This window comes from Sturnira hondurensis, unplaced genomic scaffold (genome assembly GCF_014824575.4).
Source record: "Sturnira hondurensis isolate 20B ecotype Veracruz unplaced genomic scaffold, ASM1482457v3 Scaffold0000648, whole genome shotgun sequence".
Lineage (NCBI taxonomy): Eukaryota > Metazoa > Chordata > Mammalia > Chiroptera > Phyllostomidae > Sturnira > Sturnira hondurensis.
Window position 1 is genome coordinate 4008453 of NW_028073279.1, and position 72089 is coordinate 4080541.

The following is a 72089-nucleotide window of genomic DNA, read 5'->3' on the forward strand; positions in this document are numbered from 1 at the left end:
AGATTTATTTTTTGTATGCCACTTTGGGGGTAAGTGGTTCATTGTTTGTTGCTGGCAGCCTAAACTGGTCTTAACTAATACAATAGAAAGTAGTAATATTTTAACATCTACTTAAAATTTAATCTTGATGTCCATTGTTCCAGCACCATTTGTTAAAAAGACTATCCTTTCTCCAATTTATTATCTTTTTTGCTTTGTCAAAATTCATGTGGCTAAACTTACATAGGTCCATTTCTTGGTCCCCTATTTTGTTCACTGATTTATGTTTTCACCAATACTACACTGTCATGGTAATTGCAGTTTTATAGTAAATCTTTGTGATATCATGATTTATAATCGGAAAGGCATAGTTGGTCTTTTTTTTCATTAAAGACCAAAGCTCATAAAATTATTGGAATTTCCTAAGTGATAAGAGCAATAAAAGTGAAAAAGGTGTTTCTTTATTCAAAAGAAGTCCCTTTGAACCATACCTGAGTGTATGTTAATGAGGTAACTTTTGGAAAGACCTTAAGGATGGAGAATGGGGCTAGTTTCTGGGGAAACAACCATATGATTTGAAAATTAGAACTTTTAACCCCAACTCCCAACCTTCAGGGAAGGAAGAGAGGGTGGAGGTTGAAATTATCACCAAAGGGCAAAGATTTAATCAATCATGCCTATGTAATGAAGCCTCCATAAAAATCTCTGAAGTAGAGGGTTCAGAGAGATTTCAAGTTTTGAACATCTGGAGGTGCTGAAAGGGCAGTACACTTGGAGAGGGCATGGGAACTCTGTGCTCCTTTCCACATACCTTGTCCTATGTATCTCTCCCATCTGGTTGTTCCCGAGTTGTATCTTTTGTAACATACCAGTAATCTAATATGTCAATTGTTTTCCTGTGTTCTGTAATCCATTTAGCAAATTATGGTGTTGCTGGTGAAACAGCCAGTGGTAGAGTCAGACCAGACCTTGGTTCAACCACCACAGTACTTGAGTTCTTGCTAAGAAAGAATTTAGAGTCAAGACTCGATCTATAAAAGAAATTTTATTGAGTAAGTCACAGAGGTAGAAGAAGAGGATGGTAGAAGAACTAGACTCAGGAAACAAGTTTAAAAAAGGGCTCTTGGAGCTTCGGGGAGAAAACGGTAAAGGTAATGTGCCTGGGGAAAAGACGAAGGGGAGGAAGGGGAAGGGAAAGCACAGGGATGCTCCTGGGAGGGAGAGCTAGGAGGAAGAATCACATTGGGTCCTCTGTCTTAAGGACTTTTAAGGGTGGGAATTTTTAGAGGACGTCCCAGGGAAGAATCAATAGAATATCCATCAATCTTCCAGGTATGCCCTTTCAGGGTCATGGTTTCTACCAATTGGTTGGTGCCAAAACAGGGGGTCATTAGTCATTGCATCCAGTCCTGATATCAGCCATGACATCACTCGTCAGGTTTTGTTGCTTTTCTGGGCCTGGAGCTGGAACACAGCTGAAGCCTGGATGTATTTGATGTTGGTTAGAACCTCATTGTCCTGGAAGCTTAAGGGCTGTTCTCCAGCCCCCTTGTTATCCTCCTCAGGTATCTAATGCATGACTAGCGACGTGCTAGGGGAAGAAAGGTCAGGGGCGGAAAGGTCAGGGGAGTGTCCAAATAACATGACAAGCACTGTGAAAAGTCAGTGTGTTTAAACAGCATAATCAACAATATGCTAGGAAAAGAAAGATCCCCCCAGGTGTGAGGTCCTTGTTTTCCCAGTTTTGCTCATTGCTAGGCACCTGGGGCTTTCGGCCCTGGTGACCTTCTGTAATCAATCATGACTATGTAATGAAGGACATGCCCATTGTCCTTGCTCTGCTCATGCCTAACTGTCTGTCACAGTGGGAACCTCTGATAATCACTCAGCAAGAAGAAAAAGTGATAACCTGGACTTATAATTGGCATCTGAAGTTGAAAGGAAAGTACAGAAAGAGATATTTCTTTTTAGTCTCAAAATTAGGTAGTGTCACTCTCTAATTTTGATCTTCTTCAACAAGGTGTTGGTTGAAAAGTCCTTCAACAAAAACTTTTGCTTCTCCATATAAACTTTAAAATCAATTTATAGAGATCCACAAAGTAACCTAATTGGATTTTGACTGACATTGCATTGAATGTTTAAAGCAAGTCAGAAAGACCTGACATTAACAATATTTAGTAATCCTATCCATGAATATGGAATATTTCTCCATTTATTTAGTTCTTTGATTTCTTTTATCAGAGTTTTGTAGTTTTCTGCATGTAGACCTCATACCTATTTTGTCAGATTTATACTTGTTTCATTTTAGGGGATGCTAATGTAAAAGCTATTGTGTTTTTAATTCAAAATCCCACTTGTTCATTGTTGATATGTGAGAAAATGATTGACTTTTTTACATTAACTTTGTATCTTTCAATCTTGCTATAATCACTAATTGGTTCTAGAAATACTGTGAATCCCAAGTTTAATAAACACAAAGAGATATACACCTGGCCACATCATAGGCAAACTGCTTAAAAACAAAGACAAAGAAAAAATCTTGGAAGCAGAAAGAGAAAAACAGCTCATGTTCAGGGCAACAACAACATAATTAAAGACTCATTCTTCCTCAGAAACAGTGGAGTCTGGAAGGCAGTGGAGTGGTGTATTTTAAGTACTTGAGAAAAGTGATCAATCAAGAATTCTAGATCTAGCAAAACTAGTGTTACAAAGTAAAACTAAAACCATGACCATTCCCGTAAAAACAAAACAGAGATTTTGTTACTGGCGAGCTTCATCCAAAAGAAAAAATTAAAGAAAGTGCTTCAGGCTGAAAGAGAAGTTCAGCAGACAATAGCTTGAATTGAAAAGAAGTAGTAAAAATCAAGTGAAATCATAAGTATGTTGGCAACTATAAAAGACATAAAGGACGAATAGAAGGAGAGAGATAGAGAGAAACAGAAAGACAGAGAAATTGAATTCCTCTTTTATTCTTTGAATTTCTCAAAGATAACAATTTTTTCTGTTGTTTTTCTAGAATCTCCATCTTGTTCAAAGTGACATGAAAACTAAAAATGTTTCATTTATTTTGACAGCAGTGCCTTTTGGAGACTGGGCATTGGCACATCCCAGACTCCTTCCTAAAACCATGATGCTTGTTGCTTCAGAATTTCCTGGGATTCTATGAGCTGCCCAATATCTTATCCAAGAAATTTCTTTTATGCTTGTTAGCCCAATAATTTGTGTTGTTGCAACTAAAGGCAATTAGATAATATTTATTTCTCAAGAAATAACAGTGGTTATTTCCTCATCACACATTCATTAATTTGTTATATTTATTAAGTAACCACTGTGTTAGTTTCTGGGATTACATTGGTTAAAAAGATAGATGTATCTTTGCTCTCATAGAGCTAACAATTACCCAGAAGGTCAGAAATTAAACAAACATTATATTTCTTTTCAATTAAACACACGGTAAACTTTATAAAAGCAAAATTTATAAGAATAAAAGTAGGGCATTTCTCCGATTTTTATGTTGAAACCCGTGAATGTTTGAAATCATAATTCTTTCTGGGGTTACAGATTATGGGATACTTAATTCAAATAACTTATCTTTTAATGTGTTATATCTGTGAATCACTTCCAAATCCCAGAAACACTCTGTGAAGAACCACGACATGTTTTTTTCTTTATCTATTGTCTACGCATCGAATACAAAAAAACATATTTATACAAAGCTTATCTCTCTTATCCCTAGAGATGGGTTTAGAGCATATTTACATTATGGAAAAACTCGATGTTATGGATCTGTGGGTAGTAGCCGAGTTGGAATCTTTCTTTATAAAAGTTTTCTCCTCCTATATCTTACTAATTGTCAGGGGGAAAAATGACGCGCCTGCAGATCTTTAATGTGCCATCCATTTAAAAACAAACTGCATGCCTGCAAGCCACAAAAGAAGGTCAAATGAATAGTCTCAGTGTCATATTGGCAACGTTCTCTGCTACTTGAATATTTAGGCCATTATTTTTAATTGCATCTCTAGATACAAAGAGGGTCAGCATGCCACATTTTCAAAGTGAAGCTTAGAACTTAAAGAAAACACTGTGTAAACCATAAACAATATAACAAGCCCAAACTTCAAACAACATATACTTTATTATAAAACATATAGTATCTCTAGAAGCAAATAATATAACTTTTGCAAACTAGAAAAATATTACTGGTTTTCCCATCAATGTAATATTTTTCATAGGCATAGTAGAAATGGACTATGTTATAAAATGTTTCTTATCTCACAGGCATATTTGATTTAAAACACATTACATTATATTTATTAGGACAGAAAATACATTTTATAAATGTAAAGCTATGTAAGTGCAAAAAATGGCAGCTATTCAAAGTATAAATACCTGTGATTTCTAAAAAATTTATCTTTCACAAAAAATGATAGCTGCATTTGTTTAAAATATCACATTTTTTAAACATTAAGCAATTTGTAAGTAGATTACAAGTACAATTTTTTCAATCATGACTGCAAGTGTGTTCAGTGTATATACAAAGCCAGTCTTGTCAAACTTTGATGTAAACATCAAAACTTCTATTTAACATTACCCTGGAGGTCCAGGATATGTAAAAAGATAAGATAATGTTTATTTTTATTTATATTTATCTATTATATCTAATATAAATATATTTACTATAACTTATTTTATTAAAAGAGTAATTTAAGTATACACCCTAAATAAACTCTTGCTTGAAAGTGAGTTTTCAGCAGGTTTATTTATAATAGCAAAAACTAAATTTCTATTAGCAGGAGCTAGATATGTGTTGTGTTGAATTTATATAATGTGATGCTACAGTGAAAATGAATGAACAAAAGTTATGTGAATTAATAATGTATGGATCTCATGAATATAATGTGTGCTGGACAAAGCTACAGAATACTTGAAGAACCATATTACTCTATAAGTAGATCCATATAAGCCAATGTTATATATGTACTATAGATATAAGAAGACATATATAGGTTAAAAAATGTAAGTGCGTGGTATGATAAACACCAAATTCAGGTCAGTGATTATCTTGGTCAGGGGAGGAAATGGATGACAAAGAAGATAAAGGAAATTTCTGATCGGAAAGGGTCTGCACAGGGAGCTTCGACTCTACACGAGTTGTTTCATTTCTTAGGCTTAGAGAATCTCTGCAGAAGCCAAAGATACAGCCCGGAGGCTAAAGACCCATAAGAGGCTCCCAGACTGCCACACCACTGGAATGGCCAACTAATGGAGCTGCTGCGTCTGCCACAGTCAAGGAGCTGCCCCCTCAAAAAGATGCCTCCCTGACAGCCGGCTCCAGAATCTCCCTGCCAGAAACACAGTGCCCCAGCTAGGGGGCACTGAATCGGGAAGCTGTCGCCACAGCCACTGACTCCACCGCCATGAAGCCTCTGCCGCAGTCTGCTCCAGCAGATGCGTGCCCTGCACTCCACCTCTTCCCCCACAGAACTTATTTCTAAATCAAAGCTTCATACAGAGGCTTTCAGTTGGTGCAAATGAAATCCCTTATCTGTATCCTGGCAGGAAGAGAAACTAAAACACATAGGCCTGTTCTTCTCTTCTTTTGAAAAAAAATGATAATATTGAGGAACACAAGTAACGAGAGGGTATTCAAAAAAGTTTAAACAAACTACAATAATAGATTCTGTTAGTCAGGGACAGGGAAATATCAACTTTGCATCTGTGTCCTCCTAGACTCTTGGTTTGTATGTTTTTTTGTTTTTTATTTCTCGGGTTATTTGTTTTTCACCATGGGCATATTTGTTTATCACATCACAGAAACTGCTGATGGCCTTTCAATATGTACTGAGCATCCTCTGTAACAGAAAGAGAACCTAGCCAATGAAAATTATGTACAGAACTTCTGTGTGCAAATTCCAAGAGGTCACCTTAAAGGAGAAGAATGGGTCTTTTATGATTTCTTCTTCCTATTTGCTGGAAATGTGATGACCGATTTGATCAGCCACTTTAAATTATAGTCAATGTGGTAAAGATGGTAAAACTTGAGAGAGAAAGAATATAAATTTATTTTGAAAGTGCAGTTCAGCTTTGGACTAATGCACTGTAAATGTGTTTGAATGAGAGAAAAATAAATATCTTATTTAAGCCACTTTTGGGGTAAGTGGTTCATTGCTTGTTGCTGGCAGCCTAAACTGGTCTTAACTAATACAATAGAAAATAGTAGTAATATTTTAACATCTACTTAAAATTTAATCTTAAGGACAACTGAACAGATAGATATTTGAAATCTCAGGATTAAGGGTCTTGCCCTTTTATAAAGCCCCATGGTGAAATAAGACAGGCAATGAAAGATAACCACCATATGATCTCAACTATAAGTGGAACCTAGTCAACAAGCAAGTAAAGTATAACCAGAGACATTGAGAATAAAGAACAGACTGACAGTAACCAGAGGGGAGGAGAGAGGGGGATAATGGAGGAAAGAAGGGGAAGGGTCATCAAGGAACATGTATAAAGGACCCATGGACAAAGCCAAAAGGGGGAAGGATTGAGGGAGGGAGGTGGGGGCAGGTGAGGCAGGGGAAAGTGGTGGTGGGAAAATGGAGACAACTGTACTTGAACAACAATATAATTAATTAATTAATTAATTAATTAATTTTAAAAAGCCCAATAGCAAAATTTCATGGGAATTTGCCTAATCTTTTGGAGGAGTTGATCAAAATATAAGCTTCACTTCTCCATACAAATATATTATCTCCTTTCTAACTTATCAAGTTTCTCAACTTTATTTTTATAAATTCTATTCTAAAACTAATTCCATAATTTAAAGTAGCCTGTCAAATGTGAACTAACTATGGTACACAGATTAGTTTTTAGTTCTTAATCTTATTTTCTTTGTAATATAGCTATAAATTCATTTTATTATTATATTTTAGTTATGATGTTTATTTAATTCATTAAATCATTGATTATAATTAGTTAGTTTTAAAGATTTATGCACATTTTCCCTGAGCTAGGCACTGAGTAAGTTGCTGCAGATGCAACGATGAATTAAATAGCCCAATTCTACAGAATAAGCTCACAGTTTAATGGGGGAAGATAGGCACATAAACCTTTAGCACACATTGTTATTACATGCTATTATTAAGGTACTAAAGTACTAAGTGAAGAATCACAGTCTGCTAATAGCTTATGAACTTCCAGGGCTTTCATTTTGACTTCCAGGACTTTTTAAAAAAAATTTAAATTCATACCTACCTATTTCCCCCATAACTATTTCTCCCCATTCATGCCTATCTATTTCCCCCATAGGCTGGTACTGTTCTCTATGTCCACTACCATTTTTGATGAACAATTTCTAACGTTTTTGAAATATCAAAGTTATAAATTCTATTTCTACTTTTCCTTAGATTTTTAATCATGTGAAAGTTTGTCTCTAATACCTAGGCAAAATAACACTTAAAAATATTCATTGAGCCCTGACCAGTGTGACTCCGTTGGTTGGGGATTGTTCCACAAAGCAAAAACTTGCTGGTTCAATTCCTGGGTTGGACACATGCTTGGGTTGTGGGTTTGGTCAGGGCACATGTGAGTAGCAACCAATCTGTTTCTCTCTCACATCAATGTTTCTCTCCCTTTCTCCCTGTTTCCCTTCTCTCTAAAAATAAATAAATAAAATATTTTTAATTATCATTATCATTGATAATTATCAAACATTATCCATTTTCTACTCATTGATTGCATTTAAATCAGTCCTCTACATTAGCTAAAAATAATTGCCTTCTCTTTATCTATAATTATCTTGTAAACAGTGAACTCACATTTTAGAATAGTGTTTTCTAAGCCATTAATCTTCAGTTTTGGAATGAAAATATGATATGAAGCAGAATCCAATGTTTCTGAAAACCATATATTTTACATCTGTTGTTTCCTTGTTTATAAGGATTATCACTTCACCACTATTACAAAATAACTTTGCATATGCATTTGATGGTTTGAGTAGTATATTGTAGTATAATAGGGGGATAAAAGTCTTTATTCTGAGAGCCAACATCAAGCCTAACTTTTTTTAATGCAGCATAACATTAATAATCACATAACAACTAGGAAATTTGGGAGACCATTATGAGAATTAACATGGTATTGAAGAAGCTGAGTACCTCAGTAAGACGTAGTGTGTGAGCACAGTCATGCCTAACTACAGAGTCATACATCTCCTACTCAATAAGCCAGGAAGATGCATTATAGTTTTAAAGGCCAGATGCTCTGGGGCAAAATAAATGGCTAGCATGAAAAGGCTAAGCCAGCAGATACAATCACATAATGAAAAAAGTTTAGGGAAAGAAGTGGAATGTGAATTGTGTTGCTATCAATAAAAGCATAATATTGACATACTACTTCTTTGGAAGCCAGTGAGGAGATATCAGAAGGAGTGGTACGCTGAGAGAGCCTAGATATCAGGAGACACCGAGCAGCATGCTAAATGCATCAAAGCTGATGAAGTACACCTTGGGTAACCTAGCAAATAATGAATTACAATCATTTAATGCAGGGTGAAAAATAAGGAATCAACCCAGTTTCCTCTCCTTTCCCATTGAGCCTACAGCTGACAGCATTCTTAAAAAAGAAAAGAATTGCACTACTTAAAATAGCTTTCAGTTCACACACACACACAAAAATCTGTTCTAATAGGTCACAAATATTTGTGTGACTTTAAATATCATTGAGCCCTGGCTGGTGTAGCTCAGTGGATTGAGCATGGACCTTCGACCCAAAGGATCATAGTTCAATTCCCAGTCAAAGCACATGCCTGGATTGCAGGTCACTTCCCAGCAGGGGACACATAAGTGACAACCACACATTGGTGTTTCTCTCCCACTCTTTCTCCTTCCCATCCCCGACCTCTAAAAAATAAATAAAAATAAAATATTTAGAAATTTAAAAATGAATAAATATCACTGAAATAGTCATCATATGTATTTAGAGTTTAAAAACTATGCAATGGCCCTGGCTGGTGTAGCTCAGTGGATTGAGTGCGGGCCTGTGAACCAGAGGATCAGGGTTCGATTCCCAGTCAGGGCACATGCCTGGGTTGCAGGCCAGTTCCCAGCAGGGGATGTACAAGAGGCAACCATACAATATTGATATTGATATTTCTTTCCCTCTCTCTCCTTCCCTTCCCTTCTAAAGATAATAAATAAAATATTTTTAAAAAACTATGCAATGTTAGCCAACAACATTGAAAGAAAAAATATAATATTGCTAATAATTCTCTTTGCTAAATTCACTTGGAAGATTTGGAATGGGGTATTTCTATTACGTGTCAACATCATTTGTAAAAATAACATGATGAGCACTCATTATATATACTATTTATGTCATTGGGTTTACTTACAACAAACACTCTTTCAACATACATTCATTGAATTCCTACATCAGATACTATGCTATGTTCTGTAGAGGAACAAAGTTGTGAAAGACGTGAGCCCTGTATTAAGGTAGCTGATTGTATAATGCAAAAGATTATATGACTAACAAGACTACAATATAAAATATGACAAATGTCATAAGAAATATATAGTAAAAGATAATGAGGAAAGGATTTATTTATTAATTCAAAAAATGTTAAATGTTTGTTTATTAATTCAACATTTATTCATTAATTCAACAAATGTTTTCCAGGATTCTTCTAGGCACTGGGGGTAGATTAGTGGTAATATAAACAAGGACCAAGCCCTTTTGTGTTTTTACAAATGTTCACAGACTTTTTAAAAAAATTGTATTTATTTATCTTTAGAGGGGAAGGGAAGGAGAGAGGGAGAGAGATATCAGTGTATGGTTGCCTCTGTCAGGGACACACAATGTATCGTGTGCCCCCTGCCAGGAATTGGCCTGCAACCCAGGCATGTGCCCTGACTGGGAATCAAACGGCGATCGTCTGGTTCGCAGGCCCGTGCTCAATCCACTGAGCTACACCAGCCAGGGCAAATGTTCACAGACTTTATATTCATGACAACTTGGTAAGGCAAGTATTATTTAAAGAGGGGGTGACTATTTTAATGTTTGGAGTATAAATAATGGCCTCCCAGAAGTATTGATAGCACAAGGCTCAGAATAGCAGGAAATCCAGTCTCCCTACTCCCACCCTCCCTAGAATGTAGCCCAAAGTGCTAATATATATCAAAGGAACAGCACTATTCATTTTCACTTTTTGGTTGGGGATAGAATTTAAAAGCTCCCAGTCAAGGAGGGAGTCCTCTAGGGCTGATATCAGATGTTATTGCATAGGACTATTCCACAACACTATGTCCTCAAGATGATTGAGTACACCAGGAATAGATTTAACAAAGGTTTACATTAAAACAAGAGCCAACGAAAAGCAGTGAAAGAAATTCCCAGATACATCCTGATGGTCTGAATACTTTGGTTTTCAATAAGCAATGCTTATATTACAATACAATGAAAAATTTTGGTTCTGAATTATAATATTGTGGTACTGAAATGATCAAAATAGACTTATATGCACAATAATGAATTTTTTAAGGCAGAAAGACTGTCAGATTCTAATGTTATTTTCAGTAGTGAGAATTAAATAGAAATTTATTTTCTTGCTAGTCCAGGGAAGTATGTTAATTAGAATATGTAATTTTATGACCATTCTGGGTAAACCAGTAGCATTTTATAAATTTAAAAAACTGTTGATATTGGTAATAATACTATATTTTTCCAAATCCCTCCAATCCCTTCTGATTTAGATTATCTTCCTTATGACATCTCTTTAGGGGCACAAATATTAATAATGGATATTTGATATTATCTATGATTTTTGGTATTATCACAGCAAAGAATATTATTTACAACTTAAAGAGAAGGAAGCCGATGATTCATAAGTAAAAATATCTAAAACCATAATTCAAATAAAGTTGATGAGAAGTATACTAATAACTCTCAATTCAAGCTATGCTTCAGAATCAACTGTGGACTTTCCAAAAGTACAAATACCCAGTGTCATGCTGAGAACTGTGAACCAGAGTTGCTGTGATAGAGTCTCCATCGTTATATTTTAAAATCTCTACAGGTAAATATGACCTAGCTTAGTGGAGTAAAACCTGTCAAAAAGCAAATTAAATTCAAGATGCTCCAGCTTCTGAATTGAAATGGAAGCTAAAAAATAATGGCAAGAGGTAAAGTGGAAGGAATGTCTGTTTTTCTGAGTCCAAAAGAAATAATGAGAGAAGTACTGCTCACAGTTTGCATAATTGGGCTTTTGATTGTGACCAACACAACTTGCTCTGATGCCAGTCCTCCCAAGATAAATATGGTACTTGTCTCCTCTAATTCAGAGCAAGTGGTGCAGAAGGAAATACTATCGCCTTAAGTCCAACTTCTGATTTCTTTCATTGGCTGGATTAAGGGCCAAGTCCTGGGTCAGTGCATCAGTAACACTCATGCTGCTGCTTCCTGTGCCTATGCCCTGGCCAGACAGACATGGCAGGTGGACTGGTGCAACAAGCACATATGTACCCTAATGCTTCTTCCTGACCCCTACAATGAGACTTGGTACAGAAGGTGACATTTACTTGGCCTTCTAGATCATTCACTCACTCATGTACTCATTTATTGAGCAAACACTGAATATCCACTGTCATTCGGACAATAGTGCTTGATATTGGAAATACAGTAACGAATAAGTCATGTACCCCGCACACAGTAAGTGGCAAGAGAACCTCTTCACACATGCCTGGCCTCTATTTCAAGGGCACTTTTTTAAGTATTCATGTGCCATGTGTCATGGCTCTTCATTCAAAGATATTTAAAACATACTTATCTAAGTCTTAAAACATGTTCAGTGTCATTTTGTATTATTTCTTATAACAAACATACAAGGTAATTACTATTTTTATCTGTATGTTACAAAGAAGGGAGTTGAGATTTACCGAGAATAAGTGTATTGCTGAAGGTCACACAGACAGCAAGGGATAGAATATAGTCTTGAACTTAGGTTTATCTGACTTCCAAACTCATGTTTTTAACCACTGAGCTCACTTTGACTTATTTGAGGGTAAGAATATTAACAGCTGTCTAAGACCTACAGAGCCCTACAGAGAAGCTTTCGTTTATTCCTACTTCATCTTCATAAAGTAGAAATAATAGTTTTGTTAGTAAATTAGAGGGAGGGAGGGAGGGAAGGAGGAAGGAAGGAAGGATGGAAGGAAGGGGGTAAGGAAGGGAGGAATGGTGGCATGGAGGGAGGAAATGGATATGAGGAAGTGAAGGTCAGAGGTTCTTTACAAAGACCACTAGAAGTTCACATCCCCATATACTTCCATTCATATGATATTTCAGCCTCATTCAGATGTCAATATACTAAGGAATTATCAAATTCCTCATTACTAATCTGCAAAATCTGATTATAAGAAGGGCTTTGTCATCTATCTTCTCCAACCCACTCTCTCCTCAAGCCCCTTCCACACATTAACCATGTTGTCATGTCCAGTTTGGTCTCTAGACTTCTTTAAATTAATTTGTTTGTTGATTTGCTTCCTAAATTTGGTTGGTTAATTTAACTTTTGTCTCCATTAAATAAAACTGAAAGAGGCATTTGGTGGCCCAGGGGCCTAAGAAGGCCATGGTTAAGGTGAACTCTGTCACAGCAACTATCAGTTTCTAAAAAAAAAAATAGACTGAGATATTAACATACTTAACTACATACTGTTTATGTTTGCCAGTAGGGTTGCTTCCTTGCATTTAGCCAGATAAGAATTCTGGCAAAGGGCCCTGACTGGTGTAGCTCCATGGATAGAGTGCAGGCCTGTGAACCAGAGGATCAGGGTTCAATTCCCAGTCAGGGCACATGCCTGGGTTACGGGCAGGCCGATTCCCAGCAGGGGACGCATGAGAGGAAACCATACATTGCTATTTCTCTCCTTCCCTTCCCCTCTAAAGATAAATAAATAAAATCTTAAAAAAAAAGAAAGAAAGAATTCTGGCAAAGGTTCTAGGGAGAGTAGTAGGAATAATGTAAAAGCTTTTGTCAAAATTGAAAATATGTTTATGCCAGGCCCTGGTTGGCGTAGCTCAGTGGATTGAGCGCGGACCTGCAAACCAGAGAATCGGGGTTCGATTCCCAGTCAGGGTACATGCCTGGGTTGCAGACCAGTTCCCTGCAGGCCAACTCCCAGCAGGGGACGCACGAAAGGCAACCATACATTGATGTTTCTCTCCCTCTCCTTCCCTTCTAAAGATAAATAAATAAATAAATAATCTTTAAAAAAAAGAAAATATGTTTTTGCCAAAAAAATTTTCAGCATAAAAAAGAGATAAAAGGAAGTTGCATCCTGACATGATCATAAAAGGAAAAATGTTTTGACTCTTAACTCTCCCTAAAGCAAAATTAAATTGTGGGTGATTTGCTAAGAGTTNAAGCTTTTGTCAAAATTGAAAATATGTTTATGCCAGGCCCTGGTTGGCGTAGCTCAGTGGATTGAGCGCGGACCTGCAAACCAGAGGACCGGGGTTCGATTCCCAGTCAGGGTACATGCCTGGGTTGCAGACCAGTTCCCTGCAGGCCAACTCCCAGCAGGGGACGCACGAAAGGCAACCATACATTGATGTTTCTCTCCCTCTCCTTCCCTTCTAAAGATAAATAAATAAATAAATAATCTTTTAAAAAAAGAAAATATGTTTTTGCCAAAAAAATTTTCAGCATAAAAAGAGATAAAAGGAAGTTGCATCCTGACATGATCATAAAAGGAAAAATGTTTTGACTCTTAACTCTCCCTAAAGCAAAATTAAATTGTGGGTGGTTTGCTAAGAGTTCTGAGCATAGTGCCTAGAACATTGTGGGTGCTCAGTATACATTTTTAAAACAAATCAATGAATTTGAAAATTCAGGAAAACATATTGACTTGTACCTTAAAATATCACAAGAAATTATAACAGAATTTCTCAGAATTCATTTCATTATGCTTCATTTGAAAAGAAGAACATATATTTAAAAATATATGTTCTGTGGGAAAGAAAATATTTATAACATGAAATCTTCACAAACAGTAAATTTACTTCAGCTTTTTAAAATACAACTAATTTATATGTGTGTGGCTGAGAATATGAGATTCTCTCCCCCTAACATAAATTAAAAAATGTCTTTACCTAATTCCACTTATTTATCTCAGAAGGTCTTTTTTAGCTCCTGAACAGTCACTTTTTTCAAAATACTATAAAGAAACTCATTGAACCTTAATCAATTATTTATAGTAGCTATTCTCTTCAATTCTGGCTTTGTAATTACCAACTTTATTTTTTTTTCCTCAAGAAGAAGAAACACTTCTGGACATATTTTGATTGATTTTTATCATGCAGCTCTCTTGCATTTTTAAGGATCATTTAATAATGGACTTTCAGTTTTGCTTAGTTTATGCTAATAATAACATTTAAATTTTAGTTATTAATAGATTCACATGTCTCATTCATGTTTGAAAACAAAGCCATCATTTTTAAAGAGAGGAAAAAATTAATTCTGCTTTTGTGCAGTTTGAAAACCAGACCTCAGTTAAACATCATTTGTAAGTGAACATTATTCAGAGCCAAAATTGCCTCTGTGGGTCTACCTTAGTTTTCCTCATTTTGAAGAACAAATATTTGTGTGTTTTTCTTCAGTAAATCCTGTTGTCTTTATCCTGTGCACAATAAAACAATAAAAATACTGCATTGGCTTATTTCCTTCTGTCTGAAGAAAAATGAAAAAATCTACCCTTCTTTGGAAAAAGGCAGAATGTGATTCTTCAATGTTATACCCAGTTGCAGTACTGTTTGTGTAGTAACTAGTTCCTGTAGCATAGTCAGAAAGGAAGAATAGGGTGGGATGGGGGTGCAGAGAGAAGACAACCAGCAGGAGGTGAGTCTTCTAAGTATTCCCCTGAAGCATAGCATATCCAAGGCAGGGTTTGGAAAGGGTCATAAAGGAGAGGTAGCTGATTTTCTCTTCAACTAGAAATACATGTGAATTCAGGACTAATCTTGGAAAACCAGCATGTCCAAGCTGTCAGCCATTCCAAAATAGTGCTGGGTAGTCGAAGCACTGATGACCTTTTGAAGGTAGTTCTTCCCTAGGCACTACAATCTTTACTTAGTGACCACCTGGGTTGTTCCTTCACTGTTGGAACATTTCTTAACTCTGGTACTTTAGAAACTGTTGAATTGCAGGCCTATAGCAGGAGTTTCTTGACCATGGGAACATGTAAAATTTCCTGAGAAACATTTTGTCAAACTGCACATGCTTGCCCGATGCCAAGTATACCACCTCAAGATTCTGAGGCAGTGCCATTGGAAGTGATTGTGAGCCTCATGCAGAGAATAGACAAAGGGAAAGTAAGTAACCTGGTGGCACTGGTAATTGTATTCCCTCCCTTTCTTTTTTAAAAAAATTTTGTTTATAATTTTTCAGAAAGAAAAGAAGGGGAGGGGAGAGAGAGAGATTTGTTGTTCTGCTTGTTTATGCATTTATTGGTTGATTATTGCATGTGCCTTAGCTGGGGCTTGAACCCCCAACCTTGGCATATTGAGAGGATGCTCTAACCAACCGAGCTATCCAGCTAGTTGGTTATTTCTTAATAATTGCATTTACTTCTTAAGGTTGGACTTTGCCTTTGGTTCCTAAGAGCAAACCCTTAGCATCTTTTCTTTATGGTATAATACAGTAGGTCACATGCTACAGAGTCAGTATCCTCACATGCGATAGCCTTAGTGATCAGAGGGACTTTCCCTAGCTCTCTAACCACAGATCAACAGCTTCACAGGCCACATCTTCTTTTGTTCTTACTGAATGGCCACCTGTTCTCACAGTGATGACCTTACCCTTATTGTTTCTTCTTCCCAATGTGGCATTTCTCTAGGATAGCAATAATCCCTAAAACATCACACAGTGTTCATCCCTGGATCTCCTTTTCCCCCTATATTTTTGTCATGTGTTCTCTGCAGCCTTTTCATCCCACTGTCTCTGATTGTTCCTTAAATTCTTAGCCATGTCCAATATTAATCCATCTACCACTCTCTAAGAGGTCTTAATCCAAGTTACCCAACTGTCTAGTGTATTAGTAACCCAAATACTATACCAGACAATAAGGCAACATGCTCTAATATATGAAAACTTTCCCCAATTCACTCATTCTTTTTCTCAATTTTCTTATTCTTGTTCTTTTACCTGCATTTCTCACTAAATTTTTGTGTCATTGTCTACCTAGAGTCACAGATACAATGTCAAATCCTCTGTGTCACTCAGTCTTCACCTTTAATGCCACAGTGTTCTATGAATGTTGCCTAATTTTCATCACTCTTCACTGTCAAGTTCCATTCATAGACTAGAATTTTATCCTCTCTCTACTGACACCAGTAAGTTCCTTTACCCTGTGCCTCCCAGTCTGTGGACTACACTTATCTCTCCAACTAATGTTGATATCTACACCTTCTCTAGTCAGCTCTTTTTGATGAGGTTTTATGGCAGAATTATTTGCACAATAATCCTCTCCATCATATTACCTAGCTTCTTCCTTCCTAGGGAGCATATGTCTCTGTAGGAGGCAGTGTTGGGGGAACAGTTTCAAGTACAGCTTCTTGTTCCACCAGAGTGGCTCCACCTGTAGGCCTGCTGCTGAACCTGCCCTCAGCCTGCTTACACTTAGGAGTTGTTTCTGCCAAGGATCCTGGTGATCATACTTCCTGAGAGTCTGCTGCTCCCCCAGGCATGAGTCATCCCTCTCCCTCTCACCACCCTGAATTTCCATGCCATCCCTAGGTCTATCAGCCATCTATGTAATGAATTCTAATTGTGAATGAGTCTATGGACTTTCCCATGCAGCTCCTGAGACCCAGACAAATCAAGGATGTGGCTGGACATCGGTTTGTGTCCCTAGGCATCCTACTGCAGTTAGGGAGACAGTCTGCCCAGGGCAGGTGGAGGCTTCCAAAGGGCTGTTTCCTAATTGCACCCGCTGGCACACCAGGGAGGTACCTCCATTCCTGCCCAGACACAATTATCAAACACAAATTCCCCAGAGCTCTGGGATAACAAAAAGAATGTTAATTTAGAAATCTGATTCACAGGTCATATTTGACTCATCTTTAGTTGGTGGTCCCTGGCATACTTGCTCTCTTTAGGGGATTAAGTACCCATAGAGTCATAAACTAACCCCAAGGACAACCGTATTAGAATTCAGAACAACACAAGAAAAGCCTAACATCTCTTTAAGACATTAACGTATAACATGCTCACAGTTTCCCTCCAAAAGTGCCCACTGGCTGCTGGATAAAGTCCAAATTCCCAAGTAAGGCAAGAAAAGGCCTTTCCTACTGACAATAACCAGATGTTCTGGTCTCATACTCGCCTTCCCACCTATACTCCCTCCAGGTTTCCCCACCTTTCACTGCCTCCTGCTGCACACTAAGCGCACAGGCTTTCTGACTCACCCCACCTGTGTTCACACCACCTGTGTTACTTGAGGAGCCCTGCCACATTCTTCCTATGATGGGAACGAAAGTGTCATTTCTTCCACTTTTCTCAACCGTTTTCTCAGCTTTCACACCCCATTAAGAAGTCCCAGGTAATAGCTATTAAACTAAGTTTTAACTGTTAGTGTGTGTTACTAAATTCTACCTGGCTTGGAGCTAATATTATTAAGCGTTTTGTGAATGATTGAATCTTTCTTGTGTCTTCTCCACAAGATTCCAATATTTCCTTTGATGCTAACTCTCTAATCCAGAAAGTTGCTGATTATTCTGTCCTGATGGTTTGAGGCCTGAAGAACAAGAATGGTAAAAGCCTGGCAAAAAGTGTTCTTACCCTGGCCCATGGCAAACATCACAAATCAGTTCCAACATTCATTTCCTGAACCAAGTGTTGTGGGCTGGGTTCTCTGGAAGCAGATGCTGAGACAGACGAAGTGTGGGTACAGGGTATACCCACACTTTATCCATCAGGGAGTAACACTGTGGAAAGTAGGTGGAGCAAACAGGATCAGGCAAAAGGAGAAATGGAATGTGGTGCAAGCCTGACAATGCTTCAGACAGCACCCTGGCAAACTCCAAGCAAATGCCCATCACAGTTGTTCTGCTGTAGGACAAATATGCCTGGACCCTCCAATCCTCACTGGAATTAATCGTTGGATGTAGGCTGCTTTGGGAAGGGCATGACCTTGTTTGAAATGATTCTCTCTGCAGCTGAGACAGAGTCTGAAACAGCTAAATGCTGGAGGCTGTCAGCTGACTGTTCTCCAGAATCCAGGGCAAAAAAAAAAAAAGTCCTTCCTTAAAGAATTGTCTGGATGGTGCATCTTGCCAATATCACACCCAGAAGTGACATTCGGCTTTTTCTCTGCACAGCACTCTGACTAGAGCAAGTAATGAGTTGGCAGGAAAATAAAATCATTATGCTACATCCTTCCCTCAGAATTTTAGACACCAACCTCTGGGGTATTTTCCCACATGAACTTTTAAAAATGTATCCCCTTTTCCAATGTTTTTTAACTCGGGACAAAATGACTGTATTTAAAATTCTAAAGTGCTGTTAACTTTGAAACAGCTCCTTTGACGAGAAAATAGCACTTTCAGCAGTTCTAAAATTTTTAATTCTTATTTACCAGGTAGGATCTAAAACAGCTCCTCTTTCCTTTATATCCAAGAGATTTCAGGAGAAATTAACTCTTGTTCTCTAATGCAAATTATATTCTCTCTTTCTTGCTCCCCACCTCTCCCTCCTCACTGTTTCCCTTCACCTCCTTTCCCTCGTGTATCTTGCCCTCTCTCAGACCTCCTCACCTCTTTTCCCCCTCCCATTTGTTCTCCTTTCCTTTTTTCTCTCTCCATTTGTAGTTTTGGTCAAAATTTATCAAACTTGTCCATTGTGGTGTTAACATCTTGATCCATATCTTTGTCCTAGAAACTATTCTGAAAAAATAACTTCAGGTTAAAAATTTATGAGGGAAGTTAGGAGTAAATGAAAACAGTGAAAGGAGAGCCTGCTTTTATCCTTCTTCATTTTATTTGGATTTTAGACTGAAAAATTTATTCTACTGTCTGAAATACCACAGGCACATCAAGTAGCTCTCAGTACCAAGGGATATGCTATAAACTGTCTCTGACAAACAATGACCAATTCCATACTGGTCAGTGATGAGATTCAGTTAATAGGATTCCTTATCCCTCTAAAGGGAATTACGGCATTTGGTGAGTACGTTTATCTGAACAAATGCAGATGTGTGTAATCTAATAGTGCTTTGCTAACACTGTCACACTGATCTCCCAGTTTAAATGTCAGTAACTACTGAAACAAAGTTGAAAATACTTGCAGTGCTGAATCACACTTAAAAATTTCTGGGTTTGTGGTTGCATTTAACTATAATACATCCATTAGTGGATTGTATCTTCTTGTCTCCATGACGGGGGGTGGGGGACAGGGGGCAGAGACTCAGTTCAGGCTTCTGTTTGTTCCTATCTGTATGAAACATTACATTTTAAAAAGGTTTAGTTTTAATACACAATATTGCTTTTAAGAATTTTCTTAGAGCACCAAGTGGTCACATCATTGGCATGAGTAACTAATGTGTTCTGAGTAGGTGATTAATATATACATTTCCCATGGATCTGACCTTCTAAGAGGGCAGGTTCCTTCAATCCTTCAGAGAGGAAGGGTAAAATAAAAAGTGGGAGAACACATAATAAGGGATTAAATACTTTCACAAAACAAATAACTTGGAGGCACATTGACGTGAATAAAAGAACCTAGGATTTGGTAGAGAGAGGAGTGGACAGGGAGGATGAAGCTCGAACAGCTACTGAAAGAAGTGTCACTTTGGCAAATGAAAGGTGTTTATAAAGGATTTTTAAGAGTATTTGCTGTGATGAGCTGTAGATTACTCACCACTGGGTAATGGGGAAAATTTCAGGCAAGACCATAAAACTCAGAAGCTCAAAGCAGGGGTCAGCAAACAACTTTTGGGCCTGGACCACCCTTTTGGTTATTGTGAATAATTCTGCAGAGCCCACTGACCTTTTATTTTCCATTCAACGTGTCCAGGACCCACCAAACTCTTTTCCATAGTAGCTGCAGCATTTTATATTCTCACCAATGTATGAGGTTCCAATTTTTCCACAACCTCAGCAACACTTGTTTGTTTTCGATTACAGCCATCCTAGAAGGTGTGAGGTAACACATATCATTTAGAATGGGATGGCTGTCTTAATAAGAAAAAAATGTGACTATATTCACATTTAAATTATTGTGGTAAAAATTTGGTTACCAGAAGGAAAGGATTTGGGGGTGGTACAGGGTAGAGGGGGCCAAATTTATGGTGATGTGATTTGGCTTTGGGTGGTGGGCACACAAGGCAATGTACAGATCATGTATTATCGAAATTCTATATGAGCCTATTGACCAATGTCACCCAATACATTTAATTTAAACATAAAAATATCGTTGGCAAGATACTGCAAACAAAGTCAAAAGAAGTATGTTAAATTAAGAACAATTCATAACGTGGGATGATGACAAAAAAGGCTAATATCTACACTACAAAAGGAAGTGCTTCAAAAGGACAAGACGTGACAAAGATTCAAAAAGCAATTCAATAATAAATATGAGTGCAAAATTACAAATACTCAAAAATACGACAAGATATTCTAATCATTATTATTCAGAGGAATGCAAAGCATAACAACAAGTTACATACACCTGGCTGCAGCCAACGCTCAAAAAGAGCGACGATGCCTATTTGCTGGGCTTGATGAAGAGAAGGGGAGGGAAGATGCTGGCAGGTGTAGGTGATGGAAATGGGAGCTGTAAGAGTTCTTCTGGAGAGCGATTTATAAAAATATACGAAAATATTCCATTCAGGTCCCATACGAACCAGACAGGCTACTTCAATTGGGTGGTAAGGAGAGCACATCTTACCCTATATATACAAGACTGTCTAGCTCAGCATTATTTTTAGAGGTTAAACATTTCGACATAAATAAATTCTCATTACCATATCAATAGTATAGTACCCTATATTAATACCAGAAACTATTAGGTAGCAATCCAAGAGAATGAATTCATGTGATTCAAAGAAATGCCCAGAAAAGAGCAATACAAATAAAAATATCTATATCATATTTATTATTATTAAAAATAACATTAGCTCCATTTTAAGAGTGCATGTACATCAGTATATAATTTTCTAAAAAAATCGAAGGCTACATGGTAGGTCCAATGGAACAGAACTTAGAAACAGATTGGTACATATGGGAAATCATATTATAGAGTATAATTACTGATGACTTGAGAAAGAAAAGATAATTCAATAAGTGATGCTGAGACAACTGGCTATACATATGGAAGAAAATTAGATTACCATTTTATGCTTACCTAAAAATAAATTTTATGTTGATTTAAAAGCTAAATGTAAAAAAATCAAAGCTTTAAACATTTAAAAGAACATGTAGGCAAATATGTTCATGATATCAGAGAAGAATTTTCTAATCAAGGCACAAAAAAAGCACAACAGAGAAAAAGATAAATTTTAAATATATTAAAATTAACTTCTGTATATGAAGAGACATAAATAAATATATATGCCACAACTGGGAAATAGTTTGCAATGGAAATTACCATCAGAGGATTATCTGGAATATAGAAAGAACAAATAATAATCAAAAATAAAAGAAAAGGCAAAAGAAAAGTGAGTAAATGATAAAAGCAGGGAACTTATTATAGCCACTTGAATGACCAATAGTCAAGAAAGGCCTGTTAATTGAAGGAAGGCAAATTAAAGCCATAGTTATTATTGTCTCAGTTATAAAATTGACAAAAATGTAAAAAAGCTGGTGAAGTCAAGAGCTGTCAAGGATGTGAGAAGAGCAGAGCATCTCCACAGTGACTGATACAGAACAAGTTGCAGATCCATTCTTTTAAGACTCAGTAGTTCCACATGTAGGTACATACTCTAGATAGATGCTCATAAGTGGACACAAGGAGACATGCATAAGAACATTGGGTCACAGACTGACTAGCACTCCACTAAATCTATTTCTTCCTTTTTCTTGGCAGACAGGTAGATTAAATTCGCTCACCTCCTTATCATTAGATGGGGCCCTACAACTAAACTCTAATTAATAAGTGAATGGGATTAATGTGCTGCATGTCCAGACCTGCCTCATAAAGCACCAGCCAGCCATATGTAATCCCCATACTCTTTCCTGCCCACTTCCTTGAAGTAAATAAGCAGAGACTTTGAGAGCTACATGACAAAACTTGTGGGAACACATGAGCCCTTTTACTTGGAGGAAAGCCCCCACCAATCCACAACATGCAATTTGTTCTTTATTTGACCTAGGAACAAAGTTCTTTCAAGTTTAAGCCATGATACATTTGGGGATTTATAATCAGAGTTGCTAATGTTTCTTAACTAATATAGATGCTATTAAATAATGTATAATATATATTACAGTGTATATACAGTATAATGTATATCCTATAGCACTGTTAACAAGAAACATCAAAAAAGCTCATCAGTTGAGATTTGGTAAATTGTGAGATATTCACATTATCATGTGGGATGTAACACTAATCAAGATTTAAATTAATGAGGACTTCCGCCAAGATGGAGGCATAGGTGGAAACACTGTGCCTTCTCCCACAACCAAGTTTGAATAAAACAGAAATTTGGAGAAACAAAGACACAACCAAAGGACAGAAAATTGAATTATACGGAAGTCCGACTACATCTAACCGTTCAACAGGGACGGTAAGAGGGGCGGAGCCAGCTGCGAGCAGGGTCGGGCAGGACAGGGCCCCCGACCCAGGCGCGCAGGCAGACGGGAACCAGTTGGGGTGCAGGGCAGACCGCGGGCGCATATTCGCGCACAGTGAGACGGACCGCGCAGGCCCCAGGGGACAAGGGCTGACGGCGGTGGCACACTCGAGAGCAGTGGGACGAAACGCGTGGGCCAGGTGACGGCAGCAACTGCGGCACCGGTGAGGGCTGTGGCGGCAGGCNGGGGTGGGAGGGGTAGAAGGGGGGAGAAGGCACAGAAAATAGCATAGACGGTAGGTAGAAAATAGATAGGGGGGAGGGCGAGAATAGTGGGGGAAATATAGAATCCAAAGAACTTGAGACACGTGGTTATAAACTAAGGGGGGCAGAATGGTGGGGGAGGGAGGGTGCGGGTGGAAGGGATTGAAGGGGGGGAATAGAACCACTGTAATGGTATAATCAATAAAATATATTTTTTAAAAAATAAATAAAATCAAAGGAGAAAATGTAAAAAAAAAAAAGATTTAAATTAATGTACTTATCCATGCATATCAAAATGGATAGACCTCAATGTTAGTGCTAATTTAAAATGTACATATGTAGTTTTATACTATGTATGCACATATACCAAAACATCAGAAATTGAGCAGAAGTCATCTAATACTCTATCTCAGTTTCAGCATCTATAGTATTTTTATCAAATCTGAGATATCATTGATTATAAGATGTATTATTATTTCATGTACCAATAAGAAAATAAAAACACTACCAATTAAACTATGAGAAAATATTCCATCACCTTGAAAAATTTTTAATGTGATAGAAAGAGTTCTCAGACTTACTTACACATAACATTTTATCATTTATCACATGCCTACATAAACAGGAAATTTTAAGCAATCAAAAACTGGTCAAAGTCCCTCTAAATTATCTTGACTTTCAGACTACAACTTTTCTGAATCATCTTTGGACTCAAAGTCATTTGATGTCCATTTTCCCCACACTATAACATCTTGTGTGCCATCAAAAGCATTATTGGTGCAGCACTCAGAGGGAAAAAATGCTAAGGGAACTAGAGCCTTCAGCGTTGAGCTCTTAAGCAGGCATTATGATTATGGAGGACCGTCTTCCTTGGGAAACTCTCTTCAAGAATATTTGTGAACATTTCTGATACATCCCTTCCGCGACCATTCCTTCACAACCATCTTATTTAGAGTAAGGATTAAAAGAGCGCTCTACTATTACCTCTGGAATTATCTGCTCAGCTGATGGCACTCATTCTGTACATTTTGATGCTGGTTCTTCTGATATTTACAACTGCACAGGCAGCAGCTATGTAATAGCTGATTTTCCAAATCTTGTGGGAAATTAATAGAGAAAACAAAAAGTGTTATAATTCTGCAGTGAAAATTAAAGCTTAACAGTCAATGGAGAGCCACTACTAATCAATCATCTCATAGGTGAGTTTGTGGTGTTTGTGCAGCTGACAGTGAGCTATTCTTGCAAATAAAATCATTATTAGGAAGTGTATAAGCATAGCATGTTCATACAAATCCTGTAAGTGCTGTTCCAAGAATTAACAAATTTTGAATCCTTAAATCAGTAATTTTGACATGTAAATCTATATAGTACTGTTAACCTCGTTAGGAGATCCAAACGTTTTAATACTACTGAGTAATACTAACATTCTGTAGTGTTTGGATGTTTGTTTTAGGTACACTGCTCTGTAATAGTTTAACAAGAGAAATGCAACAAATAAAGATGGGGACATTGCTGTGGAACAGTACAATATGAAATTAAAACTGATACAAAATTATAAATTGCAAAAGCAATATTAATTTCAACATCAAATTCAAGGCTAACTAAAAAATTACCTTTATCTTTTTTAAAGAGCTTATGAGAAACAGCATATACCTTAAAACAAATTTGACAGAGTTGAAGTTGCTTTCAGCATACTCTTGATTCAATCAGCATCAATGCAAAATGAAATTATTTTACCTCCAGAATATTTGTTTAAAAAACAAAGATCAAGATTATCATATTGGAAAATTAATTCTTTGTTTTTTAAAATTTTACTTTAAGAATAGTAACTTTAATATTAAATATTTAGTATAATATTTTATATCTTAAATAATATTTATTTAACTTCATAAATATACTGTTATAAAATGTCTATATCAGGTAGAGATTTATGGATTATTATAATATATTGATTCATGATGTCAATAATCCATGCACTTTCCTATTACCTTTAAGTAAGAAACCTCTGAAATACTCAATATAATCTTGTCACAGAAGGATTCACTGTTTATTAATATGGTCACTGATAATTATTTAAAGCACATAATATTTATGAAAAATGCAAAATAGCATAAGGCAATTCCTAAAATTTCCAAAAAATTCTCATTTTTTCAATTGTGAATTCCAAAGGTGAATATTTATGAAAAATTTGGAAATATTAGCCAAAAGCATTAATAATCAAAATAATTTTTATTATAAGATGTATATCAGGGTTCTTAGGATATAATCCTAGCAGTAGAATTGCTGGGTCAAAAGGCAGATCCATTTTTAGTTCTCTTAGAAAATTCCATACTGTTTTCCATAGTGGTTGTACCAGTCTGCAATCCCACCAACAATGGATTAGGGTCCCCTCTTCTCCACAACCTCTCCAACACTTGTTTGTTGCTTTGTTTATGATGGCCATTCTGACCAGTGTAAAGTGGTATCTCATTGTGGTTTTAATTTGCATTTCTCTGATAGCTAGTGCTATTGAGCATCTTTTCATGTGTCTCTGGATCCTCTGTATGTCCTCCTGGGAGAAGTGTCTGTTCAAGTGCTTTGTTGAGCCAGTGTTGCTTGTCTTCTTAGAGTTGTGTAAACTCTTTGTATATTTTGGAGATTAAACCTTTGTCTGAGATATCATTGGCAACTATGTTTTCCCATACAGTTGGTTCTCTTTTTATCTTAATACTGTTTTCTTTAGCCATGCAGAAGCTTTTTATTTTGATGAGATCCCATTTGTTTATTCTTTCCTTTATGTCCCTTGCTCCAGGGGACATATCAGTAAAAATGTTGCTGCGTGAAATATCTGAGATTTTCCTGCCTATGTTCTCCTCTAGGACTTTAATGGTGCCATGGCTTATATTTAAGTCTTTTATCCACCTTAAATTTATTTTGGTATATGGTATAAGTTGGTGCTCGAGTTTCATTTTTTTGCACACAGCTGTCCAGTCCTCCCAACACCATTTGTTGAAGAGGCCATTTTTACTCCATTTTCTGTTATTACCCCCTTTGTAGAATATTAATTGCCCATAGAGACTTGGGTTTATTTCTGGGCTCTCTATTGTGTTCCATTGGTCTATGTGCCTGTTTTTATGCCAGTACCAGGCTGTTTTGATTACAGTGGCCTTGTAATACAGTTTGATATCAGGTATTGTAATCCCTCCTACTTTGCTCTTCTTTTTCAAAATTGCAGCTGCTATTCGGGGTTGTTTATGGTTTCATATAAATTTTTGAAGTGTTTGTTCTATGTCTGTGAAATATGTCATTGGTACTTTAATAGGTATTGCATTGAATATATCCTAAGAACCCTGAAACACCAATCCAAAAGAACCTATGCACCCCAATGTTCATAGCAGCACAATTTACAATAGCCAAGAGTTGAAAGCAACCTAGGTGCCCATCAGTAAATGAATGGATCCAAAAACTATGGTACACATTACACAATGGAATTCCACTACACAATGGAATTCTATGCAGCAGAAAGAAAGAAGGAGCTCCTACCCTTTACAACAGCATTGATGGAACCTGAAAGCATTATGATGAGTGAAATAAGCCAGGTATTGAAAGACAAATACCATGTGATCTCACCTGTAACAGGAAGCTAAACAACAAAACAAACAAGCAAGCAAAATAAAAACAAAGACACTGAAAAGTAGAACAGGCAGACAGGGACCAGGGGGGAGAGGGGTGGGGAAAAGGGGAAGAATTTACAGAAACAAGTATAAAGGACACATGGACAAAAACTAAGGGGAGTGGAAATGGGAGGGAGGTGGGAAGCACTGAGGGGGTGGGCTGGGTCAGAAGTAAAAAACAGAAAACTGTACTTGAACAATAATTACATAAAAAAGAGGTATATCAATTGTAGTGATGTTAACATGTGGAAAAATTGATATTAGAGTATTAAATAAAGACATCATATTAAAAGATAATATCTTTTTCTATCCTTCTAGGTCTAAAATATTCGGTGAGCTTATGGTTTAGAATTTTATAAAAAGCAGAACACGTTAATAATTGCCCAGAATATTATCTAGTTATGTCTCTCTCTTTTCTTCTGTCTTCTTCCTACATTGTTATCCTAACTGATAAATTAGGATATTTTATATTTTATATTCTATATTCTATTTTATATTTTATATTCTCTTTTCTGTTTTTATATTCCTACCTTTTTTCACTCTTTTTAAAAAAAATTCTCACCCAAGGACAGGTTTTTATTGCTTTTAGGGAGAGAGGAAGGTAGAAAAAGAGAGAGACAGAGAGAGAGATGTGAGAGAGAAACATCGATTGCTTGCCTTCTCATATGCACCCTGACTGGGATCAAACCCACAACCTGGTATGTGCCCTGACCAGGAATCAATCCTGTGACCCTTTGGTCTAAGGGATGAAGTTCCAACCAACTGAGCCACATTGGCCAGGGCTATATTTCCACCTAAATGTTTTATAAGTGTATACTATAATCATAGTAAAAATACATTGATCTAATTTTAATAACAATTATCATGTAAAATAAATATACTTTGTGGAATGTAAATAATTTGAAAAATATACTTTTTATGTTCTAACTTTTTTCTCAAAACAGCATATGGTACAAAACCAACCACTCAAGAAGTGCTTTTTCAACTACTTTTAAAAATACTATGGTAATGTTAGAGCTAAAAATGTACAAGGAATAACACAGATAATACTTAGCTCATTTGATAACAACAAAATCTCTATTTCCCTTCTCTGGAATGTCCTCAGTAGTGATATGCCCAGGGAAGAGCTCCTTTTCAAGTGTTTTCTGAGGGTTGAGTACTAGTGAGCTTTGGGATCACTCTGGATTGTAATAATATTTTAAAAGCTTATCATTACTTTAGATTTTTTGTTAGATTCATTACGTTTTATGGTAAGCTCCCTCTTAGGAATTAGGGAAACATAAACCTACATGGCAGATGCAAAGTATGAATACACTTAACTAAATAGTCTTTAAAATCTTCATGTCTCTATATTCCACTCCTCATTAGAGAATCAAAATCCAAAATGGCTTTGCTAATACAAGATTGTTGGTTTTAGTAGCTACTGGCCCCAGAATTTTATTCCAGACTTGTCCCTCACTCTCCTTTGTAGTTAGTTAGTTGTAGGACGAGTCTCTTATGCGTAGCTGTCCCTTCTAGAAGAAGAAAGATAACTACATCTCGGAGGAGCTATGTGAGATTTCCTGGTTAATATGTGCAAAGTACTTTTGTGATGAAAGAAACTGTCAAATTGACAATTACTAGCATAGAGACCAGACAGTTAAGGGGTCTAATGGAAAGATTGGCACCTACATAATTTTAGGCTGGTGGCAAGAGTTCTCATTATTAGGGAATGGCTGCTTCCAGAAAAGTATATTTAAATATTAATAACACGTGGGGAGAAAATACTCCCAGAGATAAACATATGCTTTGAATCCACAATTAGTTATGTGTCTTCCCTGTGCCTCCTCTATGTCTGTATTCTTAAAATTCTGTGGGTGAAAGACTGGGGTTCAGTCTCAAGGTCATTGAAGCAGCTGGGATTTCATTAGGCTGCTCATTGAATGTACTATAGAAATATAATATAAGGCATTAATATGTACACACTAAATAAAACCATACATGCTGTAGGAAAACTTATTTATGATGCCAGAATTTTACCACTTATGGAAATAAATAATATAACGTGTGTATCTCGTGAAACAATGTAAACTCGGCTTATTCAACAGAAGCAGTAAAAGAAATCCAAACAATTCTGTGACTCTATGAGGAGGGTAATTTCACTGATGACAGCTTTCTATAATTTTACTCTCCTAGATAGCAAATAATTTTTATTCTTTATTTTATTACTATTTTGAATTGCATTCCTTGTTGGAGTTTCACCTGTTACTAATAATTCTTCAGGAAATGTATTTTCACTGTTTTTCATATAGCAGCTACTGCTGGCAGTACCTAGTTGAAACCAACAGAATTACAACTCTCTTCAATATCCCTACATGACATGGGTAATATTTCAGTTTAATCCAGTGGCATGAATTGAGCCAGCAACAACCGTTTCAATTTCTACTGCAGTTTGTTTAGGCTTAACATGGACTAGCTACTATACCCTCTCTCGGTGAACCATATTAAATCGCTTACAGAGACCTGCTCAGAAAGCAAAAGACATGGCTTCACTATTCTCACGGCATGCTTTTGCCTAATAATCATAAAAGATATTTTAAAAATCCTCTCCAACTGCCCTCAAAAATCTTCTTAAAACCACCCAACAACCAATGTCTAGGCAAAGAGTTAAATAGCTATTAACATTACTTTACTTTTATATAACGTTATATTCAGTACTCTATCCTTAAAAACAGAAAATTTCGTCTGTAATAATAGACCAGTTCTGTTTCTCTGTAGCCCTGTCCATGACGATATGACCCTGCTAGATACTTACCATGTAAAAGACTGAATGGGCAATGGTCCATCTGTATTCTATATAGTTCTGGGATTAAGGGCATTGGGATACAAAAGGCTGCCAGAGGTTAAAGGAACTGTTTATAGACAAAAATAAAACAGGTTGGGTACCATGCAAGGATCTTCAGTAAAACCAGGGCATGTGCTTTATAAAGCCTGTTTCCCCTTAAAACATATAGACACACCTTTTTATACCCAAAACTCTTCATTGCTGAGGACATAATCAGTGAACTGAAACAATAGATTTTTTTGAGACTAACACATACTAGGAATATAGTAAATGTTGGTCAAGTGAATGAATGAAGCATGAAGTTATGACATTCCTTCTAGCCGGAGACAAATACCGCTACAAAGATAAGTGAAGAACTATACAAATTGTCATGATAAAAAAAATTAAGGCTTCAAAGTGTTATTTTGGTAAATTATTGGAATAGCTGTTACATTTATTGCTCAATCAACCTGGCATGTTTTTGGCAGTGTGGTGAGTAGAAAAACCATGGTAAGTGAACCAAAGCAGGAGGAGGCTGGAACTCTAGTCCTAGCTTTTCCACTGTTAGCTTTGGGTATTGGCCAAAAAACTTCAGCAATCCGTGTACTAGTCCCCCCTACGCATAATGAGGAACTATGAGTTATTTGATACTATGACCTCTTCTAACACGCCACAAGTCTGTGTAGGGAGCATGATTTGCTAATTGTCATAATATAGAAAAAGATATTTGATTAGTTCTTGTTACTCCTTTCATATCAGCTTAAAACTATCAATTAATACTTAGTCATCACTGACCAGATTCAAGGCATTACTACCTATAATGTGACAAAGTACTGGCCTGTTAGCTACTCCTTTGGCTTAAGTTGTAAAAATGTCTAGTCCTGTGTCCTCCTATGTTTTCATTTTCTTGTGCCATACTACTGCTTGGTCATGGGTACAGTATGTAGAAAAAAAATTTTTGCCTTATTTTTGTCCCTGATGACATAGCCATGAAAAAAATAAAATGAAGAAATCACTGGTCATCACCCCGTAATGCTGTACAATGTTGAAAAGTTATACTATTTGTTATATCGAAATGTGTGTGGCTTTCCAAGAAGTCAAACTTTTATGAAATTATTGAGGCTGGCCTACCTTCACTCCCCTGAATATCCGATTGGGTGGCACAGATCAATGCACTGAAGCTTTATGATCCCCTGAAGGATTTTTTGTACATTGGTAATGCCACTTTTCTGTATTTAAAACCTCTGGGGAAAAACTGCTGCATGTATCACCTGCTTAGTTCTGCTCTCTTCTTTTCTAAAACTACTGATCTCTGCTCCCAATTTTGCATCAGCAGGAATATCTTTTAAACAGATGTCTTCTTCATTTTATGTTATTCTAATAATAACCAAAGACACTCCTTAGGTGTTTTGCACTTAACAGACTGGCAAGTCTTTAATCCTACATTAAATTTGTTCTAAAACCTTTCCATATGAGTCTATAGGATCAGTCTTTAAGATACTGACCTAATTTTTTTTAAATGTAAAAAATGAAAACAAATACCCAGATTACGTATATAGTAAGAAAATTAAGTATAATTTTGGATTTACAATGTTTTGGTTTGGGTTTTAATTTGGCAAGGGTATGCATAATAGTGTTAACAACAGATAGCTTTCTATTTTGTAGAGACTAGTATTTACCTAAGTTTATATTTCCCAATACTTGTCAACTAGAAGTTACTATTCCTGTGACTTGAGAATTGAATTAAAATCAACAGATTTTACTGAGCTCTTAATAAATGTAAAGGCTCTCATGAAGAATTGACTAGAACTTTCTGTTTTCTAGACTCCTATAGGCTAGTAGGGAAAACAAACAAAGTTCATGCACAACTTGACTAGTGTCAAGAAAGGACCAGAAGTACAAATACTAAGTTAAAAGGAGAGACAGAACTTCAGGAAAGAGCCTAGGAAGTTAAGAGCCTCAGGAAATCTGGCTTTTAAGGTTGCCTTTGAAACATGAAAAGGATTATAACAAGTAAGAATGAATTGTTCTAAGAGGAGGAAATACGCAAAACAAAAGCACAAAGGCTAAAATGCATAGAGCATGTTTGGAGAACAACAAGCTGATAATTTGGTTGGACTACACACGGGTTTGTCAAGAAAAGTAATGGGAATTAAAATGGTAAGTTACATTGAGCCAAATATCCTTTTTAATGATATAAATGCTACTATGTGATGTAATATTATTTTGTTAAATATTAATTAACCCAGGTTTATATGTAAAATTTTTACCAGGTCCACAGTAACATAAGCCAACATTAGAAATACTATTTATAATTTGCTGGATAATACTCCTTCTTGTATAAATTCTGAAAATATATGTATTGATACATTAAGGATGAAGTTTTGCACAATTAATAATAAGAAATTCTCCAGGGTGTAGGACCTTAAAGCCATATTTTAAAAAGCTTAAGGTAACAGAGCAGGCTTTAAATTAAACATGAAACATTGACTCTGTACATTTAGCCATACACCACCCTGAAACACTAATAAAATGATTGTAAAGGGGAAAAAAGCATAAAATCAAAATGATAAAGTGTATAAGAGAAAAGACAATAACCAGAAAGAAATGTCAAAAATATTTCAGGAGAAAGGACACAACTAGATGGCTAGTCACTGAATATGATTTGAGTTTTCTATGGTTTATTAAGTGACTGATAGAGGAGAGCAATAAAAGTGGGTACAAGAAATCAGAAGCAGAAAGCTATTTCATGCCACTAGCAACATAAGGCTTAGGGATTAGAGATGCTAGGCATCTCTGAAGGTGAAAGAGTAAGAGTTAGGTCAGTATAAAACCCAGAACTTTTCCTTAGGCCCACAGTCAGACCAGGGTTTCTCCCCAGAAGAATAAATTAGGGAGATTCCATTTATCCATTCATCTTCTATCTTATCTATCTATCTATCCATCATCCATCCATCCATCTACCCAATTGTTATGGGCTAGATTGCATCTCCTCAAAAATCTATATGTTGAAGTCCTAACTCTCAGCCCCTCATAATGTGTCTGTATCTGAATATTTTTAAAGAAGTAATTAAGGTAAAGTGAAGTCCCATGGGTGGGCCAATATGGCTAACCCAATATGACTCGAGTGAAGGACTTAGGACACAGACACAAACTAAGACCATATCAGGATGTACTGAGAAGGAAGCCATCTGCAAGTCAAAACAAGCTCCAAAGGAGCTATACCTGCCAACACCTTGATCTTGGACTTCTAGCCTCTAGAACTGTGAGAAAATAAATCTATGTTGTTTAAGCCACTCAGTCTTTGGTATTTTCTGTAACAACCCTAGAAGACTAATATATTATCTTTCTATCTGGCTGTCTATCTGGTTTATTCTGACTCCCAAGAAGTACTATAAGACAGGTAATCAAGAATAATTGCTTTACCATAGAACTAGGTATGAGAGAAGATCCCTTTTATTAAAGTATTCAGGGACAACCTCATCTAGGAAACGATGTTTAAAGTAGGATCTGAAAGTGAGAAGAAACCAGTCCTATAAATATTTGGAGGAGTATTTTTCAGACAAAAGGAAGTTTAAGCATGAAGATACTAAGGTATTATATAAAGAATGGCAGGTTGGGAACTAATCAGCATGGCTAAAGTATAGTGAGGAAGGAAGAAAGGTGGTAGAATAAGATAGATTTGGAGATATAAGTAAGAGAAAGACTATCATTTTATCCTTATGATACATTTTTATATGCCTAAGTATATTGAGGATCAATCTTCTTAGCCAGTAAACTGAGAAACATCAAATTTTATTTCTGTCTCTAAGTACACTTAAATCTACTTCCCAGCTCTCATTCTACCACACTGGCCAGAATTTTATCTTGTTTGTTTTTGTTCCCACTCTCACATCCACCACAAGTATGTAAAAGTTCTAGTGTCTTGGGCAACATCAATGGGTCAATAATTCTCCTTCAGTGATTGGTCATTGTCATGAGGGGTCACTTCTAAGACACATTAGCTCAGTCCTTAGAGTTTCTTTGAATTTGGAGGCTCAGCTATTTTTTTTTTTTTTTTTTTGCTGAGCTTCCAGTGCATGAAAAGTTAGTGAAGCTAAAGGAGCTTGTGACTAGGCTCCAGCAATGACCACAATTCCATCCTTTCTGGGGTTTTGCCTTTTTTGATGTCACTGTCATGGGCATTGAAGAAGTCCTTACTACATATAGAACCCACACCTCTCACCATATTGAGGGAGGGAAAGAGCTCTTGCTCTAGCCCTTACCCTCACCACTCCCTTCCCCCTTCTCCTTGCATACTCTCTTCAAAGACATTAGGCTTTCAGAAAAAACAGAAAGAAGTGTTGCTTTCAAGCAGCTTCTAATTTAGGTCCTGCAAATGACCCTGAAGAGGTAAAATAAAAAGAGCTGGCTACCTATTTGAAATGAGGAAAGGAGTCAGAAAAGAACACCCACAAATTAATATCACACTAAATTATTTTGTCTTGCTAGCTTCTATAAATTTTTATTACTAGCGAACAACAATAACACTTAACAAATGAAAACATAAAGTATTCTCCCGAAAGTTTATAGTGTTTATAAAATTTACTACCTTGGCTTAGCACCTATAATCACTTCTTTCTCACCATTCCTCTGCTCTGGCATGTGCTGATTTTCCTGGTAATAGATCTTCTGGCCTCTCTAGATGTTTTAGTATAGTACTCAGCTGATTTATTCACCTAGCCTTTCTCTTGGGAATTGGAAGCTATTGGAACTGACGAAATCAAACCATTGCTGACTCTTCCCAAATATTTCAGACTTTTGCTAAGTACCTTTTCAAAAAGTAGAACATATGAGCTGTACAATATCAAGAACTTCAAACCACTGAAGAGTTAACAGGATGAAACACTGCAAAAGAAAACTATTCGAATTTGGAAATATATCCCCCACGAAATATGTTGCATTCTTCTTTCAGTAATCATAAATAGGTCTTCATGCAGAGTTTACAGAAGACATATTCTCCAGACAGTCCTTGATGTGGGAAAAGCTTTTATTTTAAGACTAAAAAAGATGAACTCTCTAAATTGTCGTAGGCTGTGGTTTAGCAGCGGTATTCTGAATGGTCCCTACACAGCTTATTCTTCTGATTATGCTGCTGACAGCTTCCCCAGTGGATTAAAATCCACACTCAGAGTTCCCTTATCTTTAACCTTCTATCCCCATGACTCCCTGCTCCACAGATGCCTCCCCTAATGCCTAGTTCTAAGTATGCGGACTTATTAGATGAGTACTTGCACAACAATAAAAGAAAAGGAGATTGTGGTCTGTCTGTGATCTTTAACATCTAATTTCTACATACATATTAAACACAGGAAAATGAAAAAGAAATCTATTTTACAATAGAAAAAGTTATCTGGTTCTTCATTCAGCTTTTAGCAAGTGATAACCCTTTGATGATTCTATGTGGGGCAACTTACTTAAAAGAAAAGGCAGGCTTTGCTATATAGTAATACCTCCTTTGAATGGTATAAAAGAAGGCCAAAGTGACCTAGAGTAGATAATTATTCACACAGCTGAGGCTTACCTCTTACTAAGTCAGGTTTTTAACAATTCTTTTTGTTCAAAATCTTTTAGGAGGTATCCAGCCTCCTTATCCAGAAGATGTTGAAAACAACTGAATATTTCTTTATTCAGAATAATAACACACATCAAGGCCAGCAAGGGAATATAGCTTGGTTCATTTTGGATCGCCATCTTCCTTGATAGGTTGTGCATATTTTTGTATTGTTCCCATCCTCCTCACCCCCCTACAATGCTCTTGGTTTTGATGACCTGCTGAGTCTAGGAAGGTCAGATACACCAGCCTATTAAGAACTCTGAAATAAATGTAGCCAAGTTCCTTAATTTTTTAAGTAGCTATTTAAAAATTGGTCTCCCCTTAATCAGGCATGAGCACTGTCCTGAAGACTAACATTCACCAAAGTCAATTATGTAGGGTTTTCTAGCACCTAATATGATTAAATGATTTGTATGTCTGTTTTTTAAAATAAATCGAGTTCCCTGGATTTAGGGTGACAAATTGGGAATCTGGAAGGTTCCTTTGATGGAAAAGAGGTGAGCGGTCTTTTTAAAAGTTCTCACTCCATGTAGTCATCTGAAAAACAAATTATTTTCTCTCAGAAAAGTGGAGGGAAAGAGATAATTCCAAGGAGTTCAGTAGTATAGAAAGGTAGAATCCTTTATGAGATATCTTGATACCACTAGGGATATTCCAACAACTCATTATATTCTGGTATAGCATGAATAAGAGAAAGTTTGGTCATTACAAAACCGTTGCTCTTAACAATTCAGACTGGTTGGTTTCCATTCTGTTATTAATTCTGGCCCTTCTAAATGCCAATACACTCTCTATCTAACAAATAAACCATATAGATTGTTAAATGAGAAGACTAATTAATAAGTTCAATTATAAGGATACGCGTATATGTATACCCAACACTAAAAAAAGATCATGATTATACAGACTAAAAAGGAACACAGGTTCTTTCAAAAGAAAGAAATAAAACAAAAGGCCAGCATATATGCTTGGTCCAATTTCTACCCAATGCAATAGGAAAGAACAAGTGAAAAATATAAGAAACACCATTTTACGGATTTTAAATCTTCTGGCGATTTTTTGCTCCCCACCCCCTGCTGCTCCGCACCTCTCCTTCTGTCTCTGAACAAAACAGCCTCCGTTGCTCTGTCAGTCCCTTCTTTTATGTGCTACAGAACACCTGGCGGCCAATTGCTAGGTGGAGGATAATTAGCCCCTCAATTATCACCAGTTTGTTTTCACCTGTTCCACTACCATTTCCCTGGAACTTGAAGCTTGTCTAATTGGTCTTTTCTGACCCATTCCCTACCATAGCCCTTGCACCAAGTAATTAACCCGTGGTAGGCCAATTCTCCAGCTTTTGTTTCAACTCCTGCTGGAATCATTAGCATCAAATGAACAAAGAAACATTGTGGGACAGGTTAATAATAAGAAACTAAAAAGTTTTCTCTTCCCTCTCCCTTTGTCAGCTTCTAAATCCAAATTATAGAAAGCTTAAGCATGGTGACATTAAGTCAGACACACGTGTCCTTGCTGTTGTATGTCTGGGAAGAGCAAAATAGCACTGCCAGAATTATCAAGTTCAGTTCTCTGAACTTGGTGTTTATTTTATACCCAGAAGGTGAGAGAGATCAAGAAAGAAATCAAATTTTAAAATGCAGGCCAATATCTCCATTTGTAAACTCTTTTCAGGACACTAATCTCTTCAAACTATTTAGACACATGCACAGAAATTCTTATGTTGCTTTATCATACAAGTCAATAGAGAAGTTCAGCAAAGATTTGTGTAAGGTTAAGTGATGTCTCATGTTTACTCATCATTCAACGAGTATTATGGAGTCCCTACTTCATATCACGTACTTGTTAAGCTATGGGGACACAGGAATAATCAGAGGTTTTTGTATTCTTGAAGTGCAAAGTAGAATGTATTGAGCCACACACATAGGCTTTAAAATATGAAAGAAAGCATTCCTTTATATACTGGATGTTTGTTGTACTTTAGCTTAACATTTTCTATTCCTTCTTCCCAGTAACACCCCAAGTTGCTTTGAGGAGTAACTTCTCTTATGCTACACAAAATGTTTAGGGATAGACACGTGATCCAAACTGAGCCAACGGGAGCCCTGTTCAGGATATCTGTTTCACTGCTGAAGCTCTCCCTGTCTCACTGGATATCAGAGGATTTGATTTCTTAAGTTGATACTGCCATTTTTTAATCATTTGAGAATAAAGTTAAAGCAAGAAGTAAAGGATAAATAAAGGGAATTGACCCCTGGGAACATCATTTAAACCCTGTTTAAACCATTCTCAGCCTAGGCCTTATTCTGGAATTTTGTTACATGAGTCAATATTCTTTCTATCTAAACAGTTTGGGTTTGGGAAGTCAACTGTACCCAAAAGTGTCCTAATTAATAGAGATGTCTCTCTAATATTATAAATAAGAGCTTAAGATTTAAGATAGTTATATTTTATAGTCAATTAAAGAAAGACCTGCATCATTTTTTTAAATTATATTTTATTGATTATGCTCTTATAGTTGTCCTGATTTTTCCCCCTTTGCACCCTCCACCTAACACCCCCTACTCCCTCAGGCAATCCTCCCACCATTGCTCATGTCCATGGATTATGCATATAAGTTCTTCAGCTACTCCAGGTCCTATACTGTACTTTATATCCCCTTGGCTATTCTGTAACTACCTATTTGTACTCCTTAATCCCCTCATCACCCTCCTATCTGGCAACCATCAAAACTCTCTCCATATCCATGATTCTGTCTTTGTTCTTGTTTGCTTCACTTGTTTATTAGATTCAATTGTGGAGAAATATGTGTTTTTGCCATTTTACTGTTCATAGTTTTGGTGTTCTTTTTCTTAAACAGGTCCCTTTAACATTTCATATAATAATGATTTGGTGACTAACTCCCTTATTTTTTTCTTGTCTGGGAAACTCTTCATCTGCCCTCTAATTCTGAACAATAGCTTTGCTGGGTAGAGCAGTCTTGGCTGTAGTTCCCTGCTTTTCATGGCTTTGAATATTTCTTGACTTGCCAGTTTCTCCTACTCTGGAAAGTTTCTTCTGACAAATCAGCTGACCATCTTAAAAGGGAACGCCCTTGTAGGTAACTAACTTCTTTTCTCTTGTTGCTTTTAAGATTCTCTGTTTATGTTTAGCCTTTGGCATTTTAATAGTGATGTGTCTTGGAGTGGGCCTCTTCACATCCATCTTGCTTGGGACTCTCCATGCTTCCTGGATTTGCACATCTATTTCCTTCACCAAATTAGGGAAGATTTCTTTCATAATGTTTTCAAATAGATTTCTAATTTGCTCTTTCTCTCCTTCTATTGGAAACCCTATGATGAGAGTGTTTGATCTTTTGATGTTGTCCCAGAGGCTGCTTACACTACCCTCATTTTTTTTTTTAGATTCTTTCTTCTTATTGTTCTGATTGGTTGTTTTTTGCTTCGTTAAGTTCCAAATCATTGATTTGATTGTCATCTTCATCTACTCTACTGTTATTTCCCTGTAAATTGTTCTTTATCTAAGTTAATGAATCCTTTGTTTCTGACTGGATCTCATTTGTGCTTTTGAGGTCCTCAGTAAGTTTCTTGAGTATCCTTATAACCAGTATTTTGAACTCTTATCTAATAGATTCCTTATTACTGTTCATTTTAGCTATTTTCCAGAGTTTTGATTTGTTCTTTCATTTGGATAATGTTTCTTTGACTCCTCGTTTTTGCCACCCCACTATGTTTGTTTCTATATATTAGGTAGATGTGCTATGACTTTCTGTCTTGGTAGTGTGGTCTAATGTAGTAGGTGTCATGTGGAGTCCAGTGGCACATCCTACCCTCTCCCCCAAGATGGGTACTCCAGGTGTGCCCTTCATGTGGGCTGTGTATACCCTCCTCTTGTAGTTGAGACTTGGTTGCTGTTGGCAGGTCAAGAGGAAGGATTTATCCAGGCCAGTCAGTTGAAAGGACTGGCTGTGACTACTGACCAGCATCCTACACTCTCTTGGAGGATCAGCTTTGCAAGGACAGGGTGGTGGTGCTCTGACACCTTCTGTAGTTGCACATGGGTTCTCAAGCTCTTTGGTTTCCTCTGTGGTTTAGGCCAAGGTCAGCCCCCACCTGTGTTTTGCCTGGCATCACTCTGCCTGGGGTATAAAGTGATCTCAATGGCTGCTACTTATGCTGGACTTGGAGATTCCCAGACAAAGCCAAACTGTCAATCCAGTGCCATGGCTGGGGCCACTTAACAAGAGGTACAGGGGGGACTATGGGCTCACTGAGGTTGACTGTTGCCTGTTTGAGAGGATTTGGGAAGTTTTGAAGCATGAGCCCAAATTAGCCATTGATATTAAAAGGTCTTTGTTAACAGCTTCGATGGGCCTGTATGTTGGCTGTGACAGAGTCCCAGGAGATCTCCAGGGTGGGGCAACAGTGTTAGCTAGGCTGATGGAATCTCAGAGATGGCACCTACCTGTCAGCTCTCTGGCTCAGTGAGAAGAGTTCAGAAAATGAACAATGACCTTTTTACGTCAGGGAGAGCTGTCTGCCAGCTCTTGCCTTGATGCTAGACCCCTCACTTCCTCTCTGTATGCGTCTGTGCCTTTCAAGCTTCTACCTTTGTACTGGAGCTCAGATGGAGTGATTCTGAGAAGGTGAGTTCTTGTGTGGGTTCTTTACAAGGATCTGATTGCAGCTCCAGAATTTTCTTTCACTGACTGAGCCCCCACTGTTTTTGCAGCCAGAAGCAATGGGGACTTATCTTCTTGTCACTGGAACCCTGGCCTTGGGGACCTGATGTGAGGCTGGGACTCCTTGCTCCTGAGATATCCCTCCCAAATTTTATTTACCACAAGTGAGTGTGGGACCATACTGTTCTGTGTCTGTGCCCCTCCTATCAGACTGGATGGATGTGTTTCTTTACTTCTGTAGTTGTCAGACTTCCATTCAACTCAATTTCTGATTGTTCTGAGTGATGGTTGTTCTATTATTTAGTTGTAATTTTGATGTGGTTGTGCAAGAAGATGAGCCATGTTTATGTACACTGACACCTTACCAGAAGTTGAAAGACCTGCATGTTATCTGTTTTGAACTTACAGCATTCATTTAAGAAGATATCTATGATCTATCCATATGTATGTTTTGCACTTGCTTTTCACCTGTAAACATTCCAGTTTCTTTTTTCCCTCTCAATTGAGAACATTTTTCCATTGCTTTTAGAGAGGAAGGGAGAAAGAGAGGGAGGGAAAGAGAGAGAGAAGAAGGAAAGAGACAGAGAGAGAAACATCAATGTGAGATAAACAGTGATTGGTTGCCTCTCATATGTGCTCCTACCTGTTATAGAAACTGCCCCCCCCAGAGGTCTTTTTCTTTTATGATTTTTCTTTGCCCACTGCCAGTAGGAATTATGGCTCTCACTGACAGAATTTGGTAAAAAGGAAAGGAATTTTTTAATTAAGTTATATATATTTAGCATAATGGCAGAATATTGCTGTAATTGCAAAGTCCCTTTAAAATACCTACAAACACACATACACAGTCCTGCCTCCTCTTGCCAAACCAGGCCAATCAGTGGTACCATATCTCAGGAAAAGAAAATATAAGTCCATAGCTCAGACAGACTCCCGTTCTTAATCCAAAATGGCATCCTCAAGGTGGGCCAGTGGGGGTCTTTCTGCATTCTTTCAAACCGTGTGGCCAAGAGAGAGAGCTCCGCACATCTTGCTTTCCTGCTTCCTAAGCTTCTCAGTCAAGAGAACTCCCTCTCCATTCCCAAACCCATGTGGCTAAGCCCCAGAATGGCTGTCACACCTGCATTTAAATCCTGGCAGAGATCTTCCTCTGTAACCCCACTTTTGACTCCTCCTCCCACACTGGGTTACACCTGCCAGTAATCTGGTTTCTTCTGCCTTTCTCGGCTGCCATTGTTAGTCCAGGAAAGCGGGGTCATGAAACAGAAGCCACCTTCATGCTGCTCTAGCAGGCACAGCAAACCCTTCCATCTACATCACATCACAAGTTACAGTCATGCCCATCTCCCTGATTCTGAGCACAGAAAGGTATAACGTTTAACATTATTAAAGCACTGGCCAAGTTCTTCAGCTATGCAAAGTAGCTCTCAATGGCTCTGCTCCACTTCCCTCATCCCCCAACTGATAGCTATGGGGTTTTTCTCCTTTTGGGGGACCTTCAGCTCAACAACCCCACTACATACTGGGGATCTAACCCATAACCTGGGTATGTGCCTTGACCAGGAATTGAACCTGCAACCTTTTGGTCTACAAGATGATGCTCCAACCAACTGAACCACACTGGATAGGGTCTGGTTTTTTTTTCTAGACCACAGATTTGCTTGTATGGATCTGGTGAATCATATCATTGTATGAAGAGCATTCTAAGACATTGTATCCTTGACCATATATCATACTATATGTCCTATAAATCTTTTTTAACACAACAGCTATTATTCTATCGAGTTGAATAATTTTAGGGTTACCTCCATGTCTCCCATTCATTCCACAAACACTTAATGAGTAATAACTTTGTAATGGTATAGGTGATCCAAAGGGAAATAAGGGTCAAGGAGTTTCCAGGCTCTTTAAGAGAGCATAAAGTGATTTAAAGGAATGACTAAATAGTGCATGATAATCGCTGTGTAGGTTTCAATCTCTCAAGTGCTAAATCTAACCAGGTGCCATTTTTTTTGCTTCCCACATCAAACCTCTCAGTAAGTTGTTTTGGTACTGCCCACCAAATCCGACCATTTCTCATAGCTCCATTATTTAAAACCCTCATCCAAGTCACCATTATTTCTCACTTCAACTACTGCAATGGTCTCCAACGAGTCTCCCTGACTCAACTCTTGCAGCTTCACCATGTCCAGTCTGTTCTCTATTCAACAGCTAAAATGATCTTCTGAAAATACAAATCAGATCAATTCACTCTGCTGTTTAATAACTTCCATGACTTTTCACCACATTTAGAAAATAAGTCTAAATGTCTTTCCACACCCAACCAGTCCTTACGTGTACTCACTCTTATCTACCTCTTCAACAACAGGTCCATGTCCAACCTGGTCCACCTCACCCCAGCTACACCAGCTTCATTTCACGCCTCAAAGATGCCAAACCCATTCCTGTCTCAGGGCCTTTCAACTCACTGCTCTTCTTCCTATAACATTCTTTCTTTCTCCTCATATATGTCTCGCCTCTTCTGGCAAGCCATCCTCAACTATCTTGGCTGAAATAATTGCTCTGTATCACCACCCCACCAAGTCCTTATCCCATTGTCATATTTTATTTTCTCCATTGCATGCATCGCTATTTTAAATCATATTGTCTATTTGTTCACATGATAATCATCGGCCTTTCTCCACTCTCCACTAAAATGTAACTTCCAAGAAGTCAGGGGATTATGTTTTATTCATTGCTTTCTCCTCTGTGCCAAGAATGCCTGGCACAGATTAGGCATTCAGTATACCTTTACTGACTAAATAAATACAACAGTACAGATGAGATATAGCTAACTCAAACTGGGAAACCAGGGAAACAAAAGAGAAAGTTAGGGAAGATAAAATTTTAGATAAATGGCAAAGTACTGAATTAATACAATATAGAATATATGAGTTAATGTGAAATTTAAAGAAAGTACAATAACTTGAAGAATTATTTCAAATGCATTTTATGCTATATTAGTCTACAAAGCAAACTGACCAGCAGACCACAGAGTAAAGCAATGATGACTAGGAATATGTTAATTGTAAGAATGGTCTAAGTACTATTTCTGGGTTTGTTGTGATGTTTGTGCTTATTTAACATTGTTATTAGTGAGCTGGAGAAAAAACTATGCACTGTATTAATGGAACTGTAGCTAACCCTAAACTGAGTTTTGTTGCAAATACTAGTAAGAACCCAATTCTCAAGTAATACCAATTACCTCAAAAACTAAGTTGAGAATCGAACACTTTTAAAAATACAAATATTTATGTAAAATTCACCTGAATCTAATTCTTATCAGTCATCAAATAGGAGAAAGCTGAGGAACTAAAAAGAACCAGTGTTAGAAACCAGGCAGAAAATTAAATACCACTTGACAATTCAAAAGAATATTTTTTGTTTGTTTTTTAGTCTTCTGAATAGATGGGAAACCTATTTTCCACTATGTGCAAGAACCTTTATTTATTTTTTATTTATCTTCAGTCTAACTCCTAAACAGTTTATCATCTCTATTTTACATACAGGGTGGGTGAAAGTAGGTTTACAGTCATAATATGCAAACCAGTTTATTCTTGTATTATTGTTTATTGATTATTGTATTATTTATTTGTATTACAACTGAAGACCTACTTTTGCTCATTCCTATATAAGAAAATTGGTAGGAGATGCAAACCTTGCTATGCATATTTCTAAAGTTCTTTTTCATCATTAAAACTTTCCTATTGCAAGATCTGAGATACACAGCATTGCACAGAGCTGATCAGAAAACACCATTTCGGTTCACTTAAGATTTGCCAGCACATTCAGTGAAAGCTATTAGGAAGTAAACAAAAGTAAGAAAACTTTTTAAAAATTTGAATTAAAAAAAGTGTTTTTTCTCGACCATAGCTAAGAAAGCAATAGTATGACAAAAATCTGAAAATATTGACTTACAGCAAAAGAGAATACTTATCATCTGAAGTTGAGTAATAATTAATTGATACCAAATGGCAAAGAAATACACCCCTGCCCATAAACTTGTAAAGGGTGGCTTCCATCCACTGTGACTTTTGGTAGCAGATCAATAAACAATTGAATGAATGAGTGAACGAATGAATGAGTAAATGAGCACAGATATTTTAGCCTATATTGTTGGAACAATCTTCAACTGGTGGACTAGGGGCTGGGAGGGAAAATTCAGAGACGAATTTAGTATCATCATCAGGTTTCTGCTTTCTGTGCCAAAAATGTTGTGTTTCTCAAGTTCTCCAGTGATGCTTTGTTACCTCTTCAACAAAGTGAATGTGGTTTCAATTACTTCCCTTTCTTGAACTAAATGATATGCCCAAGTATCACTTAGTGGGAACATCTTTACCAGTATTTTATGTAAACTTGGGCATTACATCTATAGTATTTTCAGCCTTCACATTTTTAATTTTTGTCAGGCAGCACTATAACAAGATCCCCTAAGTCAATGTGCGACCAGAGGCGGAGAAAGCTTAAATTAAGGAAGCATCCATATAAAGTAAACAAGTTAGAAAGACTCATTTTTCATTCGTTAACTAGCCTCCACAAGGCTGTTGGCTGTGACAACAAATGATTTAATGAGTCCAATTTAAAATGGTGGTGTCTGTATAAGATAGATGTCTTGGAAAATACTTTCAAAAATCTCACAGCTATCGCAAAGGCTGTTTCGACATACCCTCAGAAAAATCTGCACTGCAGTTCCACTTTTTTCCTAAATTTCTAATATGCCAGATATCAAGCTTGTAACAGCAAGAAGTGTGATACATATTCCCATTGTACTTGTGAACATTTCCTTATGAGAACTGTTAATAAGATGCTTCAGGAATACCAGCTCAAAAGCCATGAAGACTTAACTGTGTGCAAAAGTGATTAGTCAACAAGAGCCTTTCTGACTACATGCCAATCATTTAAATGGCCTATTAGAATTACGCTTTGTCAGAAAAGGAAGGTGATAGAGAACATGACGTCCTTTGACAAGAAAAGGGACTCATCTCTAAGGTGGGCACTACTTACTGATAGTTTTGGCATTTGATTTTACAGAGCTTATAAGTGTATTAGATGAAGGGGATAAAACTTGCCAAAATCCATTTCTCAAGTCCACAAAGACATGTCTTCTTCCTCATGTACCTTTTCTAGGTAGCTTTTAAGAGTGATGAGCAAGTAAGAAGTGTTATCTCTGGATTCACATGACACTTCTCTTCATATAAAGAAAAATTATATCTTTGATAATCTTTTAATAACAGATAAAACACTGTATAGCTCAGAGAGTCAGGTAGTTCCAATTTTCTTGAATAATCTTTCTCAGCTCAAAAGTTAAGTATCTTATTTTGCTCTTGGAACATGAATAAGCCTAAATTTAATTAGTCTTAATATCTTTACTTTTTTGAATATCTAGGTGGGGTGATTATCCAAATGTAACCATTAAAAATGAGACTTACTAAAGTCACCTCTATAAAGATATCCACTTTGCTAAAAATGTTTTAAGATTCCAATGATAAAAAACAAACAAAAAAAGCAGATGAGCACCAATACTGAAGAGTGTATAAAAGACTGGAAGCCCAGAGAACCAGATTTAGAGCCAGTCTCATAATAAAATGCTCCAAGGAGTCAAAGAAATGAGAAAAAGCGATGTCAAAATATTTTCATATTAAAAAGGTATTTAATATACACTGAATAAATTATACATATATAAATGTACAGACCTAGCCATTATACAAATAACTTTTCAAGCCAGGTCTTGGTCTAGATAAATCTAGTTTATGCAAATAGAAAAATTGAGCAATCCATTTCTCAAAGCTATACATGTGTGTATTCCCTGACTTTTGTAGCAATCCCAAAAAAAACAACAAAGATGGAAGCGGGTGGAACAAATGATACCAAAAAGAGAGAATAAATTGCTATCTGTCTAGTCTGTACCAGGTATTAACCTCACTATGCTATCTTTTGTTTGGGGTCCAAATCTCAGGCCAGCATTGTAGTAGGTTGTTCTTTGTATAGAACAAAACAAATTTCAAAATGTCAAATGTTGCATGTCATTTTCACGATCCACACTTGTTTCTTCAATCTTAAGTGGTTTAAAAAAGGAATTTAACCTACTGAAAAAAATTTTGTTTTGGGTAACTGTAACAATCTCCTCAATCAAATGATGTATATGATGCACAAGCCCCAAAACTATTTTGCCATGTTTGAAATGGAAATACAATTAGAGGTTTGACCCTGAATTATCTGCATCTATTTATTGTAATGCAAATACATCATAACAACTGATCCTCTCTAAGTTTTAGTCCAGAAACTTTGGTAGTTGCAAATATTATTTTCATCCTTACTTTGTTTCCTTTAACATACAACCTTTATCCTAATTTCATTCTGCTGTTTTGGCATATTCTTTTTTATTTCTTATTTTATTCAATTATGTTCTTAAGTTGTTTCAAAGCATGAATCTTTCTGTTTCTTGGGTTTTGTTTCTCCAAAGTTGTGTTTTGTCTTTTGCACCATCATTTTTTTATTTAGTTTGTTTAAATAGCTGTGCCAATACCTTTTCTTTGAGTGATTTTGTCTCAATTGTCTGATGTTATCATTTCCTTTTCTCTAGTAAGAGACTTTCTGATTCCTTCATTTAATGTCAGAAACAACTCTGTATTCTCTTCCAAGCTACCTAAAGTTTGAGATGTTATAGATTTTCATGTTCTGTGCACATTTTCTGTAACTTGAGGACATAGATGAAAGGGTGAGGTGAAGAGATCAAAGATGGCATAATGAACTAACTTCAGTCTTCTCTAATCCCTGAGTCCTGCTCTTCTAGAATTTGTTAAACCCATTATACTAAAGCTAAATTCCTCTAATTGTGGAAGTATACCATTGCTCCTAAGTAACAGTCTCAGACCTCAAGTGGTTCCTTAAAATCAGAGTTAGGATTGCCACTCTCCAAAATCAATTTTCTTTTTTATAGTAAAAGAACTTCTGATATTAAGCTATGCTCAGTGCTAATCAAAATTAAAACTCCCCTGGAGTTGAGTGAAGTCATTAATTTCTGGCTAACGTGATACAAGGAAAATGGGTGAAACCTTTCAGGAAACTTCCTCAAAAGAAAGCAAAGCATGCTTGTCCTTTCTTACATCCCAGTGCTTGGAACATGAATGTCATCATCTTTCATTTGAGATCAAAACAACAGAGATGCTGCACCAAGGGAGATGATGCCTCAGGTCACTCATAATACACAGCATCATAACCCAGCCCAGGGCCGCCTTCTGGGACGTTTGTGGGAGAAAGAAGCAATGCATGTCTTAATTAGCTACTATTTCCAGTTCTCTGTCATTTACAGCCTTATTTTGACCTAAATAATACAACTTCTTTCAGAGAAAATCAGCACTTGTTCATTTCTATAGTTTCATATTGTCAACCAACCAGTTTGAGTAAGAAAAACGTAAGTGTGTGTTCCTCATTTGATTCTCTCTAAATCACAAAGAATTAATGAGAATTCTCAGGGCTTTGTTAAAACATTCTCAAGTAGCTTTTCAGTAATGAGAACAGTATTGATCCACTCCAGAAACTTCTGTTTATTTCCATAGGTGTTGCCTATTTTGAAGTGTTTGATAGTGTTTCGTTCTCATTAGTTTTTGTTAGTGGCTATATTTTTCATCTGAGTGTTTGTTTATGTTTCTTTTCCTTTTTGATTTATTATATTAGAGATTATCCGGTATGAGCCTATTTTACATTTTTAATGCAAAGAACAAAATTTGATTTTTGTAATACTGGTGGGACTTGTATACTCCTCTTTAGGTCTAGAGCTATTTAGTAGCTTTAGAAGAGGAGTAACTTTGAGGCTGGGAATTAGGACATATGATCACTGTGATGGTTCATTTTATGTTTCAACTTGTTGGAACCATGGGGTACCCAGGTATTTGATTATTATTACATCCATTATTTTGGGTGTGATGGTCAGAGATTTTTTGTTCTTGTATTTTTGTTGTGTTTTGGTTTGGTTTGGTTTTTGGTGAGGGTGTTTTTGGATGACATTAACATTTGAATCGCAGACTGAGTGAAGCAGATAGCCCACTCTAATGTGGGTAGGCCTCATCCAATCAGTTGAAGGACTGAATAGAGTGAAAAATCTAAACTTCTCTTGAGTAGGGTATAATTCCTCCTGCCTGAATGCCTTCAAGCTAGGATATCAGGTTTTTTCTGTCTCAGGCTTTGAACTGAAACATTGGCTCTTCTTGGGTCTTGAGTCTACTGAGATTTGGGCTGGAATTACACCATCCCCTCTCCCAGGTCTCCAGTTTACTAACTGTATTGTCATTCTTGGGATGGATATCTTGACATCCACAATTGCATGAACCAATTTCTTATAAAAATTGTATATTCATATATATTTATTATATCATATATGTATACATACACACATATCTTATTGGTTCTCTTTTTCTGGAGAATCCTGTCTAATACAATCCACAAATATTTTTTTCCACTTCCAAAGAGAAGAAAGATTCCAGTGAATAAGTGAGTATGTATAACCTTCAGGGAAGTCTTGGCTATTAACAGACATATCTTGGGATTTAGGAACCGAATAGATGACAGTATATTACATAATGAGGTCATAGCTGGGCCAAGTCTCAGAGTCAGACAAGACTGTCACATGGAGTTAGATGGCATCTTACACATTATTTGTATGCAGTAATTTACATAGGAGTCGATTCACAACATGGTGAGAGGAATTCAGTTTCATATACATATGTTTTGGGGCTGAATTGGGAGAGAGAGAGAGTAAGGTTGCCAGATGGCACAGAAAGATGGCAAAGCTCCTAAGAAAGAATTTATACCAAAAGAAGAAGGAATTTGAAATGACAATTTTACAACAGGGTTTGAGGATTAGATGACAGCAAAGATATAGTGAGATGGCAGATACTGAAATCTCATCCTAGCTTGGCTTCCTGGTGGCTGTATATCCTCCAAGGACAAAAAGGATTCCCATTGCAAACAGAAAGTGATACTGCCAAGAGCTTAATATCTAAGGGCCCACACAACAACCACACCATACGACTGAGCATTGTAGATTCGCATTTTACCCTCATTGATGACTGCCAAATTTTATAGAACTATGAAAATTAAGAGCATCAAAACTGGGGTGAAGGAGTAGGTGCCTAAGAGATTATAGCCAAAATGCAAATGAGACAACATGAGAGAAGCTTATGTAAATTTATAAACTTCTGTAAGAAACTTCAGGATTTCCCAAATACCTGTGGATAGGTGGAACTTTAAACAGTACTAAAATTTCTGCATTAGCCTAGAAATGAAAAGCTTAAGTATTAATATAATTGACCTCACTCAAATCCATAGATGGGTGAGATTTTGGAATGTTTGGGCAATGTTTGCCGCTCCTAGACTTCTCAAAGTGGTGACCAAGACACAAAGCTTCTAGGTAACATAGGTTTTTGTTACTATCTTTAAGATAGGAGTATGAGGGACTAAGATCCAAGAGGAATTCTACTTCATGTCTTAGTCCAGTTGATTATAGTCTTATAAATAAAACCATAACTAAAATAGAGCAGGGAGCCCTTCCTCAAATTTAACTTTTGCCATGCATAGCTATCGGCTGAGCCTTTTAAGAAACTGACAGGCACATACAAGTAAAAGCCTTTGAGAAAATTTTCCTCTTTTTTCTTTTCTGAGCTCATTGTCTTCTGCCTGCTATTGGCAATGCCCTTGTGGATCTGTTCAAGGTATGACATACAATAGTAAAAAATGAATGAGATTTGAGTTTTTCAAGGCAATAATGCACAATAATATTAAACTCCCTTCCTCCTTCAGTATTTAAGTCCAAAAATGTTTAATTTGTTTCAGTTTTGCTAGTTGGCATTAGTCATTCAGTAAATATTTCTTAAACACCTGTGTGAATAGCACTGGGCTAGCTCCTGGGAACCCCGAGGTAAACTAGGCAGATGCAGTCACTATTCTCCTGGAGCTTACCACCTGCTGAAGGATGAACACGTGTAGGAATAGGCTCACAGAAAACTATAATGCCATGTGCAGGAGAGACGATATTATATTATATAGTACAGAATAGGATAGTATAGTGTAGTGTATTATAGTATAAGAGTTAAGAGCCTGGAAGCCAGAATCAGAATGCCTTTGTTTAAGCCTCAACTCAACTATGTATTTTGTTTATCTTTTCAGTCGGTTGTGTGAATAAATAAAATAATGAACACAAAAACATTTATTATGTGCTACATGATTAGCTACCTTTTCTCCTTAGCTACCGTTTTCTCAGTTCTTCATTTTCTCTGATATTGTCTGTTTTTACACTGCTACATGTTTATGCTGTCTTCAGGACGTATACGTCAACAGGACGTATATTATTGTAATAATGATTATTATTACTTTTTATTGTAACAACTACCACTACCACCCTAATATATCTTCCTCTAACAACACACATTTATTTTTGTAGGATTTTCTTTTAAGTTTCTTGTTAAAGTTCTAAGGCAGGGAGATTCTCTAAAAATGTTACTCATAGGAAGTCTATTACCTGGTAACATAAAGAGGCAAAGTAGTGTTAAATTAATCCTATTTCTCTTAAAAGTTTGTCCATTGTAACAAGTACCTATCTGTCCAGACACAGTCCTTCCTCTCTGTTTTCCTATGAGGGGCCTGTTATGTTCTCAGAGAGGTTCAGTGGTGAATTCGTTGCTACTTTTAACAAGTTTAGTGATAGTATTACCAGAGGGCTAACTGTCATTAGTGTCTTATTAAACTCCATGAGCATTATTTAATCCTTGAACTGTGTGTCTACAAAATCAACAAGCTAAAAATACTTAGAGATGCTATGCCAGAACCATTCCTAGAAGTACCTATTTCTACATAACACTGAGATCTTGCTTTATGTATTTCTTTATTTTAAAATAAAATTAATGTCCTTATTTCAGCCTCTGCTAGTGCATGTCCCTGTTGTGGGGAATGAACCAACAAGAAAAAATGATCATGTCTCTTTCATGCTGCTTGGCAGTCATAGTCTGCCCAGGCAGACATTCTGGTGGGAAAAGTAACTGCCTTGCTGTATCTATAATTTATCAACATGGAAACATTATGGTTCTAATCATAAACTTTGAGAGGCCAGTCTTCTCTCCACAACTGTGCTCTGCAAATTTTCTAATGGGAGGGAATGGATTTCCTAAGAATAAAACTGCAATTACTGAAAGTTGGTGAGGAGAGAGAAGGTGCTGATATGGAACATTCTGTGAAGATAAATGAAAAACCTATAGAGTTGAGGAGAGCAATTGCAGGGCATGGGCAGAGGAAGAAGTAAAGAGGAAGGTGGAAGCCCCAGCACGGCTACATTGGAGAGAACTAGGAGCAGCAAACCAGCTGGAAGAAGAGATGTTAGATAGAGGACTGGTCTTGGCACTACAATTATATAGCAGGGACGTGTCTTCTCTTCAAGTAAATTTAATTTGGGGCAATATTGGAGAGGCTTTCAGGAGATTATGGGAAAGTTAAACCTCATAAAATCCTTTTTGATGTCAGCACTTGGGATGAAGGGGAAAGGGCATGAAAGCATAAACAGGATCTACACCAAGATATATTATAAATTCAGTAGTTATGATAGAGCAGATGATAGAGTCAACAGATATAAAGCAAGGCCATTGCCTAGAGTGGATAATAGGCCATTACCTATAAAGGTAACTGAATGCTAAATCTACTTAGAAGAGTTGGAAGGAATGCTCCACCCTTCATTCTCAAGGTGTACTTATACTTAGGCAATGTTCTTTAAGAACATTCAAGTAAAAATAGTAGTTCAGTAAATATTTCCTGAACAAATATACAACCTCCCATTTCACAAAAACCCCATTCATGCACCATTTAGTATAATTATAATTGGCCTCTTATATACCTATATTTTCCTGTGGAGATTATAAACTTTACAAAAGCATGGACGGTTTTCCTATCTTCATATAATTAGTAATAATAATAATAACTAACATTAATTCCTTGCTTATTTTTGCCAGGTACTACATGCATTTAATCTTCTCAACAACATATAAAATAATTAGTATTTCAGAGATGCATGCAATTTTATTTCTGGAGCATTCAATTGGATTGAGCAATGTGCCAAACATTGGAGCTAGGTCAGCAAAAAAACACTCGCCAATCTGGCCTTTGACAAATCTTGCCTCCTAGTAAAGGAAATAGGTTACGCAAAACCAATCAGACTTCAAAAAGCAAATTAAATAAATAAAATAATTAAAACGAATAATGCATTTGTCAGGATAAATAAGTTCAGAGAGAATATGTGGTTAATAAGGGAGATGGGAACAGAGTGCCACTTAAGATAAGGTGGCCAGCAAAGGACTCTATGAAGAGGTGACGTTTGAGCCACATGAACACCAGGCTGTCATGTGACAGTATGAAGGACTCGCATGGGAAGGTGCTTGGTGTATTTGAAAATCAGAAAAATGAACCACGCTGAAGTAAACAAGTTGAATAAGGAGGAGTCAGGTAATTTAGGTATTGGTTTTAGACCATTGTAAGTAGCTTGACTTTTATTCTATGGGCAATAAAAGGCAATGATATGTATATCTTTATTTAACCAATTAATAATTGAAAAAAACTGAGGATCAGTGATGCTAATTAAGATGTTTAGGGCTACCCAACTAGTGGACAATAAAGCTGGGATGTGAACCCCCATCAGTCTGATTCCAGAGACATTAATTCTTGCCCCTACTTCTTCATAGAGTGTCTAGGACATTGTACATTATCCACCACCATCATCATCATCACTATCACCACCATGATAATTCCCACTGTTACCATTATTTTAAAGATATGGAATTTCCTCACAAGACTAAAAATGGAACTACCTTTTGGCCCAGCAACTTCATTGCTGGGATTATACCCTAAGAATCCTGAAACACTAATCAAATGAACCTATGCACCCCAATGTTCATAGCAGCAAATCTACAACAGGCAAGGGCTGGAAAAAACCTAAGTACCCATCGGCAAATAAGTGGATCAGAAAACCATGGTACATTTACACAATGGAATACTTCATAGCAAAAAGAAAGAAGGAGCTCCTACCCTTTGTGATGGCATGGATGGAAGCGGAGAGCATTGTACTAAGTGAAGTAAGCAGGCAGTGAAGGACAAATACCATATGATCTCACCTATAAGTGGAATCTAATCAACAAAACAAATAAGCAAGCAAAATATAACCAGAAACATGGAGACAAGGAACAGACTGATAGTGACCAGAGGGAAGGGGCAGAGAGGTAACAGGGGAAAGAAGGGAAATGATGTTCAAGGAACATATATAAAGGACCCAAGGACAAAGCCAAAGGAAGGAAGGATTGAGGGCAGGAGGTGGGGTGGGTAGAGCAGGGGAAAATGGTGACAGGAAAATGGAGACAACTGTACTTGAAAAATAATTTTTAAAAAAAGATGAGGAAGTCAAGACCTTTAGATTCTAAGGAATTTGCTAGTGTCACAGCCAGTAAGAGGAAGAGGTAGTGTTTGAACCCAGGTTCTCTAATTCTAACACCAAGGTGTCTGGCCCCAAAACCTATACTATTTTCTGACAAATAAATAAACCAATAAGTATATAAAAATATATTTGGCTATGAGGAGAACTAAAAAATGAGTAAGACAGAGACTTTACCTTTGAAGTGTTTAAAAATTAATATAAAGTAAGTAGGGATTACAGATTAGTCAAATGCACAGGTAGCCCTATTAAAAGGCAGAATTTTATTTTTAGCGTATATGTATTTTTCTCCTGATATCTCTGTCCCTATAGCAAACCTAAGAGAATTGAATATTTTTGAAATATCACATATCACATCTGCTTTGGTAACTCAAAAGGACTTCATGGAAAGGCCATGAAAACAGAAAAGAATTTTGACAGATGAAAATTTTGAGAGCCTTTCTTGAAAATATTTGAGTCTTTACAGAATACCTATGGAAAGTTGCCCTCTTCTCCCCATCTCCCTCATCATCTAGACATTGTATCAGAATTTTGACACTGAGAAGGAACGATCTATACAATAATAACAGTGTAAAGGAGGCACAGAAGTGGGAGAGTGTAAGCATGGTTCACAAAATTGTCAAAATAAATCAAAATAGTCTATTTTACTTTTTTAAAAAGAAAATTCATGTGGGAAAAAAACACAAAAATCTTGGGGAGAAATTTTGCAGCTTCATTTCAAAGAAATATGTTGTGTAGTAAGTATATCTGTTCTTTGTAAAACATTGCCTCATAAACTTCAGTGGAACTTTGAACAAAGAATTAAATAATAAGAGTTCAAGTGTTTCATAAGCTGTACATTTTTAAGAGGTTTATCTTTGAAGCCAAGAAGAGTGTTAAGTGCTCAAGATTCCCTTCTGTTTTATATTAACTCTGTGAGAGAAGGGGAGATGATGTCTTATTTACCATGTGAATAATACAGCACTTAGAACAGTGCCTTCCACATGGAGGTACTCGATAAGAATTTGTTTCTGCCATAAAATTTATGTTTGTTTGTTAGGAATGACATTTTAACCCCATCACCAAACGTGACTCTCAAGAGTGCAGTATCACTCACAAGGAGTGTTTTTAGAATTGTGGAAATGTTTTTGGTAACCGTAACAAATAAGAGACACTAATGGTATTTAATGTACAGAGACCAAAAATGCATAGGATCATCCTGTGTAATATAGAATGGACCTACATCCCACGGGATTTCTTCCTGTCACATCAAATATAATTATGAGTTTTATGCCGAACTTCATTTTACACATAAACACAAACAAGTTGTATGCCGTTTTAGTATAATCTAAGGGATCTTAGTAGGAGATTCTTCCCCAGTCACATACCTGCTGCCTCAGGCCTGGCTGAAACCTTAATTTATAGCCTTATGAGACATCCGAACCAGAAGACCCAAAAATGCCATGCCAAGATCCTGGACCCACAAAAGCAAAGCAATAATAAATGAGTTGTTTTTGAAGCCGCTAAGTTGGTAGTAATTTGTTATGCAGCAAGAGAACACTAGCACAGATAGGTTAAGTAATTTCTCTAATTTGTACAAGTACGAAGTGATGGATGTAAAAAATCAAACCCAGTTCTATTTCCAATGCCAGTGCTTTTTCAATTATCAGAAACTTTCGCTTTGAGAGAAGGGAGGTTAAGCTAGCTCATGCTGAATGGCTTCAAGGCACTAATTAAATTAAAAGGGGAGTCAACATGCCAAGAGTGATATGGGAGAACATATGATTGCCTGGATACAGAAGATACAGATTTGGGAGTCTCTGTTTTGAACGGTTATATAAAGCCAAGAGCATGAATGAAATCACTCAGAATAGTAAAACTGTGAAGAAGATGTAGAATGAATATTTAAGGGGTCAAAAGGAGTGAAATCAAAGAAGAAGGACTATTCACATAATTAAGAGGGAAACTAGAATAATGATACGCTGGAAGTCAAAGGAAGAAACAGGTAGAAGTCAGCATTATGCGCCACAGAGGTAGTGGTAGGTAGGATAGAGTTGAAAATGCCTTGTTAGATTTAACTATTAGGAAGCATTTGCTAAAGGAATTTGACTAAAGGCATGTAAGCCGACAAGTTGGTCCTGGAAATCTTCACACGTCTTTGATCAGCATACTGAGCAGGCTTTAGAATGATGCAATGCGCACCGCTGTGACACTCTGTACAGACTAACATAGATCAATTCATTTCAATTGAGCTCCACAAACATTCACTGAACATCTATAAGTCAAAAAGACTAGCTGAGTGCAGTTGTGCAGATTCACTTAACTACAGCTCGTTCCACTCACATTTTTCCAGCTTAGTGACAACAATATGGAAGCACTTAATCAAATCTTTTGCTGAATTCAAGACAAAATATGTGTACATATTTCCCCTGATCTATAGTTCTGAAGCCAGGCTCTCCCATGTGGATTCTAAGAGTCTGCAGAAGCTTCACGTATAAAATCCTCATTACTTCTCGTACCTGAGTACACCCACAAAACAAAGAAATTAGCAAGAATTATCTCAGGTTGCAAAACTGCCTATTTTGTTAATTTCATGGTAGTCCCTGTTTTTCCCTTCTGTCAGATGCATGCCCTGGTTTCTACAAATCTGAAAAAAACTGTTTTATTAACAGCAATATAAGTTTTATAATTGGCCATAGCCATGTTATTTCTGCTTATATTTTTTAACCTGATTCGGAAAATTGCCATTTTACAGAATGCTTTGTTAGAAGCCTGAAGCAGTGTGTGAACCAACAGTTTTTTTTAGAAGTTTTTCCTGGAGGCCAATAATCAACTAACCTGAAAGTAATGGTCACTGATAAAAAAAAGAGAGCATTAGACAAAAATGGTTATGAAATCTAGAAAAATTTAAAGTATATCCATTCCTGAAAACTGACCTCAAACACAGAAGTTACTGCTGACTACCATGTATCTACTCACACTATAAATGTTTCAGTTAAAAGTGAATATGAGAATTAACATCAATGCCTGATTTATTACCAAGGTAGTAAGAATGTAAATGCGAGGAATTACGAATGTGGCAAAGATTTTTTTAAAGTACTTAAAACAGTTGCTCAGTTCATTGGAGTGTAGTCCCCTATACCAAAAGGTTGCAGGTTCAATTCCTGGTCAGGGCACGTACCTGAGTTGCAGGTTTGATTTCCCAGTTTGGGTGCATGTGGGAGGCAACCAATCAATGTTCCTCTACCACACTAGGGCTGCTGCTTCTTCTTCTCTTTCTCTTTCTTCTTCATCATCTTTTTCCTCTCTCTCTCTCTCTGAAAATTAATAAATAGATTTTATTAATATATTAATATTAATATAGGTGACTGTGCACTGCTGTGCCTTAGAAATATGGCACATAATAAATGTCCAAACATTTAGCAACAAACACAGTGCTGGCAGCTCATAAGAAGTGAGAGTTGAGAAGGAGCACACGGAACTCCCAAGTGAACAGTTTGGAGAGGTATCAAAATTTTCCACTTTCCCACTTCATGCCAGCAGAGGCTTCCCAGAGAAAAAGAACACACCACATGCATGGAATCAGACGATGCATCTAAAGCAGTTGACCCTGAGATGGGCACATAATCAAGGCTCAATGATACTGGTTATCATTTTTGTTTTATTAGTGGGAGTAGCTTGAAGACAAGTCATTCTGGTAAGGGGCTGCTCTCCTAGCCAAAGGGCAGCTAAAAGGCCAAGAAAAGGGGAATGTCCATTCCAGAGGCTATAACAAGATACCACAGACCGTGGGGCTTAAACAAGTTTGTTTCTCACAATTCTGAAGGCTGAGCAGCCCAAGGCCAGGGTACCAGCAGATCAAGCGTCTGGTGAGGGCCACTTCCTGGTCTACAGATGGCTACTTTCTCTTTGTATCCTCACGTGGTGGCCGAGGAAGCAAGCTCTGTCTTGTCTCTTCTAGAGACACTAATGCCATCGTGAGGGCTCTAGCCTAATGATTTAATCACCTCCTAGGGACTCCATCCCCAAATAACACCATATTGGAGACTGAGATTTCAACACATGAATTGGGGGGGACACACAAACATTCAGTTCATAACAGGACTAGTCATGTTGCCTCCTTAATATGCTCACAGTGTAGTGTTCTATTTTCAAAAGGTCACTGGGTAGCCTCCGGACGGATGACGGACTGCCAATGGCCCCCTCTCACGTCTGATGAAATGTGCAGGAAGGTCTGACTTTCCTCTGAGAGGAACGAAGGTTTATCGCTGTGTAGTCATTCTGGCACCCAAAGGGGAGAATGCACATGTAAAGGGCAGCTATGCTATGAAAAACTCAAGACTCAAAAGACTGAGAGACATAAATTACAGTACTCACCACCACCTGAGCCTTAGAGTCTTTGTCAGACCGGGAGTGATCAATGTCCTCAAGGCTGAATTTCAATGAGGAATTCCATAAATGTGGGGTTTCAGTTTAAGAACAATTCTTCCTCCATTTTTTTCATTGCTCTCTTATCATGACATTGACTTTGGTTCACATTACTCCTATAGTTCTGCCTTCCTGAATTTTTACTATATGCTGCACTCTGATGTTTATATTTATTATTTCTTCCCGATATATATATATATCGCTCCTATATATATGTGTGTGTGTGTATATGTATATGTATATATATACATATATATGTGTATATATATATATGTATATATGTATATATGTATATATATATATATCGCTCCTCACTGTATTTGATCCTCACAACAACTAAAAGAGGTAAATATATTACCATCCTTATTGCCAGCAGTAAAAAACAAGCTTTGAGTTGCTAAAGTTGGCGTATTCCTAAGTGGAAGAGCCACAAATTCGCGTGGTCTGATTCCAGAATACAAGCCCTTAGCACAGAAGTTTGCTGCAAATCATTATAAGGAATACTTGGATCAGTGGCCTGGGTAGGATTGACATGTTTTAATGAAAATCTAAGTTGCACATGCTTTTAAAATAGCCCATTGTTGAAAATTATCTATGAGAAATCTGGAAAGAAAACATCGCTGTTAGAACATACTCAAGTGGTCAACAACTTCAGTCCCTGAGACAGCAACTTTTCCTCTGACAAGATTAAGGAAATGAGCTAGCATGGCAGATATTCTGCTTATTTATTAAAGTTTTTAAAGAGTATCTGCACCTTTTGTCTTCACCTTTCATAGTAGCTGCATCATCATACAATTTGCTGCTAATGTTTTTTCAGTTGCTAGTTTCCATTTTCCATACTTGCTTCATTCTTTTAAGATTTAAAGTCACAATATCTACAAGATTTTCAGTGAGCAAAAAAAAAAAATAAGAATTACTCATCGGGTTATCTTGTTGTTGTTAAAACAGTAAGACACAATAATCACTAATTAATTGGTGTTTTTCCAGTTTGGAAGTTAGAAAAATTATTATTTGGTGTCTTTTTTGTTTGTTTTGTTTGCCACTTCATTTTGTACATGTTTTCCTATTATTAGAGTTAGTTCTTAAAATGTTTCAGATATGTTACATTTACTTTTTTTGTTTTGACCTTCTCCCTAACTGTTTATGTAAAAATAGATCAAATTTATGAATCATGGTCTTTACTATGATCTCTGAAGGGCCAATGCCTTTCACTTCAAAACTAATACTCCTAATTACCTCTGTTACGAACTTTAAAATAATACCAAGTGTTCTTTCTTCCTTATCTCTTATTCAAGATATTAGTGTAAAAACATTTGTAACTAATTTACTTATAATCCAAGTAAATATAGATTTCTTGTTCTCTGAGAGTCTTTATGGCTTTCAAGGGTTCTCATATGTATCTGGTCTGGAAACTCATCTGTTGTAAGTAATGACTGTCTTGTTAAAAGCTGCTTGAACAAAACAATAGATACACCTTTTAGTCTTGGAATAGACAAGCCAGGATCTAAAATAGTTTAATCACTTTATTGTATTTTCTGAATATCTGCTCAAGTCACATTATTTTATGTTTTATGTTCTATTTAATTATCTGTAAAATTACTTGAAACAATTTCAAAACAAACAATTTTTATTAAATGTTGAATAAAATTGTTTTTCAGTGAAGCAGTCCATAATAAAAGATCACAATATTTATTGAACTCAAAGACTTTGTCAAGATAAGTTACTGCTGGCCTTTGTGATCATAAAACTCTTAGTTCTTAGTCTTACTTCCTACCCTGAGATTTGTGCCAATCTCCTAAATCATGCCCTTCCTTTTCAAAGGTAACCCATGTAAGTCTCCAGTCATTTTCACCATCTTTCATTGTAAAGGATGAACCAAGGAAGAGGCTTTGGCCTACAGGTCTCCAAAAACATTCCAGAGCATGTGAAAACTCTCCGTGAAGTAGGGTCTCACCGCTAAAGGCAGGAAGAATACTTGTTAGAAACAACTATACATATTTCAAGAAAAAAACATTCATTCTCAGTGATAGTACAGTATAAACCCTTAAAGAAGATCACTTAACTTCCCTTGAATTATGCAAATTACATAAATATGAGGAGCTGAGCACATTCCTTTTGAAAGCTCTCTTAGTTGAAATAATGCTTTGTGGTCACAGTTCTAATAACAACCTTGTGAAATTTTTAACTATGGGATCCCTATTTTCCAGAAGAAAGGGGGCTACCATCTTATTTAATCATCACAGCTATTCAAAGCAGATATAATTTTTATCTTTACCTTTTATTTGAGAAAATCTAAGCCTTAAAGAACAAATATGAACTTTTCATGGCTACACAGCTTATAAGTAGTAGAGCAAGTAATGAAATTCATAACTATCTAACTTTGTACATGTATCCAGTGATCTATAAGGGATGCTTTGTACTAACTCATGGAAGCCAGTTGTTAAATTATTAGAACTTTTTTGAGTTGGTTGTTAAAAATACCTATTAATAAAAACAAATTATATAAATGTCCAGTTAAATAAATTATGTAAAAGCAAAGGTAAAAGTGGTCAAAACAACCTCTGTATTATCAGTGCTCTTGAATTTATGTGTGTCTTGTTGTATCTACATGGTAGAAACACTGTATAATGGTGGCTACTGCACATCTTTTTCTAACTCTGCGTTCAATCAAGTCATGCTCCTAATTTGAAAGTGGCCATGATGGAAATATCTACACCACGTAAAATAGCACCATTCAAATTAGGGCTCCCCTCCACTCCCCAACCCCACCAAGGCTATTATTAGTATTAACCATTCCACTATTGTCTTAATTGTTACATTATTTAACCCCTAGACAGTGATTATTTTTCCCTAAGAAAATCTTACAATACAATCTATGTGTCAGAGAACAGGTCTTTTCACTGCCATGTAATTCGGTACGCCTCCAGCCTAAAGATGTCACATATCCTCAAATACTCCACACATTTTGGACCTGGGTAGATAAATAAACATTCTACATCCCACAATAATAGAAAAAAAACAAATATCCTTCGACTTCTAGATGCCCAATACATTAAATGCATCGCTTATTTAGCAAATATCAATGAAATGATAGATCGTTGTCCCTCTTAAATGACCTTTCTGAGCAAGGAAGAAATCTAATATTTGGAAAAGAAAATGAAAAATACAGAAGATAGAACTTATTGTTTAGACTACAGACACCAAATAAGACATAAAAGAATTTTAAATCAATTCTCTGCCTGCAGAAAATTTAGATTTTAAGTTAAGAAGTAACTAGTAGAAGTTTAAATCTAGTCATAAAAGTCTGAAGAGGCAAAATCTTTATTCTCAATTTCCATTTGAACTTAACAGAATTTATTTTGCATAGTTTAGTCACGTTAATATGTGCCTCGTGAAATAAAAATGAATCATCTTTTCCTACTAATGCTACACAGTACTGTTGTTCAAAGGTATTTATGAAATTATTATAAATTTAAGAGCTTGACATATATAAAATACTGCAACAGCAAACTATTTAGTAATATATTTGTTTTCTTATAAACCACAAGCTTCCAGCAAACCACAGGTAAATATGAAAAGCAAGAGATAATATAAAATTAGAAATTGCTTCATTAAGAGTAATTCTTTGACACAGTTCCTTATTCTCCAATAAAGAGTAGCTACAAAGCATAAAATAACAACTCTGAAACTATAATTTTAGCTAAGGTGGTTTTTTAAATTGGCCTTATTGGATGACAGGTCCAATTCTGAAAGTTTCATAGAACCATAAAATTAGGAATACTGTCAGGAGGAATCATTTAGTTTACCTCATTAGGCAGGAATACATCTATACTAGCATTTCCCAGAGTTCCACAAGATGGAAATAAATATTACATGAAAAAAGAATTAGTCAAAAATGCTGGAGTTTTTGTGGGGGGAGCCCCTCTCTCTCCTTGATCCTTTAGGTCTCAGGAAGATAAAGCCCAGTTGTAGCCAGCCAGGCGGTACTGTACTACCTTTACTGATGCTCCTAAAGCTGCTACAACCTTCATAAACGTAATTAAACTCTTTTAAAATGACCCAGTTAAGTGATGGACACAACTTCACCATTTCCCCACTAGGTACATGGAGCCACATTCTTTACTTTTGGGCTAAAAAATACCCTANTTGTTTCCTTTTCACAAATCTCTGGCATTGAGAGATGTGTTTCCAATTGGCGGCGGACAGAAGAACCCTATAGATATTAGAGTATCGTCCTTGGGAGGGGCCCCTGTTTTCTGCAGCAGTTTTTGGCATCCCTCGGTGGGCCAAGTATTGCCCCCCCCTCGGACCCTTTGTTCGGTAACACTACAACCTTCATAAACGTAATTAAACTCTTTTAAAATGACCCAGTTAAGTGATGGACACAACTTCACCATTTCCCCACCAGGTACATGGAGCCACACTCTTTACTTTTGGGCTAAAAAATACCCTAGACAAAGAAAGTGAGGCCAATATACTGGATAATTTAAAGGTTGAATAAAATCTCAAGGCTTCAGCTCTTCTGGAAGATAAATGAGCAAGCTGATGACTGTTAATAACTGATCTTTGTCAATGGGAAGAGAAGAACTCTTAACAGCTTCTCAATCCAAGCAATGTTACACTCTACATTGGAATGAGACTGGATAATGTCCAGAAATAGCCTCAGTTCCTGGCATCTCCCAGGAAATAGTCACAGACAGTGATTTGCAAAGAGCTCGGTCATTTCTTCTGGCTGCCATCACACCAGTCCACATAGTCTCTCCGTATCCTCCTTTCATTACATGAATCCTATCTAGTTCAGGGACAAGAAAGTAATATATCTGTCCAAATGTTTTCTGTTTATGCAATGTATATTTTTATCTTAAAATCAAGAATTGCTTCTTAGACTCTCTTATCTTCATCATCCAGGACCAATAGGAAGGATCCCAAAATATAGGAGAAGAAATGTAATAATACATAAAATAAAAGGAAACCTATCAGTATATCCCCAAATTCATTTTCTTGTCACATATGTGTTAATGGTTCTATTTCAGATTGGTTAAGCCACTACATATGTTTACTTCTTTCCTCCCCCAAATCCTCTGGAAATAATGCCATAAAATTACAAAAGGAACAAATTTATAAGGGCACTGAGAATATGGTGGTAAGCTAAAGAATTTAACAGATGCCTGCAAAACAAAAGGCAAGTAAAATTAAATCATTAAAGAAACCAAATTTGAGAGATCCAGAACTCAGAATGTGCCCAGGAGAAAACTGCAGCAGAGCTAAGACACCTTCTCACCACAAACTAGAACCTCTCTGAATTCACAGTTACAGAGTCCAGAATAAGGAAAACAAAAGGCTACCAGAAAAAAGCAACAAATTGGCTAATACAAGAGACATGCTTCCAGAAGGCCTGAAGCCGTAACCTGCCAACAGGGTGGCAAGCCTGAATTTTACTTTTAATCTCTCCAGTCTTGCAATGGCACTGAGCAATGCTTTGGGGATGTACCGACTACAATAATTTCAAATGCTGGGCAGTGTTGGGAACTGCCCTGCCTGGTTTCAGGAGTTGTAACTACCTCCCATGGCTAAGTGAGCGACCTCCAGAATGCGAGCCACAGGAGACAAAGCTTGTCTCTGGCAGCAAGTGCTGTGCCTGCTTCCTTCCCCTGCCCTCAAAGCATAGTTGATGTCCATGGTGGGTACAACCCCTCAAAGAGGGGCAACGTAGGCCAGACATGATCACTTGGGAGGCCATCATGGAAGGACTCGAAGGGCTGTGACAAAGAGGGAGCGATGGATCCTCATCCCCTGGCTATTGTGACATAGCCCGAGTCCCCATTTCCACCTGGGAGAAGCACTTCCTGGCTCTAATCCACTCAAGCCTAAAAATCTATGATGCAGAGGTGGTGCAGCTCCTTGCCTTGCTAGAGTGGTATGGGGTAAATCGGGCCTAAGAAACAATATGTAAAAATCCTGTGAAACCTGCTTTGTTTAGGATGCTTTCATTTAAATGACAAGGATCCAAGCAAGAAGTTTGTTCCTCAAAGTTTTATGGCTCGTTAGCTATCTGACCTGACTGAGAATATGCCCTCATGGTTCTTGGAATGTTATCTATTGTTTGATCCTTACCTGTGTTCTTGTGCAAACGAACCCAATAAAAGCCCCTTGAGAAAGGGGCTCTTGGCCCTTCCCCTTTCAGCCACCTTTCCTCCCCAAGCAGATCATGTCTTGGTAATGTTTACTTTCATCCATGGCAGATGGGGGCGGGGGGTGGGGGGACTTGTGGGCAAAGTTGCCCCCAAAGGGCAAAAGGCACATAGCACAAATCTCCAAAGAGAGAGTCATATGGGACCCATGAGGTATAAAACCACTGAGGATGTCAAGTCTAGTGCCCTGAAGAGTCATCGCCCAAGCCAAGTAGTAGTGTTAGTAGTCAGGCAACTTCTTGAGGCCTTAAGACTAAGACAGTCTTGAGGAAGACCCTCTTCTCCATCCCAGTGTTACTGTGTTTTGTGGCACTGTACCTCCAGTTTGTGGGCAGTAGCTGTGGCCTTTACATGCTTGAAGGAATTTTGTGTTTTGACTTGTGTGTGAACGATGTTCTGTCAATCACATCACCATCCTCTTTTGGCGAATTATAGATTGGTATCAAGAGTGGGAGTCACACATACACACACATGTGCCCCTAAAATAAATAAATATATATATATATATACACATATATATGAGATCATATAAATAGTATATTTATATGAGATCATATTCAGAGGCAATATGTATAGTGGTTACAAGCACAAGCTCTAGTTTCCAAATGCCTTAGTACAAATTTTATCTCTTACACTTATAAGATATGTGGTATTAACCTTTCACACTTCAGTTTTCTCATCTCCAAAATAGGGACAATAATTTACTTCTAAATTCATTTAAGGTCTTCAGGAAATTTCATTGAGTTAATACATATAAAACTACATGTATCTGTCACATAAAGGCTAAATAGTACATAATTGAAGCTAAATATGATCCTTGTTGCATTTTCTTCTGTGAATATGTGTGTTTACATCTTAAAAATGTAAAAACCATGTTTAGCTCACAGGCCATACAAAACTAGGTTGCATGCCAAATTTGGCTCACTGTCTGTAATTTGCTAACCTCTGATTTTTTGTTGTTTGTTTTTTAAGATTTTATTTATTTATTTTTTTAGAGAGAGGGGAAGGGAAGGAGAAAGTCAGAGAAAGATCAATGTGTGGTTGCCTCCCATACACCCCGTACTGGGAACCTGGCACACAACCCAGGCATGTGCCCTGACTGGGAATCGAATCAGTAGGGTGTTCGATTGAACCCTTTGGTTCACAGGCCAGGACCCAGTTCACTGAGACACATCATCCAAGTTTTAAACCCCTAATCTCTGTTTTAAAACATTTTTTCACTTTCTCTTGTAGAAATGAACATCCATCTCTTTTCTCTTAAGAAATGGCAACCTTGAGATTCTAAATCACCTATTTAAAAATAGATGAAAGGATAAAGAAAAAATTTTCCCCCACATTTGTAGACTTAGAGAATGCAAGCGCAATGTCAGTATCCTCCCCTCCTTACCCAAGTAGGACCCAGTCTAAGAGAGTCATCTCTTTAAAGAAAATTACATCTGTGAGAATAAATTATTTATCCCCTTTGATAAATTATGTTAATACTACAATTCGGTATTGTTAGGAACCATGCATCATACTGGAAATGAACTCACAAATGTCCGTTTTTCAGACATATCTATCTAAGTATTGTCCTACTTTGACTGGAGGGCTTATCAAATGGATAATATTGAGCAGAGGAAAATATACAAAGGAATTAAATAGATCAAAGGTAATAAAATATCAGGAATCCTAGCATTAGGAATGTGGGAGAAGAGTGAGCAGAGGGCGCAGCCACACGCTGAGAACTGGTGCAACGGTACAGCGCAAGCTGCCCCTGCAGCCTGAATGTAAGGCCAGGAGTCTTCTGTGGAAGTGGCATTTGAGTGAACTCAGTGTAGAACCTCACGTGGCCCTCAGAAAGCAACATCTCCTAAAGGGAGTCCTAACGCTAACCCAACACACACAATGAGAGATTCTAGGTTTCCAGGGTCTCTGGGGGTGATAGTCAACTGGAAGCATTTAATTTCCTTGGAATTTTTTTGGTGGTGAAGAATCTAAAATAAGCCACAGAATTTCAAGAACAAATTTCTGAACATAGCCAAAAACAGGAAGCTCAGTGCCTTGTCAGCCTGTCAAGATTTTGGCAAAATTGTTTTCTACATTTGTGGGTAAGGCTAAATTTACCAAATTGTAAGAATAAGGTATGGGTATTTATCTTGAGAGGATCATTTCATAAATGCAAATTACCAATTTGGGAGTGCAGCCATACTGTGCATTGATCTATATTTAATATATATATATCATATATTCATAGTTCATATATATATATGAATTGAAACTTCCTGTTATGAAAAGTTGATAAATTCTGTTTTTATCTTATGTGAAAATGAAAAATATTAGAAGTGGTCCAAATTTTTCTGGAATTATTAATAAAGCAATTACAGATATTTAAATGAAATTTAAATATAATATGAAATAGGTTATAATAGAAAGTGCTCTTGTCTATTTTGAGTTGAGGGTTATGGGGCCAGGCACTGTTATCTGCAGAAACTGACACTGAACTCTTGAGGTTTGAAAATATTCTAATTCTTGGCATTTATTTATATATAGTATTTGTACTCTCTAACTGAATAATTAACCTGATACAAGTGAGCTAGTAACTATTTGTATGTATCTACTGTGTTTCAATAACAAAACTACATAAGAATAAGTTATATATTGACTGAAGTGCCTATGGAAATAAAAAGTTAAAGCTTATTTTTAGGCAAAAACCTCAAAGACATCTTTCTGTTGCTAGTTTCTTCTCATTGTGTAGAATTCCACGTGAAATATCAGATGTCTTCTGCTTATATGTTATTATTCCTTAGGAAAGAGGGTGGAAATTCTTTTACCTCTCAGTTTGTCCTCTAAGATGTCAATAAGGGGACTTATTTGAGTAGCCAATTCTATGGTACTTGAGGAAGGGAACAAACAAAATAAGACTTCTAAATAGAGATGACAAAATATTACTTGGCATAACAATAAGTTACATCAAAACTGCTGGGAAAAGAAGAAATTAGATTAAAAAGTTTCATCTTAAGGCTAAAATAGAAATTGAGTTATAACATAAAATTATCTTTTTTAAAAACAAAAAGAAATTATATTTTCTTCTGTGTAACTCAAGTGGCTTCTCTGGCATGCTGCATCCCCCGATTCACATATAAAGCACTAAAATCTCTACTTTTAGCCCCTAGATTTCATCTTTATTGCTATTTTTAATGAAAGGAACTAGAACCCTTTGGGTAGTGTGGCATATTAAAAGTAGTATCATCTGGAATGAGACTGAAATATCTTACTGAAATGAGAAAGCAAGGACTTGTTTGCTTCTGTACCCTCCTGTACTATTTAGATGTCTATTACTGTGTTTGCCTATACAAGTGTATAATTACAAATAAGTAAAGAAAACAAAACATAACTATTGTTCATTATATAAGTCAGTCCACATTATATACTGATAGGGGGAAGCGTGGGTACAGTTAGGCACCATGCCTTCTCAGAGACCTGCAGCAAGAATCTTATTTAACGGAAAATACCATGGCCGCTATTATTAGTGGTTGGCATATGGATTGAAAATTATCTTTCCCCAAATGACTAATGTTGACTTGTCTAATTGTCCTTTGGCTTACTACTAACAATCAGTGAAGTAGAGGGTGTGCTCTCTGGACATCATCAGCACGCCCTCCTTCTCCTCTATTCTTTTCAGCTCCACAAACTTCCTGCTTTTCTGGGACCCATGCAAAATTTTGTGGTCTCTGGTATGTCCTCAGAAATGGCATCGCCTCCCTTAGATGCTCTTCAAGCTCACACGGAGAATGCCCATGTATCTTCCCACTAGAAAAGTGAAAAACTCTTGAAGTTATTATTTCTGTGGTGGGCTGGTAAAGCAGCTTTCTGGGTTGTCTTTTTTTTTAAGGGTTTCATTATTTTTTTTAATTTATATTATTATTTTTTATCCTCACCTGAGGACATTTTTTTTTCATTGCTTTTAAAAAGAGAGGAAGGGAGAGAGAAAAACATCGATTGGTTGTCTCCCATATGTGCCCAGACCAGGGATCATACATAGAACTAAACCTCCAACTCTTAGGCCATGAGACAACAGTCCAGCCAAGTGAGCCACACTGAACAGGGTGGGTTTGCCATCATTCGTAGCATGATGTGATGTAAATGTTTCCACCGTGGCTAATTTCAAGCTACCAACAGCTTCACATCCGGCTCACAAAATTTTTAAACAATCAACAAGCATCTCTCATGAATGTGAGCTGATTTCAACACTGCAGTGGCCCTGTTTTCTTCATTTTGCCTTATTCCATCCAGCCTTTCTCTATGGGTGTTTACCTACAAAAAACGAAAGTCACTTATGGTTGCCTTGGGAAACATTAATCACTATAAACTGACAGGTCCCACTCCCTTTGCCACTCTTTAAATTCTATTGCTTGTGTTCACACCCAGTATTGGTAACAAAGACTGAAATCATCAACCTGGTATATCCTACTTGCTTATAAAACATTTACACATTATGTATGCAAGTATCGATAGAAAGAAAAAGAAAAAAAGAAAGAAGAAGGCAAAGGAAAAGGACAGAAGAAGAGAGAAAACGAAGTATTTTTCTCCCCTGTCTTGCAAACCTACTGTTTGCTTCATATTACAGCCATTCTTGCACATGTACTATTATTTTTCCCAAGTGTAAAATACCTCAAATACTTAACCTTTTATTCCAGTGTCTCCCATAACATCCAGCTCAAAACCTAGCTCACAATGAGCCTTCAATAAATATTTGTTGAGATAAACAGTGGAATAAATGAGTAAAACAATTAACAAGAAAATGATTAACTAGGAAAAGACTGTTTTGATATCAAGCCACATAAAGAAGTAGTCACCACTCTGGTTTCAGAATTTCCTTTTGTTGCCACCAATTCACCACCATCAAGCTGGTATGGCCAGCTCACCACCAACATGCCCTTCCAGTGGACCTGCCTATTGCCTGTGCATCTTCTTCCTATCATGGGGAACACATAAGCTTCTTCTGTTTAAGATCATTTTTTTGTGTTTCACTGAGATAATCACTCTTTATCTATTACAGATCAGCTCTGAAGAGTGGTGTTCAGTGTTCCTCTGTTCTTCCAAATGAAGAGGGCAGCCCCATAGGCTTGTTCAGCATGGTATCACTATCAGAATGGATTTCAAAATTGGATTTCATTTATTGCTGTAGTTCTCTCTTATCTGCAGGGGATACATTCTAAGACCCCCAGAGGAGCTTGAAACTGTAGTTAATGCCAAAACCTATGTATCCTATGTTTTTCCTATATATACTTATGATAAAATTTAATTTATAAATTCAGCACAGTAAGAGATTAACAATAATAACTAATAATAAAATAGAATGCTTATAATAATTTACTGTAACAAAATTCATGTGAACGTGGCCTCTATCTCTCAAAATAACTTTAGTGTACTATACTCACCTTTTTCCTTAAAAGAAGCACTTTGTGGTTTCCCTTTGGCGTATCTGAATTGCCGTCATCCCTACTCTTGCACTTGGAGTCATTATGAAGTATAATAAAGGCTCCATGAACACAAGCAATACTGAGACAGCCGATCTGATAAACAAGACAGCTAAGTGACTAACATACAACACGGGTATAATGTCAGACAAAGGAATGATTCATATCCAGGATGGGACAAGCTCGATGTTGAGAGATTTCATCATGCTACTCAAAATGGCATGCAACTTATAACTTACCAATGGCCTATTTCTGACATTTCCTATTTAATATTTTTGGACCATGACTGACTGCAGGTAACTGAAACCACTGGGAGTAAGGTTGTGGATCAGAGGGATTCCTGTACTCTTATCATCAAAGCACCCTTAAACGCTGTCTACCAATGATAGCATCTGTTACTTCAGTGACGACAGTTCAGTGCTTAGCTCTTTGAAATACTCTGTTCATTAAAGCCAGAAATTTAAAATTTGTTCGGTAGAAATGAACTATCCCCTCAACATAGAAAAAGAATAGTATAGTTTTTTTTTATTTTCATCATTCACTTGCTTAATGTAGTAGATATAAATATTAACAAGAAGAGTGAGAAAAATCACATTATATTATTATCTGTAAATCGTTTAATTTCTATTCTGAAAACCAAGTTCCACAGTGTTAGTGAGAAATTCAACCTCAGTTATTTTCAGACTTTCCACCCCCATTTTGCATTGAGGATCTAACATCTTACTCCAGGTCTGAACACTAAAACATGGACCACTAAGCACATGGCCACGTTGGTGACAGCTGGATTTTGCAGCAATCTCGTGACCCCACCAAGTCTGTCAGTGTGCCATTTCCACGCCATCTGGAGGGCAAGAAGTCCTGAACGAGGTTGGGACCCTGGGTTTGGTATCTTACCTACCTAGTTCGTCACCTGGCGATTTCCCCTGAGGTCCTGCTTTCAGAGAGAAAATGAATGTCCCCTCTCTTCACGAACCAGTAGCCCTCTCTCCTCCTTCATATCTAGAGAAAGCTTCCCCCCCCCCCCCTGTTTAGGGAACCTTCTGTCTTTCTTGGTTTCACACAGGGATACCAATTTCCTCTCTCTTCAAATTCTATTATCCTCAGTGAGCAAACAGAAGCCAGGAAACCCTGCCAAAAACCTCTCGTGTGGCAAGGAAGTATGGAACTTGTTATCTGCTCAAATGGAGGATGGAAAGGGGAAAAATTCCAGGAGAAAAACAAACATTTCAAAATTTCAATTAATATCTCCAAAAAATTCCTGTTGGCAAAATACCTATCAAACATCTTCCTTCTGCTTAGGAATATCTATATTTCAGGATTTCATTTATTCACTCCTACCATTCACTCTCTTCCCTCAAAATGCTAGCTTAGGGACATTTCTGCTTGTCTATCTACTTGCTCTTTGCTCAACAAACATTCTGTTTAAGTAAAGTATAAACATGTAAGCAACGTAGTTTAAGGGATACTAGGAAGGTAAAACTCACCTCACAGATGCTTGTTTCTCTTTTACCCATCACTTTGATGCTACCGCTAGAGAAATCAATGCTTTGGATTAAGGCACAGATGCAGAGTACCTAAAAATAACCCATTGATCAATTATCCATTCAACAAACCGGCTACAAAAGGAAATGGAGTATCTGTGAGTATGTAAACAAAGACCTTTCCTGATGAACCAGCATTTAGGCCAAATCTCAAAAAGTAAGTGAAGAGGAGAAGAGGTTTCTAAAGCAAAGCATGGGACACAGCATGTCTGCAGGCCTTAAAGTAGGCAGAATATTATTTAGAACTTAAAAAAGACTATGGTGGCTGAACCGTGTGGTAGAGAGTACCTCAAAGTGAGACCGCTAGAAGGTGAGCAGGGGCTAGAACCTGCAGAGCTGCGTAAAGCAAAACAAAGATGTTGACCTTTATCAAAAGTACCATGAAGTGTTTTAAGCAAAGCAATGAATGATCAGATTTCTATTTAAGAATTCTGGCTGCTGTGCAGAAAATGAATTGGAGGGAGGCAAAAACAGAATATGTAAAACATTATGCCATTATCAGCCATTAGCATCCTAGCCTCTCAAGTTCTTTCCAAGGAGCCGTTGATGCAGGAGTACAACTATTAGCGCCCTTCAGACTGAACTCCAGTCTAGGAGATGGGGCTTTGTTTTCTGCCTGCGGGTTCGCTGATAATGCCCTCCTGTAAGACTTCCAATCACCCTACTGCAAGACACGGCCTAACTCTACTTCTTGCCATTCTTACCATCAGCCTCCTACTTCAAGCTATTATGATTTTTTTAACCTCAATATTTTAAACATTCTACTGACATTATCCGTTATCAAGCCTCGCTTCCCTCCAGTGCCTTGGATCACACTGCAGCAAGAAAGAGCTTTTTAAAACAAAACAAAACAAAAAATTGCTGAGCCATTTCCCTGCTTAAAGCCCTCCAATTGTTTCACATTTCTTATAGACAAACTGCCAACTCCCCACTTACCTTTTGAGCCTTGCCTCATATACCCTCTCCTTTCTTTGTACTTTATGCACTAGTCACCTAAACGATTTAATAGTTTTATTAGGGGCTGGACCAGCTGGGGTGCTCACGTCATTGGAGCACATTAGAAATATTGTGCTTGCTACCTTAGATCTCAGACTCTTTGTTTAACTAACGAAATTTATCCTGGTGTTGCTCCTGACAAATAAAAATATCTCCTGTCTTCCAGACATAAATAAGCAAAAAGTTGATAAGTATTTCTGCAAAATGTATTCAGAGTAACAGCTGAAAGTTGGCAGCAAGTTG